The 72,089-nt window shown below is 37.1% G+C and overlaps 1 protein-coding gene across 4 annotated transcripts; it reads left to right on the top strand.

Moving 5' to 3' along the window:
• Window positions 1-38,204: 38,204 nt before the first annotated feature.
• Window positions 38,205-56,615, top strand: LOC120074029 (tRNA uridine 5-carboxymethylaminomethyl modification enzyme MnmG). Of its 4 annotated transcripts, none has more exons than XM_039027002.1 (14): window positions 38,205-38,570; window positions 38,769-38,920; window positions 39,381-39,472; window positions 40,157-40,270; window positions 40,627-40,780; window positions 40,887-40,979; window positions 41,280-41,459; window positions 52,839-52,919; window positions 53,407-53,625; window positions 53,830-53,972; window positions 54,769-54,935; window positions 55,102-55,319; window positions 55,429-55,521; window positions 55,958-56,615. In XM_039027002.1, the coding sequence occupies exons 1-14, from the start codon at window positions 38,375-38,377 to the stop codon at window positions 56,162-56,164; spliced, it is 2,109 nt and encodes a 702-aa protein (XP_038882930.1). In that variant the 5' UTR covers window positions 38,205-38,374; the 3' UTR covers window positions 56,165-56,615. The 4 variants fall into 4 exon arrangements, with proteins under 4 accessions (XP_038882930.1, XP_038882931.1, XP_038882932.1 ...); XM_039027003.1 differs by having other exon boundaries at window positions 40,887-40,946; XM_039027004.1 differs by having other exon boundaries at window positions 40,627-40,957; window positions 55,942-56,129.
• Window positions 56,616-72,089: the final 15,474 nt, after the last annotated feature.

The raw sequence follows: 72,089 nt of genomic DNA on the forward strand, positions 1-72,089 counted from the left end.
TCTATCAACATTGAAATACCTACTTCACCTCTGACGAACAAGGTTTTGCACTTTCTTTTTGCCTTTTAAATTGAAAACTGTTGTAATTAACTTTACTTGAGGCAACTTGAGGATGAGGAATGAACATTGGTCACAATGGATGGTTTGAGTTCACAATCCACACAATAAAAAAAGAAATGGGGTGCTGAAATGGGGTTTTAATGGAATAGTTAACAGAGGGACTAAATTGTAACCATTTTTATAGTATAGGGAACAAATCATTACTTTGATGGCTTAGTTAACAAAGGGACTAAATGTACAAAATAATCTAGAACATGCACGTTAAAGAGCAAAAAGAAACCTTTGAAAAAAACTATGGGGCCATTTAGTCAAGTGGGACGTTTATGTGTCAGATTTTGATTGCTTATGTAAATATTGGATTGTATAGTGCCTAGTGTCTAAAAGGCTTCCTACTGTTCTAATTTTCACAGGTGAAATTTTTGAAGAGTGGTTCTACTATAATCCGATTTGTGACATTCATTCATCGGGCCACGATAAAAAAAGTAATATATTCTCTTTTATATACTAAGGTCTCGTTTGCAAATGTATTTATTTTTTATTTTGTTTTTTGGTTTTTTTCATTCTTACCCAAAGGCCTCCATTCGTGGTTAATGTTTGAATTACTCTCAATCTCACATGATCCTAAGTTCCTGTAACTAACTATTTTTCACCATGTTTTATGTAACCAAGTTTGTTTAGAGGCTAATTACAAATAATCAAGTTTTCTAATATTATATAATGGACAAATCATGGATGATAGAAAACAAGATATCTACAGAATACGAGTTAGGAGCTGAAACATTTATTGAATTTGGTTTACGTCATGACAATGGTTCCAATTCAATTAGATGTCCATGTTTGAAATGCGGGAATCGGTAATTAGGTTCATTTGTATGCCAATGGAATTGATCAAAGCTATAAAGTATGGTTTCGACATGGCGATATCTGACCACAGAGAATGTTATCAATAAGATTGAGAATGCAATGGACGAAAACTACGAAGATGACGATTTATTTAACGTAGTGAACATGGTTCAATCGGCTTATGATCGATTTTCTGATGTACTCAATATGTTTGTCACTATGTTTGATGATGCTAAGAAGCCTCTATACCCTAGATATAAAAAATTCATGAAGTTGTCAGCTCTCTTGAGATTGTACAACTTAAAGATTAGGTTCATATGGAGTAAATTTAGCTTTTCTGAATTATTGTGCATAATAAGTGATCTCCTACTTGAAAATAATGAAATACAAAAGTCCATGTACGAAGCGGAAAAACACTAGGTGCCTTAGGATTGAGTTACCAAAAAATAGATATGTCCAAATGATTATTGTTTGTATAGATAAGAGTATGCAAATATCACTGGGTGTCCTAAATGTAATTTATCAAGATGAAATATACTTAATAACTCAACTGAAGAGAAAAAATGAGTGGTTGCTAAGTAGTTGTGGTACATTTCAATAGTTCCAAGGTTCATAAGGATGTCCAATAACTTTAAACATGCAAAGAATTTGTGTTGGCATGCAATAGATAGGAAAGTAGGCGGTATTATGAGGCATCTAGCTGATTCTCCATCTTGGAGGTTGATTGATCACTTATGGCCAACTTTTGGTTCATAATCAAGAAATCTCTGTTTAAGTTTGTCCACTGATGGAATGAACTTGGTGAGAGGGTGAGGCCTTGATGTTCAAGACTCGATACCAACCCTTAAGGGAGCAACATCTACTTACCTTAAAGACGTGAATGAGTGAATTCCATCTCGCGTAGCTATATTCCCAGCTCCCTACTCAGACAAATCTAAAAAATGTTAGGCTTGTTAAGTCGGCAAACTTGGTCACTCTCACCCATATAGATTAAATGGTTGCCTTCATAGTTCATAACTGACTCAGAATTAAGGTCGAGTCACCTATGGTTATCCTATTGAAATGTTAATCTCTTTAATTAACGACGTTATAAAGAGATTAGTCATTTCTTGGTTCGGTCTTATTCAAACTGTTTGTATAAGATACCCCCACTCAGAAAAGCAAGGCGTCCATTTGCCAATTATCATAGTCATAATACGAGGCAATTGACAAGAGGATCCGAATAGACTTGATCATGACAACAGGTGAGAAAGTCTCCTCATAATCGACTTCCTCAACTTGGATATAACCCTTTGCCACTAGTCTAGCCTTAAAGGTTTGCACCTTCCTATCAGCACCCCGTTTTCTTTTGTAGATCCATTTGCAACCTATAGGTTTAACCCCATCAGGTAGATAAAAAAGATCTCAAACTGAATGAAGCACATCTACTCCATTTCGAGATCCGTAGCTTTGATCCATTCATCTTTGTCAACATCCTCCATTGCCTTCTTGTAAGATAATGGATCATCGACATCTTTGTCAGTTACCATAGCTAGGTTTTCTGTTAAACCCATGTAACGAATAAGTGGGTTCGCAACCCTCCCACTGCATTGAGGTTCCCTCAATACTTGAGGTGGATTTGACCTACTAGATGATCGTGTTGAGAATGGTTTCCTAAATCCTCTTGTAATCTCGTAGTTTGTAAACTCTGTATAAACATATTGTTGTTAATAAAATAAGTGTTATTTTATAATCATATACTCAATCTAATAAATTAAAATCTGAAGTTATTTAATGTAATTTAAACAATTATGTAAAGACATACAAGTGAGTCTTGTTTAAATAATAACCTAAATGATCTGTAGTAGATGGATAAGGTTGGGTACCTTATCCTGGTGACACTACGGATACGATCCGTTTTGTAGGTGTTACAAGTGTTGTAAAGTGCTACAAATGATTTGATCCTGATCATTCATGTGGAGACATGCGAGCGAGGTATCCTTTACAAAGAGTTTGTGTAAGACTAGACCATGAAATGATTAGTCTCTTTATATAACACCATTAATAATAGATACTTATATTTCACTAGGATGATCATAGGTGACATGACTTGAGTTGTGAACTTCTACTCATGAAGGCGGTACTTTGATTTGTATGGGGGAGAGTGGCTAGTTTGCCAACTCAACAAGCCTACCATTTTGGAAATTCGTCTGACTGGGGAGTTGGGAACTCAACTACACAAACAAAATTCACTTATTCCCCGATGCAGAGGCAAGTAGATAAATTGCTCCTTTAAGGGTTGATTCCGGGTCTTGAACATAGTGGTCACACCCTCTCTTGGTCCGAGAGGACTTGGTCATAGTAGGACTATGACTTAGTGTTCATTAGAGGAATCAGTAGTACTTAAGGAGTTAGATGTAACTATAAAGGCAAAACAGTATTTTGGCCCAACTGTACTTACGAGCAATTTGTGAAGGGTCATTGCGCTATTGATTGGTTATATCCAATGGACACAGAAATATATCTGTAGTGCGGAGAGTGCATCTGTCGGTCTTTAGTGGAGTGACCGACAGTTAACGGATATTAGATAATTTAATTAAAAAGTTTAATTATTTATCTGAGTATCATTGGAGCTTCAATCTACAGGTTCATAAGGTCCACACTGTAGCTCAACATGGATTTAATTTTTGGATTAATTTTAAGTGTTCAAATTATTTGAGGGAATTAGTTATATATGATATAATTACCTATAAAGTATTCGATATATTATGAGAGGAATTTGAATATGATTCAAATACCAAGTATATGAATGAGATTCGTATAATTAGATATAAATATGATTTACATGGAGAGGAACAAAATATTTGGATATGATCCAAATATCATTTATATGGATGAGATTCATATAAATGAATTTAATATAAATGTGATTTATATTAAATGTCATGTATAGTTTGTAGGATTGTATTAGCAACAGTGGAAGTTACAAGGATCATTAAGCAATCTAATTCATTAATTTTGGCAAAATATAAAACATGCTTTTGCACAAACAAGTGAGTTTCATGACATACCTTTGTAGAACTTCATCAATGCTCGATCTCCAGCTGCAATCTTTTCTGAATCTCGTTATAGACCACCTTAAGATCTTCCCCACTATTCTCTTAGTGCTCTAGATTGAGTTGTGGGACTCAAAACAAGCTTGAATCAAGGGATTATGAAGAATTGCTCACAGTAAATTGCAGATCATGCTTGGAGTAATTAAAGGCAATGGTGATGGATCTTGTGTGTGCAAGTAGAAGATGGATAATGGGATAACTTGTTTTTCTATTTGTGCATTATACCAATTTTTCAATTTCCATCAAAATCAATTTTGATTTTAAAACTGAAAATTTTATTTATTTTATAAAATTAATTTCATAAATTAATTTTTTACACACATTCATCTTTATATATTTAAATCATATTTAAATATAAATTATCCTATTCCATTTAATTATAAAATTAAACACGTAATTATATCTCATATAATTACTAATTCTCTTAATTCTAATTTGAACGTTTCAAATTAACTTATCACGCTACTCTAGAGCTAATCCAATTATGAGCTAGTAGGGAGACCTCGCGGACCTATCGATCATGGGTTCCAACGATCCGTGATTAATTGGCTAAACTCATTAGCCCAAATTAACCCCCATTCGTTAACTAATAGGTCACTCCACTAAAGCCCATAGTTACACTCCCCTCATTGTAGATATATTATGTCCACATAATTTAACCATAATCAACAAGTTGACCCTTCATAGGTTGTTTGTAATAATGGTTGGGTCAAATATCTGTTTTACCCCCGAGATTACGTCTTATACCTCATGTTTCTACTGATCCTCTAATGAACAACTGGTTTGTGATCCAATCACTAAACCAAACTCTCACAGCCCAGTGAGAGGGTGAGACCTCTTGTTCAAGACCTAGATTTAGTACTTAAGAGAAAAACCTTTATCCTATCCCTAAATTGGGTAGGCGTGAACTCCGTCTTGCACCCTATATCCTCAGCTATCTATTAGGTCTTACCCTTGAAATGGGAGGCTTATTGAGTTGGCGTTGTTGAGTCAACCTTCACCTATGCAAATTCAAGAATAATCCCGAATAAACAGGAGTTCATAGTTAGCTCGAGATTAAGATCAAGTTACCTAGGTTATCTAATTGAAATAGTCAGTCTTATACAGTAAACAACGTTATAAAGTAAGAGTGAATTATTTCTTTATCCGATCTTATGCAAACTCATTGCATAGGACACCCTCACTCCTCATGTTATAACATGTACGAATTAGGATCACATCGTATGTAGCACTTTACAACTGTTTGTAACAACTACAAAGTAGGCCGCATCCAATAGTGTTACTAGAATAAGATACCCAACCTTATTCATGTACTATAGATCATTTTGACTATTCACTCGAACCCGATCCACTCTTATGTCTCCACGTAAAGTTCAAGTGCTTATGTAATAGTCATGGGTCTTAGTTTATTGGATTTAGACTTTCAATATCTACAATTTATAAAAATCAATAGTTTATTGATTATAGAAAATTGTTTATCATTTTACAAACTACGAGTTTTTAGGACATAAAACCCAACATAGATAAAAGAGAATATAATTCTATAGTTTATGTTGTATTTGATGCAATATAAAACTATGGGTTATATGTTATATTTGATATAACATATAGTGTATATATAATAAAGTAGTTATTATATATTCTATTTTTTATTAATTTATTTGAAATTAATAAAAGGGAAGGAGTTATAATTCTCTCACCACATTCTCTAAAAGAAAACTAACAAGTGATTGAAGAAGTTGAGTGAATCATCTTTTTTATTGATTCACAATCTGAAAGAGAAAGGTTCTCTAAAGAAAACTTCCCTTTCATTCTCTTCATTTCCTTCCCTCTTCCTAGGACTCAAGCAAAGCCCACAACTTCTGCTTGAGTCTTTGAATCTCAAAAGAAAATACATAGGGTTCTCGCTTGGTAGTGTCCGTGCGTGAAGAATGAGATCCACGAAGAAGGAGTTATGTTCGTGGTTAGTACGAGGGATTACTCGAAGAAAGTTTCTTCAAAGGTGAGGTTTCTTGAAACCTATTTTTTGTAAAAACATGTTGTAATTTAACCTTGAATGCATATCTATTTGTATGTTTATTGTAAACTTTGTATTCAATAATTAATGGAATTTGGACAATCCGCTTCCGCTCAAGAATCTTCTCATGTCGAGATTTCTTCAGTTGGTATCAGAGCCAGGTTGTTGGTTTCTTATTCCAAATTCCATTTTTGTATTGAATTCATTTACAGTACTGGTGAGTTTTATGATGTGCATTGTGTTTATGTGATAAATGTTTGTGGATGAATTGTTGATGGATGTTTCAAGATAGAATTGGAAGTCAGTCTCTTTGATTTATATAGTGGGAGGATTTGCAACCCTCAATTGCTTTCTTGTAAGACTTACATTCCATTTTGACTTGTTGAGTGTTTTTCATGAGATACATGAAAATGGTGCAGTAATATGGTTTTATGAGTTTTGACATTTATTTTCTCTTTGATTTCTTGCTTAAATTTGTGATTGGCTCTTGTTTGATGAACTTATATGTGTGCTTAAGAGTCTGTAATTTATATGGAGTCATTAGAGTTGAAATTAAGTTGTAATTGAAGAAACAAGTGAAGAAGGCCGAGCTGCAGATTCCAATTCTTCAGCATCGGCTTAAGATTGGAGAATCAATTAATATTTAAATTATGATTTAAATATTGATTTTGAATCAAATTGGTGAAATTGATGTTTTATTATTTTAATATTAAGATATTAAATTAATTAAATTAGTTTTATTTAAATTAACTAATTATATAAAACTAAATTTAAAATAAAATAGCTTGATTTAAATAATAATCCAATTTTTTTAAATTGATTTTGAGTTGGTGGGTTTTTCCCAAAAATTGGAAAAATCCACTAACTTCACAATGTATTATCACCAATTTCCACCATGAACTCTTCAATCAATACCAAGTAAGAGTTGTCCTACATGCAGTCATCTTCTATTGCATGATTTAAAGCTATATAATGAAGCTTCATGCATGGAAATTGGAAGAAGATTGAGTTCTTTATCCTTACTGCTGTAAAACTAAAACCCTACTCCACCCTCACTAGTTCATCTTCAATTCAGCTTGATTAGAGTGTTTCCACCACACATTTCTTGTTAAGCATAGTTGAGAAGATCTTTTTGGTGGTCTATCTGAAGAATCCAGCTCAAACTTGTGAAGATTCTGTTGAAAACGTGAAGAGAACTACAAAGGTATTATCATGTTCAAACCTTATTTTGAAAACTTCATAAGTAGTATGTTTAAAACTCAAATTAAATGTAGTTTAAGTGTTTATTGATTCTGAATTCTTCCGTTGCATGTTATATTACTCCTTCAATCTACTCTCGACCTTAAAGCACCATGGGTGTCCCCCTACGGGTGGCATTTGGATAGGTCAATACCAAGGTGAATAGAGAGAGTTTTTATAGTAAGTGGGAGCAGGACATGTGACAACACATCCCTCAGTCTCTCTCATTAGTTGGATAAAGTTTCGTGCATCGCCTCGAGGCATCTTGGGTGTCCCTCTAAAGAATGACAGTTTTGCATGACGCTTTATTTGATCTCTAGAAATGGATAGGGTTGCTTTAGTCTCTTTTCTAATCGACTTTTCCCTAAGGTTGACTCATTAGGACATGATTCTATAACCTAAAATGAGGGGTTACATTTACACAGAATTGTTAAGGAGGTTAACAAATCTAGACCGAATAATGGTGACTATTAATTACAGTTACAAAGAGTTGGTCCTGTCTAATGGTTGAGAATGTCTCATTTCAATGAATGGGCACTTGATCACCCTACGGTGACTTTTGTCCTGCCTCACTGAAGTATTATTGCAAAAGATATGTCTCTTAAGGTACAATAAACTATTTTACTAAAACTTGATTGGTTTTCTAAAAGTAGTTCAATGCAAGTAGACTTAATTAAGTTTGTTATGTTTCAACAATTTAATATGGCTACCGCTACATTAAGTTTACTTTCCATCAACAAATTAATTGGCGAAAATTACACTAGTTGGAAAAACACCATAAACACGATTTTAATCATCAATGATTATATTTCATCTTAATGGAGGAGTGTCCTCCCATTCCACCTCCTACCACTCCTCGAAATATATGGGAAGCATATGAGTGATGGACAAGGGCAAATGAGAAGGTCCGAGTGTATATCTTAGCAAGTCTTAACGAAGTCTTGGCCAAGAAGCATGAGCTCATGGTCACTGCACGTGAGATCATGGAGTCCCTGATGGGAATGTTCAGATAACCGTCATTCTGGAATCTTTAGCAGAAAGCTTCCTTCACTTCCGTAGCAATGTTGTTCTGAACAGGATTGACTACAATCTAACTACTTTGCTCAATGAGCTACAGACTTTCCAATCCTTGTTGAAAATCAAGGAGAAGAAAGGTGAAGCAAATATTGTTTCATCATCCAAAAAGTTCCATAAAGGTTCGACCTCCGAAACTAAGTTTGCACCTTTTTCCTTCCGCACCAAAAAATGGAAGAAGAAAAAGGGTGGAAAAGGGGAGACTGCTGCTAACCCAGGAGTTGCTGCTCTAAGGGCTAGATAACCAATGAAAGTTAAGAAGGGAAAATATTTCCATTGCAACCAGGATGGACACTGGTAGAGAAACTGCCCTAGATATTTGGCAGAAAATAAAGTCAAACAAGGTAAATGTGATTTGCTTGTTTTAGAAACTTGTTTAGTGAAAAATGGTGATTCTGCCTGGATTATTGACTCTGGGTCACTAACCATGTTTGTTACTCATATAAGGGAATTAGTTCATGGCATCAACTTGATGCTGGTGAGATGACGATGCGAGTTGGAATCGAGCACGTCGTCTCAATTGTGGCAGTGGGAGATCTCCGGTTAACTTTACAGAACAAATTTTTCATTCTGAATGATGTATATATTGTTCCTGATTTAAAAAGGAACTTAGTTTCTGTAAAGTGTCTTTTAGAATATTCTTATCAATTGAACTTTTCTTATAATAAAGTGCTTATTACCAAGAATGGTGTTGATATATGTTCTACTAAACTGGAAAATAATTTGTATGTGTTAAGGCCGTTATCAACAAATGCCCTCCATAACATAGAGATGTTTAAAACTATTGTAACTCAACATAAAAGACCTAGAATTTCTCCTAAGGAAAATGCCCAACTTTGACACCTAAGACTAGGACATATTAGTCTCAATAGGATTGAAAGGTTGGTGAAGAATGGACTTCTAAGTGAGTTAGAAGAAAGTTCTTTACCTATGTGTGAGTTATGCCTTGAAGGCAAGATGAGTAAAAGGCTTTATACTGGAATAGGTCATAGGGCCAAAGAACCTCTAAAGCTATTTCATTCAGACCTTTATGGTCCGATGAATGTAAGAGCTAGGGGAGCTTATGAATATTTCGTCACTTTTACTAATAAGTATTATAGATATGGGTAAGTTTATTTGATGCAACATAAGTCTGAATCTTTTGAAATGTTCAAATAAGTCAAGGCGCATTAAATAGAACGATTAAAACATTTCGATCTGATTAAGGTGAAGAGTTTCTGGATTTGACTTTCTAGAACTATTTGATAGAACATGGAATAGTATTCCAACTTTCAGCACCTGATATACCTTAGCAGAATGGTGTATCAGAAATGAGAAATTGAACCTTATTGGACATGGTTCGGTCTATGATGAGTTACGCTTCCTTACCTAACTTGTTTTGGGGTCATGCAGTGGAGGCTGCAACTTATATCCTGAACTATGTTCCCTCCAAGAGTGTTGCCAAAGCACCAATGGAGTTATGGAATGATCATAAAGCTAGTTTATGTCATTTCAGAATCTGGGGTTGCCCAACACCATGTGCTTGAGGCCAATCGTAAGAAATTGGAACTACGTTCGAGGTTATGCCTATTTGTAGGCTACCCCAAGGGAACGAGAGGTGGTTATTTCTTTGATCCTAAAGAAAATAAAGTATTTGTATTGACAAATGCTAATTTTCTTGAGGAATACCACATAAGGGAGCACAGACCCATAAGTAAAATCTTGTTGAATGAGACTTCCAAAGAAACTACTGAATCTTCAACAAGAGTTGTTAAATAGTCTAGTATCTCAACAAGAGTTGTTGTATTAGGTTCATCTAGTAGGTCAAATCCACCTCAAGTGTTAAGGGAACCTCGACATGGTGGGAGGGTTTCGAACCCACCTATTCGCTATATGGGTTTAATTGAAATCCTAGCTACGGTAGCCGATAGCGAGGTTGAGGATCCATTGTCTTACAAGAAGGCAATGGAGGATGTTGACAGAGATGAATGGATCAAAGCCATGGATCTCAAAATGGAGTCTATATACTTCAATTTAATATGAGATCTTGTAGATCAGGGTTAAACCTATAGGTTGTAAATGGATCTACAAGAGAAAATGAGGTGTTGATGGGAAGGTGCAAACCTTCAAGGCTATACTGGTGGAAAAGGGTTATACCAAGATAGAGGAAGTCGACTATGAGATGATTTCTCGCCTGTTGTCATGCTGAATTCTATTTGGATCCTTCTATCCATTGCCTCATATTATAACTATGAGATATGGCAAATGGATGTCAATACTATTTTTCTGAATGGCAATCATGAGGAGACCATTTATATGGTGTATCTTAAGGGATTCATAATCCAAGGTCAAGAGCAAAATGTTTGCAAACTTAATCGGTCCATTTATGGACTGAAACAGACATCTCAATCTTGAAACATAACGTTTGATACTGCAATCAAATCTTATGACTTTGATTAAAACGATGATGAGCCTTGTGTCTACAAGAAGATCATCAAAAGTTTAGTAGTTTTTCTAGTGTTGTATGTAGATGATATCCTACTCATTGGGAATGAAGTAGATTTACTAACTACAATTAAGAACTGACTAGCGACCCAATTCCAAATGAAAGATTTGGGAGAGGCTCAGTTTGTTCTGGGTATTCAGACCTTTCGAGATCGAAAGAACAAAATGCTAGCACTATCTTGAACATCATATATTAACAATAAGCTTAACAAGTAGTCGATGCAGAACTCCAAGAGGGGCTTATTGTCTTTCAGTCACGAAGTTACTTTGTCTAATGAACAGTGTCCTAAGACACCTCAAGAGATTGAGGATATGAGACAGATCCCCTATGCATCTGTCGTGGGGCAGTTTAATGTATTTGATGTTATGTACTAGACCTGACATCTGCTATGCAGTGGGGATAGTCAGTAGATATCAGTCCAATCCAGGATTAGATCATTGGACAGCTGTTAAGAACATCCTCAAGTATCTACGGAGAAGGAGGAACTACATGCCTGTGTATGGTACTAAGGATTTGATCCTTACAAGATACACAAACTTTGATTTTCTAACTGATAGAGATTCTAAGAAATCCACATCAGGATCAATGTCCACTCTTAACGGAGGGGTAGTAGTGTGGCGTAGCACCAAGCAAGGGTGCATCGCGGATTCCACCATAGAGGCGGAGTATGTAGTGGCTTGTGAAGCTGCTAAAGAGGCCGCTTGACTCAGGAAATTTATGACTGATTTGGAAGTTGTTCCAGACATGTCAAAGCCCATTACACTTTATTGTGATAATAGTGGTGTTGTGGCTAATTCCTGGGAGCTTAGGAGTCATAAGCGTGGCAAGCACATAGAGCGGAAGTATCATCTCATTTGAGAGATTGTGCATCAAGGAGACGTGATTATCACGAAGATAGCTTCGAAGCACAACGTTGCTGATCCGCTTATGAAGGTCCTCATGGCTATAGTGTTTGAGGGTCACCTGCAGAGTACGAGTCTATGAGACAGATCATGGTTGGACTAGGGCAAGTGAGAGATCTTGTATTGGGCGTTTCTGCCCTAGTTTATTGTTTTGTGTACTTGTAATTTGATTATCTTGTACACCCCAGTAGCTTTAGGATAAGTGGAAGATTGTTGGGGTTGATTTCCTAAATCTCACAGGGTCCTATAGTTTATAAATATTGTATGAACAAACTCTTATGTGATTAATAATATATGATATTTTATTCACTTTGTCTATAAACTATGTGATATTTTAGTTGCATTAACTACAAACCAATAAATTAACATCCAAGGTTATCATTGTAACTTAAACATGTATGTGGAGACATACATGTGGATCATGTTTAAGTGATAACCTAAATGGTCTGTAGTATATGTGGTCCTGAATGTAAGAGCACGAGGTGGGTATGAATATTTCATCTCTTTCATAGATGATTATTCTAGATTTGGGTATCTACACCTAATGCAATATAAGTCTGTAGCTCTTGAAAAGCTCAAGGAGTATAAAACTAAAGTTGAAAATTTGTTAAGTAATAAAATAAAAAACACTACGATCTAATCGTAGTGGAGAGTTATGGACTTAAGATTCCATAACTATATGATAGAACATGGAATCACGTCCCAACTCTTAGCCCCAGGTACACTTCAGCAGAATGGTGTATCAGGATGGAGAAATAGAACCCTGTTGGACATGGTCCGGTCTATGATGAGTTATACTCATCTTTCAGCCTCGTTTTGGGGATATGTTGTAGAGACCGCAATTTATATTTTGAAAAACATTCCCTCAAAGAGTGTTTCTGAAACACCTTTTGAGTTATAGAGAGGTCGTAAAGGTAGTTTATGCCACTTCAAGATTTGGGGATGTCAATCCCATGTGCTTATGGCAAACCCCAAAAAGTTGGAACCTCGTTCAAAAGTGTGCTTATTTGTAGATTATTCCAAGGAAACAAGAGGTGGATACTTATATGATCCAAGTGAGAATAAAATGTTTGTATTGACAAATGCTACCTTCTTGGAAGAAGACCACATGAGGGATCATAGTCCACGAAGTAAACTTGTTTTAAATGAGATTTCTAATGAGACTGTTGAGACTTCGACAAGAGTTGTTGAACAGACTGATAGATCAACAAAGGTTGTTGATGTCAGTTCATCTAGTCATCCATCTCAAGTGTTGAGATTACCTCGACGTAGTGGGAGGGTTATGAACCCACCTGTACACTACATGGGTTTAATAGAAGCGCAAAACATCATATCTGATGATGGAGTTGAGGATCCATTGTCTTATAAGTAAATAATGGAAGATGTTGACAAAGATGAATGGACTAAAACCACGAATCAAGAAATAGAATCCATGTACTTTAATTTTATATGGAAACTTGTAGATCAACCTGATGGGGTAAAACCTATAGGTTGTAAATGGATCTACAAGAGGAAAAGATGTGTAGATGGAAAGGTATAGACCTTCAAAGCTAGACTTTGTGGCAAATGGTTGTACCTAGGTTGAGGGAGTGGACTACGAAGAAACTTTCTCACCTGTTGTCATGTTAAAGTCTATCAGGACTCTCTTGTCCATAGCCACATATTATGACTATGAGATATGGAAAATGGACATGAAAACTGCCTTTTTGAATGATAATCATGAAAAGACTATCTACATGATTCAACCAGAAGGATTCATTGAATAAGATCAAGAGAAAAATGTTTGCAAGCTTAATCGGTCCATTTATGAACTGAAACAAATATCTCGATCTTGGAATATAAGATTTGATACTGCGATCAAATCTTATGGCTTTAATCAGAATGTTGATGAGTCTTGTATTTACAAGAAAATCATCAATAGCTCAGTAGCTTTCCTCGTGCTGAATGTAGATGATATCTTACTAATTGAGAATAATGTAGGTTTTCTGATTGATGTTAAGAAATGGCTGGCCGCCCAATTCCAAATGAAAAATTTGGGAGAGGCGTAGTTTGTTCTATGGATCCAAATTATAAGGGATCGTAAGAACAAAAGGTTGGTCTTGTCTCAGGCATTGTATATTGACAATATGCTTGTCAGATATTCGATGCACAATTCCAATAAGGGTTTACTACCTTTCAGGCATAGAGTTGTATTGTCTAAGGAACAGTGTCCTAAGACTCCTCAAGAGGTTGAGGAAATGAGACAGATTTCCTATGCATCGGCTATTAGTAGCCTTATATATGCAATGTTATGTACTAGACCTGACATTTGCTATGTAGTAAGGATTGTCAATTGATATCCATCCAATCTAGGATTAGATCACTAGACGGCGGTCTAAACGATCCTCAAGTATCTTCGAAGAACGAGGGATTATATGCTCGTGTATGGAGATAAGGATTTGATCCTTATAGGATACATAGACCCTGACTATCAGACTGATCGGGATTCTTGGAAATCCACATCAGAGTCAGTGTTCACTCTGAATGGAGGAGCTAGTATGGCGAAGCATCAAGCATGGATGCATCACAGACTCCACTATGGAAGCCGAATACGTAGCTGTGTTGTGAAGTTGCTAAAAAGGTTGTTTGACTTAAGAAGTTCCTTACTGATTTGGAAGTTGTTCCAAATATGTTGCCCATCACACTTTATTGTGATAATAGTGGTGTTGTGGCAAATTCTAAGGAACCTAAGAGTCACTGAAAAGGCAAACACATAGAACGAAAATATCATTTGGTCTGGGAGATTGTGCATCGAGGTGATGTGATTTTCATGAAGATCACGTCAGAGCATAACATTGTTGATCCGTTTACAAAAGCTCTCACGGCTAAAGTGTTCGAGGGTCATCTAGGAAGTCTGGGTCTATGGGATATGTGACACATTGTCTAGGGCAAGTGAGAGATGTTACTGGGATATAGTATATGTCTTAGTTTTATTGTATTTTGTACTTTATTTGTATTGTACATTAGTCTTTCTAAGCTTTAGGACATGTGAGAAATTGTTGGAATGATGTCCTAAATCTCCTTTTAATCTCGTAGTTTGTAAACTCTGTAAAATTATATTTTTGTTAATAAAATAAGTGTTATTTTATAAGCATATACTCAATCCAATAAACTAAGATCCGAGATTATTTCATGTAATTTAAACAAGTATGTAGAGACATGCAAGTGGATCTTGTTTAAATAATAACCTAAATGATCTGTAGTAGATGGATAAGTTTGGGTACCTTATCCTCGTAACACTACGGATACGACCCACTTTATAGAAGTTACAAGTGTTGTAAAGTGCTTCAAATGATGTTGATCCTGATTATTCATGTAGAGATATGCGAGCGGGGGTATCTTATACAAAGAGTTTGTATAAGACCAGACCACGAAATGATTAGTCTATTTATATAACACCGTTAATAATAGAGACTTACATTTCACTAGGATGATCATAGGTGACATGACCTAAATCCTCACTGAGTTGTGAACTTCTACTCATGAAGGCAGTTATTTGATTTTGTATGGAGGAAAGTGGTCAAATTGCCAATTCAACAAGCCTACCATTTTTGGGGATTCTTCTGACTGGGGAGTTGGGAACTCAGCTACACAAGACGGAATTCACTCATTCCCCGTACAGGGGAAAGTAGATAAATTGCTCCCTTAAGGGCCGATTTCGGGTCTTGAACATAGTGGTCACACCCTTTCTTGGCCCGAGAAGATTGGTCATAGTGAGAATATGACTTATTGTTCATTAGAGGAATCAATTGTACTTAAGGAGTTAGATGTAACTATAAGGGCAAAACAATATCTAGGCCCAACTGTACTCATGAGCAATTTGTGAAGGGTCATCGTGTTGTTGATTGGTTATATCCAATAGACACAGAAATATATCTGTAGTGCGAAAAGTGCAGTTGTCGATCTTTAGTAGAGTGACCAGCAGTTAACGATGTTAGGTAATTTAATTAAAAAGTTTTAATTATTTATCCGAGCATCGTTGGAGCTTCAATCTACAGGTACAAGGATTTTAATTTTTGGATTAATTTTAAGTGTTTCAAATTATTTGAGGGATTAGTTATATATGATATAATTACCTATAAAGTAATTCGATATATTTGAGAGGAATTTGAATATGATTCAAATACCAAGTATATGAATGAGATTCATGTAATTAAATATAAATATGATTTACATTGAGAGGAACAAAAATATTTGGATATAATCAAAATACCATTTATATGGATGAGATTCATATAAATGGATTTAATATAAATGTGATTTATATTAAATGTCATGTATAGTTAAGAGAGAATAAAATCTATAGTTTATGTTGTATTTGATGCAATATAAAACTATAGGTTATATATTATATTTGATATAAAATATAGTGTATATATAATAAATTTTAGGGTGTTATTATATATTTCTTATTTTATTATTTTATTTGAAATTAATAAAAGGGAAGGAGTTATAATTCTCTCCCCACATTCTCTAAAAGAAAACTGACAAGTGATCAAAGAAGTTGAGGGAATCATCTTTTTTATCGATTCACAATCTGAAGAGAAAGGTTATCTAAAGAAAACTTCCCTCTCATTCTCTCCATCTCCTTCCCTCTTCCTGGATCCCAAAAGAGAATACATAGGGTTCTCGCTTAGTAGTGTCCGTGCATGAAGAATGAGATCCATGAAAAAGGAGTTCTGTTCGTGGTTAGTACGAGGGATAAAGGTGAATATTCTTGAAACTTATTCTTTTGTAAAAGCATGATGTAATTTAACCTTGAATGCATATCTATTTGTATATTTACTGTAAACTTTATATTCAATAATTAATGGAATTTGGACAATCCGCTTCCGCTCAAGGTTCTCCTCATGTTGAGATTCCTTCAGATCAAACTTCAACAACTCTTGTTGAGGTGTTGGGTTCTTCAACAACACTTGTTGAAGGTTCAATAAATTCATTGGAAAGTTTATTCAATACAACCTTTCTGCGGGGTTTGTGCTTCCTTATGTAGTCTTCTTCCAGAAAAGTAGTGTTTGTTAATACAAACACTTTATTTTCTTAATGGTCGAAGAAGTAACTACCTCTTTTTCTTTTGGGGCAACTTACTGATAACTTGTAAAAATACATGTTACTATATCACTTTCATTTAAAATAATAAGGCAGATACTAATAAATTTATACAAAAAGCAAAACATGCAATCACTTACTTCTAACACATAACATACTTAAATTTCAGACTAATTTCACTACTTATGTGCAGTATACCCTTCTGAAGTCTGATGATCGCGTGATCACATGCCCATAAATGCATTCAAAGTAAAAAGTGGCCTGAGAAGAAAATGAAGACAATCGCATAAGCTGTAAGCAATGAGGCATGACATGACATGGGCGGTGAGTGTCACATCATAAGTTGTGTTGGTGGTCGACAAGAAAGTTGTGTTGAAGATTCAATGAACCACTAACACGTTGCAATCGGCGCAACATGATATAGAATTTAATGCGCCCCATCAACGCAATTATGAGCTTAAGAAAAATAGCGATCGTAAACACCTATAAATACCCATGCAAATGCCATGCAAATGGAGTCAATAGTTAGTAGTTAGTTGGGAGTTTGAAGTTCTTAGTGCTTTAGTTCTAAGTCTTTGGAGTTAAATTTACATCGTGCCATATATCAGGGATACATTGAAACAAGAAGAACACCCTGATAAGGGATTCCGCTTGAAACCCCTATCATTCTTCCATAGAAACTCCTTGGTGAGAGCTTAGGATTATAGGAAAAGAATAAGATAATTCTATTCGATTATTTAAGGAAGCAGCTGTAAACAAGCCGGAGGGAGCAAGACATTGTGAACTACCGCTTGACTCTTTGACCCTTTCTCTTTTTGTGTATTTGTATTATATTTCTTGTATTAACAAATTCAGAATTGCAGTATGAATACATATTTATTATACATCTTGTCTATCATTTTCACCAATATCATGCATAGCTAAATCGCTTCATGGGTTTGGAAGATTGTAGCTAACTCGACTAAATAACTGGAGGAATCATGCGATCAACTTGTTTTATGCATGCTTATATTTGTTGATTAAATCAATTGAGAAATTGTTTTAAGTAAAGCTAATCTATGTTTGAGAGAATTTAGATTAAGATCTCATAAAACAATACCGAGAAATAAGTACATTCTCTGCATATTACACCTATCGCATGCATCTTAGAGATAAGATAATGTGGCAAAAGACACTGAGAAGTGTTGGTCGTAACATTGAGTAGCTTAATCGCATATTTCATTTAGTTGTTTAGAAAATGTCAGTGAAAGTTCTTTTCAATCCTCCTATCGCATAATTGTTATCCAACTCACACTGCTTCACTTTAGATATAATCTCCATCGCATATTTAGGTTTAAGTTTACTTATTCAATCACTCCTTTGAACATTGTTAACTCACGCCAAGATCATATTTTTAGTTTCATCGCATACTTACGAACAATCCCTGCGTTCGACCTTGGACTCACCAGGAACTTTGGTCAGATTTGCACTTGAATTTGACTAAAGAAAACTAAGCATTAAATCTCATAAGCATTATTATTTCATCGCATGAACAGAACGTATCACCAACAAAAAGACACAGTCTTGAAGAGGTTTCAGTTTCTTAGGATTTGCTTTAAGCACATGCGTTGCGCAACCCCAAATTTTGAAATGACGTAAACTAGCTTTACGACCATTCCATAATTCTAAAGGTGTTATGGTAACATTTTTGGATGGAACGCAGTTCAAAATGTATGTTGCAGTTTATACTACAAAACCTCAAAACGAATCAGGTAAGGAAGCATAACTCATCATATACCGAACCATGTCCAACAAGGTTCAATTTCTCCTTTTTGATACACAATTCTATTGAGGTGTACCGGGTACTGGGAATTGGGATACAATTCCATGATTTATCAAATAGTTCTGGAATGTTAGATCCAAAAACTCTCCACCTTGATCAGATCGAAATGTCTTAATTGTTCTATTTAATGCATTTTCAACTTCAACATTTAATTCTTTGAACTTTTTAAAAGATTCATATATTTTGTAAATATTTTGGTTCATTTTTCTCTATTTGAAAACAATCGTTGAATCTTGAATTACAACTTTTATATATATATATATAAAGAAAATACCACAAACTTTCTATGTTTTGTGGACTTAAAAAGTAATCTCCCCACTTTTCATTTTATCTAATAAATTGCAATGTATATCGACAAAAACAAAAGTTCTACTAAATATAAATTCAATCTTATGTGAGCTCGTTTTTATTTTGTATCTAGTAGGTACAATAATTTTTTTAAAATTAATCATGATAAAATATACTTTTGGCCGCTGAGATTTAAATTTAAGTGCATTTGTCTATTTAAATTTTCAAATTTGATATTACATATGCAAAAATGTGTCATTTTTCACTATCATTAGTTTTTTAATATTTAATGCAACTTTTCGATACCTATACGCTAAAAGGCACCTTGTCTTACATTTCCAACAAAAATTATCATAATTGATGGTAGATGAATGACTACAAGGATGTTTATGTAAGTCATTATGGGATGAAAGAAAAGACGGTGGTATTCCACTCATAGGAAAGAGAACAAAGTATAATTTACTTTTTCATTTTATTTATTTCTTTAATGTTTTGGTTCATCCGGTAGTTAATTGAAGGGGATAAAAATGTTGTGAATCAAAGGCAAAAAAAGGATGTGGAATGAGAAAGATAGAGAATAATACGAAGAATGAAAAAGTAATAAGATAACATAACAAATTTATCGGTATACTATGCTTTGTGTGCAACCCGATGTTTTTCAGAAGGTATTTTCACTTTTTTTTATATATAGGAACAAGAGATTTGAATAAGATTTCGTTAAGGCGATATATGTCTTGAGCTCCCATTGTTAGATAATTTTGCAATTATGCATATAATACTATAACTTAAAAAAAAAAAAAAAAAAAACTATTTATGAAGTTTTTTTAATTTGCAAGTTAAGCAGTAAAAAAATAAGGTCATATTATGAACTAGGTTAAATCTCATCAAATTTATAGCTCACTTGGTCATATATGTCTATGACTATATGTAACGAAAATAAGATGGCAAATTTCATGTGTAGGGTTGGTAATGGGGCGGGACAGGACTAGGGATGCACTCCTTATCCCCATCCTTGCCTCGTTCCCCATTTCGAGGAGTCGGGAATCCAATGGGAAATAATTCCCCATCTATTATTTTTTATTTAAAATTAATAATTTTTTGTATTTATATCAAAATGATATACTTTTTAGGTAGCAAGTTGATATTATTATTGTTTTATTTATTTAAACTAATAATAAAAAAAAATTAATATTACTTTATTTTAAAATTTAATAAAAAAAAGTTAAAATTAGTTATATTATGAAATGAAGTTTTAAAAAAACAATAGTTTTAAAGCAACTGTTATATATATATATATATAAAGTAAGTAGATATGTACACGTATAAATAAATATATGTGTTAAAAAATTTAAAAATATATTCAACGGGGTTGGGGATGGAGATGGGGCGAGATACCCTCTCCATCCCTGTCATGTCCTCGAGGAGTTCGCAGTTTGATCTCATCCGATCAAATTGGGGATTCCTCGCCACAATCGGGACGGGTAGCCATAGGGAAAATTTCACAAAATGACCCAAAAACAAAAAACTTTTCTACCAATGACCTCTTCCTAAAAAAACTTTTCTACCACTGACCTTTTGTCCATACAAAATTCTAAAAATACCCCAATTTTAAAAATCTTTCAGACCGTTTGGTATCTGCGGCTCTACGAATACTTTACAACGATAAATCCCTTTATTTTATTCTCGAAGCATCTCTTCAAAGAATTTTCTTTCAAATTTGCTCTCGTTTTCTCTCGAACTTCAACGAAGCACTCCTTGCAGGTTTCTTGCTAGTCGTCTCTACACACTTGCCATTATCGTCATGATCTAAAAAGTATGAGACTCTTCTCCTTGAAGAATGCATGTTGATATTCGATGTTTGATTATCTTTCAGGTTTAATATGTATTTGTTCGTAATCGATCGTTGAGAGAATACTAAGCGAGCGTTTAGATATTACTAAGCGATCGGATAAAGATTACTAAGTGGTCGAATAAAGAATATTAAGTGATCCTTTAGTTATTTATTATGTGATCGTTTAGGTTTATATCGTTCTATCGTTCAACTAACTGTTACGTGGTCGTTGAGATATCTGTTATGCGATCAGTTAGTTTGTGTTATGCGATCGTTTAAATTTTGTTATGCGATTGCTTACTAATTGTTGTAATGTACATGCTTGTCAAATTGATAAGACGGTCGTCCCTACTGACAAATATTTCTCTGCTACAGTCTCTTGCCAAGTCCACAAAACTGCCTCTATGGTGAAGAATAAGTTGACAGAAGAACAGATGAGACTATATAGGAAAACGATCTTTGGTCCACTGTTGGGTATAGATATTGTTTTTAATGGACAACTTTTGCACCACTATTCGTTAAGGGAGGTAGCAAATGCGAACCCAAACGTTATGTCATTTAACATTTTAGGGAAGAAGGTAACATTCTCCTAGGACGATTTTAACTCGATAACTGGGTTGTGGTCGACCGGAGAAACAATAGAAAGAGAAATAAGCGGTGAAAGGCTGCAATAACTCATTCTTGGACCAAATGACCCAAACGAAAAGAATAATTGTTGAAGGATGTGGAGACCGTATTCAAGAAGTTTAGTTTTATTAACGACGAAGATGTTGCAAGGTTGCATTGGTACTATTCATTGAAACGACGATGATTGGAAAATATAAGAAAACCCAATTCGATGTGAATATATTTGGGATTATTGATGACAATGAAGTCATTGTACATTACGACTCGTCTTCTCTCTTTTATGAACATATATTGAATAGCATGAAGACTATCATGTGTGGGAAAAAGGAGGCATGTGATTCAAAGAAAGCAGAAAATGATCTTCATGCCTCATATTACTATATAAAAGAATTCACACTTGCATTTCAGGTATGTACTTTTGTTTCTGATTCACTTTAATATACATCGAATCGGTGTGTTATGTACGTGTGACAAAGTTCCCATATTGTAGGTTTAGGCTTATGAAATTTTATCCACATTAAGTAGGTCCATAGCCCCCCAAGTCAACAATGTTGCAATTCCCATAATTCTTAGATGGACTTGTTTCTCATGCTCCATCTTATAAATTGTTGAGCAATAAAGTTTTCCAACAAAAAAGAGTAAGTAACCAATCACTTCTGACTTGCTCGTTTGTTTATAGTTTCATGCATTATGACTTGCTCATTTGTTTGTGTACAAACTATTATTATGTTGAAACTTGTACCTAGTGCAGGGGAGATAAGGTACAAGGAGAATCGACTGGAAGGACTTAATGTGGTTCATGTTTTTGGAGAAAAAATGATTGAAGGGGCTGAATACTCCATCGATACTCACGAGTACTTTGGAGGGCACGAAAAGCATGAACCCCATGTAGATCAACTTATAAATGTGCAACATATAGAGTCGGAACCGCATATCCAGTTCAAAATAACCCCATAAAGCTGGAACCACGTGTGCCAGTTCAGACTAACCCCCTGAAGGGTAAGAGGGCACGTGACGAAACATCAAATTGGCAGCGAAAGTCCTCAAGACATCGTCATTCCAAATCCTACAAGGTTCTTAGGGAGGAAATTAAAGAAGTTCGCAAAGATTTAGCGAACTTGATTACCATGGTCCGTCAGATGAGAGATAAATTTATTGTCCAACCTCATCTGATGAGCCAACAACTGAATGAAATAAAGATGATAGTCCATCGTCTGAATGAGGTATGTATTTATGTACAGTTGTTTAGATATTCTCAAATGGACGATCATTTACATAGTCTTATAAAATTGTTTAGATAATCTAAACAATCGCTTATATTTTCTAAACGATCATTTAAATATTCTCTGACGATCGTTTAGATTTTCTAAATGATCGTTTACATATTCTTAAATGATCGTTTAGAAAATATAGACAATCGTTTAAAATTATTAAAAGATCATTTAGATACTCTTAATTTATTACCTTACTTAACATAATATTTCGTTTGATTTGTTCGGGATGGTAATAATATAAGGACTCGTCACGATAAAAGGGACAATAATGAGGGGATTTTTTATGATGATAATAATGATGATGGTAATGATACAGAAGTTCATCAGACTAGTGCAGAAGATTTCCCTCATACCCACAAAGAAACCCACCATGGAGAAGATCCCCCTCAAACCAGTGCAGAAGAACATGTCAATAAATGTGTTAATACACAAGTTCATTAGACCAGTGCAGAAGAACATGTCAATAAATGTGTTAATACACAAGTTCATCAGACCAATGCAGAAGATCCCCCCATACCCACAAAGAAACCCACCATGGAGAAGATCCCCTTCAGACCAGTGTAGAAGAACATGTCAATGAACAACAAATTGGGATGATTAGTGAGTAGTCCAAAACTCAAGAGCCGACTCCAATATCTGAATTGATGGACATTGTCGTCAATGATCCAACTGTCAATGAAAAGCTAGTTCATCAGACCGCTGATGAAATACATAAACTTCTCATTCAAGCGTTTAATCTTAGAGGCCATTTCAATTTAGATTCAGCCAAGGTTGCAGGGACTTCAACTCAGAAGGATGTCACCGAAGTCAAGGTAAGACTATTGCATGAATTAGTTATTTTAACATTATACTGTCACTGGTTTATAATTTAAATGTAGGATAAAAATGACCGCGAGTATCGAAAAAGAAAAAAACCAACCAAGTTCACACCTGAGGATGTGAAAGGAGGAAAATTGGAGATTCTTTTATCGAATGTTATTAATGTTTGTATACACGTTTTCTTATTATGTTCTCTCTGACCACATCATGTACACCTATGTATTTGATGTGACCTCTCTGTAGTATAAGGTATCCTGACAGTTTGACATTGACCGACACTTGCTATCATTCGTGGTGGTAGAATAGTCTTCAAAATCTGGTCTTCAACTCCATTATTGTTTATGTCTAACTAGGAAGATTGGTTCGATGTAAACAGCAAGCACACACTCAACTGTAAACCATTTTGCACACAATGTTTGAACATTAATGTTTCTAAGGGTTGCTGCATATATTGCATGAGAGCATGAGATCTCGATGCAATTAAACTCCATACAAGTATATATCAATGAACGAAGATCAACCAACCCCCTCAAATATCCACCGTTCATGTCAATTACATGCATGTCCATAGGAGAAACACAATATGTTATAGACATCACTTTCAACTCCTTAAGAATATTCATCGCGTGCTTGATTACAATGTTTGTGCATGTCATTGCATGTGTACGTCAGATATAGAACCAACTCTGTAGCCACTCGCAGATATGCTTTAATAGTTTCGTGATTGGTAGTTTTTGTGCATCTTTCAACACTCCATTGAGGCATTCTACTATATTTGTCATCATCTTGTCATACCTATGATGGACTTGGTAAACCATTGCCTACCATTGTAATCCAGCATCCTCAAGATAGGCTGTCACACTATGATATTAATGGAGCTTTGCCCAAGACATCTGAAACACATGCATTCTATATGTTTTAGCCGCTAGGTAAAAGTGTGGAATTATGTCCTTATTCTTGAATTTGTCGATCAAATTGTTCCGAATATGGTATATACATAAGACATGAAATGCATCAGGGAATATACTCGAGACAACCTTTGCAATCGAGATGCGACGATCTGATATAATCACTAAATTCGGAATGTCTCATATTGAAGCCTTCAAATGAGTCATGAACCAAGTCCATGATGCATTGTTCTCACCATCTACAATACTGAAGGCGATAGGATATATGTTATTATTGCCATCAATACCACGTTGATATTAACAATACACCTTTGTATTTCTCGTGCAAATGGGTCTCATCAACAATGATTACTGGGAAGATGTAGTTCAAAACCCCTCTGATACACGGACTAAGTGCCATGAAGACGTACTTAAATTATTGCCCGTCCTCTACTTTAACCTCAAAGATCGTACTTGGATTTGCAAGCTTAAATTCCTTGCCATGTGCCCTAACAATAGCATATAATCCTCACGGTGACCCTCGTGCGAACACCGATCCATATTCTCTAGCGCGATAAGCCCACCCGTAGCTTATGTTCACTCCATGATCTTGTCAGACGTCTTCAATTATATCCCTCAGGTGGTATGTTCGACCAACTTGTTCGTATTCAGACTCGATTAAGTGTCCAATGATCCAATTTTTTGCTTTTCAACGATTATCCATTCTCATTTCAAGAGAACATGTATATTCGCTTGGATATTTCGTCGTTTTGAACGAATCACTTTCTTTCATTTTTTTTGCACGGAACCTCCATTTGCATTCCTCCAGCAAACACCAGATAGTTAGCAAGTTATTTGTTGACTTTTGTACACGAGCCATACTGGGCATTAAAGTATTCACTAAAATACCCCTAGAGGGGGATAGGGCTAAGCGGAGCGAAAAGGGTTTTCCATGAGATGGGAAATGAAAACTATTAGCCCCACACGAGGTTTGTGAATAAGTGATTGTCTGATAATGAGCAAGGAATGTCCGTCTTTCTGCTAAACAGGATGTATTGAACTCATGATTCATTAAATATTTTTTATGAATGTCAACTAAGTATCGTAAGTAAATTACTCCCGGTTGTTCAAACATTTGATAACCAGAGTCATTCTTTGATAAATGATCACTATGAGTCAACTCAATAGAATTTGATCAATCTTTTTTTCTGTCGTTAAGGTGGAGAACTGAACCAAGAATTCTCTTTCTTTATCATCAATCGAATCACTGTTCGAGACCCAGGATTCTATTTTATCATCAATCCAATCCCAATCCTAATCACCATTCACTTTTTTTCTTTTTCTTATCAATGAATATACCTCTTTACTTGTATGACTTAGATGTCTCAAATTTCTCGAAAAAGCGATTCGATTGATGGGTCAGAGTTATTTCTTATTGGAAGCATCGATAATTTAACTGAAAAATCATATTTCAAAAAGAAAATTTGATCGATATTTATATCCTCGTCATTCAGGTAGTTATGAGGTATTGTGATGAGGTCGTCATACGATGGACCCTCTGACGGTCGTGATATATTTACAAATGGTTGGGTTTGAATGGTAGAATGCATTTGAATCGAAGGCATCATAACTTGTGGGACGGGAGCAAGTGGGGTTGGAACATGGATGTAAGGTGTTGGAGAAGTTTGTGGTCCTGAAGATTGTTCATATCCATGCTCAGTATCGAACTATGAAGTACATCTAGGTTCACTGTTGTGACCAAACCAAGCTTCACTTCGGTCATCCCCAATTTACATGGCTCGATATAATATTCAAGTGAATACATGGTGTGAATATTACGTGTTGGAATGGTTGCATACCCAAAGTTTTGACTGGTTAAAATGGGTCGATTGGTTGGATTGCATTGTTAGTACATATTGTTTGTGCGTACTTCATGACTTTCATAAGGTGTAACTGATACAAATAACGACATTTGGGATGCATCATTACCTTATAAAAAAAAACTATGGTCTCCATCATCGATTATGTCAATCGGGAAAGTTGGAACTAATAAAATGTAACAACATTTGATGTGTATATCAAATATATCCGGATCGATATTCAGTCGTTGGTGCATAATACTCACCAAGTCACTGAATGTTATATCATTTATGACTTTCAGACCTTTCATATGACTTCCAACATATTTTCTTTCAGACTCATCCAATCCCCACCAAATTATACAAAGATGCGAAATAGCGTCAATGATCTGTAATGGGATAAACAAATCTTAGGCAATGTCTTGCAAAAGTTTAAGTATTTATAAGTGTTCGTTTAGAATTGTATATGCGATCATATATAAATTTCTGAACGATCGTTTATACAGTACTGCACGATCATTTATAAATTACTACACGATCATTTATAACTTACTACACGATCATCTAGTGGTTTATGAAAGATCGTTTATATTGTAATGAACGATTGTGTATATATTACTATATGATCGCTCATTTAGTGCTAAAAAACACTTATTATGAAAGCGATCTAGGACAAGAAATATTGTAAAATATCACTTACATTATCTCTGTTTATGAATCTGACGATGAAATCGATCTACGAGGATGTTGGATTGAAACTTTGAGAGAACACTTCAAAAGAACAATGGGAGAATTTCGTGGGGAGTTCGACAGAAGGTGAATACAATAGAGTCTTAGTTATATATTTACTGTTTTGGCTCAAGTAGCCTAGGATGGTCAAGACCCCCATCTTGATTACGAGCTCAACAAGCTCAATTTCTAAAAAGAAAATATACATACCTCCTGTGCTTCTACCCTGTGAAACCCGAATTTCCATTTTCCCTACCTAGGCAGGTGATTAAGGGATTAACTAGGTGAAAGTTAAATCCTATGTTGAAGGGAAAGAAATTTCTAAGTGTTGAATAGATTTTCCTTGAGTAGCTCGGAGTTAAGCTTTAATTGATGAAAAATTGGCTAAGTATTGGACTAGGCATTGCTATATGTTGGCCATAAGATCTTGGAGAGATTACTTGGGCAAAGGGAGAAGAAAAAAGTGTGAATTTGAAAGCTTGACTTTTGGGGAAAAACTTGGAAAATTGGCTAAGTATAAACCTATATGTTGGATGCATTGGATGCGTTGGATGATGGATGCAATGGATGCGTTGGAAGGGTGGTATGCGTCCATACGGCTGCAGGAAGAAAGTTGAAAGTGATGCGTTGGAAGATTGGGAGGGCACGAGGGTCAACTATGCAGAAGGCATACAGACGCAAGGGTAGGCGAGGACACGGGCAAGGTATGCGCTAGAGGGTGGCATGCGTCGAGCAGGCACGGCCAAATGCCCAATCATGCATCGAGCAACCTCAGCAAAATGCCCAGCCATGCGTCGAAGCACCTCGGCCAAACGCCCAGCCATGCGTCAAAGCGAGCCCTGCTGAACGGTCATGCATCGAGCACCCCAGCCTATGCGTCAATTACACTACCAAGCACCCATGCGATCGAGCGACCTATGTGTTGATGCGGTCGAACATCCCATGCGTCGATTCCTTGCGGCCGAGCGACCCATGCATCGATGCAGTCGAGCATCCCATGTGTCGATGCCTTACGGTTGAGCGAGCCCATGCATCGAGTGGACGAGCAAGCCTTGTCGAGCGATGCGGCTAAGCGCCCATGCCATGCAACCCATGTGAGCCATGCGTTGATGCTAAGCCATGCGTTGGAGGTTGGTGATGGCTTGCATGAGGGATGCATTGAACATAGGCCCTGCGATGGGCTAGGTTGGACGCATGGTGTTGGCTCTTGCGATGGTTAAGGGTTGCGATGATGCTATGTTGGAAATTAAGGGAATCCAAGGGTTGCTATGCATTGGAGTCATACTATATGTTGAAGACCTACTATGCGTTCTTGAGTACACTATGCGTTAACATCTGAGGCTAGTTGTATGCATTAAGAATCACCCTGATGAACGCATATTGAAGAGAATGAACGCATAAGAAGGTTGAGCTCATATGGAAGACGTCATCCTAACATGTGGTTTGTTGAGAAGAATTCTTCAACCTTAAGGATTTAAGGTGGAGGCATGAGAAGACATGCAAAAATTGGTCTCATGCGTTGGCAATGTAAAACAATGACACTTAACATTGCATTGATCAAACCTTGTGTTGGTAGACACCTCAAGCAAGAGGTGGAATGGGCTAAAGGTTGGCAATCTTTAAGAGTAACACTTGGAGGAGGAGGTGTCGACCTTGGAGAGCCTTTGGACGCCTATAAATAGGGCTAAAGACTTCAGATGAGGACTCAATTCTCTTAAGAATAGTGTATTTGTCACACCCCGCCCCAGACCACCCTCTGAGCCTAGGAAAGGGCATGACTTCAGCAGTTATCAACCTTTTGGTTGACACTTACTGCCTAATAACTCTTGTGGAATAACTCTGATACAAATATATAACTCATATACAGTGGAATGTCTTTAGGCCAAAAATTTATTAATTCATAAACAAAACATGTTTAGAGTCATTACAACACTAGATTCATACGTCCCAAAGCCCAAAAACCCTAGTCCCTATATGAACAACGGAAACATGTGTACAATATTTACAATAACCATCTAAATAGACGGGTTACAATATCTTTATCCTTTAGTGGAAGAGTAGATGCAGAGCTATCTTCTGAGATTGACCGCTACTTGGGGGAAAGGAAAACATTTGAAAATGGGGTGAGTTTGCTAGCCCAATGAGTGACTTAAGAAAGATAACTGATACTCATGCAAAAATTTCAATAAAGAGTTTAAACTGAAATATAAGCTTCTACAGTACCTTGTACTGCAGTATAAATATTTTCCAAGCATAAAGCATATAAAGTTGTTTTAATCATAAAACATTAAAACTGTTTTTCAGTTGAGCATAACCCTGCTGTGGTTAAAAATAATCCCAACACCAACTGCTAGTCAAGAGAGAACCCTTTTGCTCAATCTCTGACTCTAACTACCTACGTACACGTGGCCATACTAAGTACCGTCATACCTTAGGTACTTCTGCTCAGATACCTTCTCAAATTTCCTTCAATATCGAGCTGCTAGGATACCTTCTCAAATATGCTTCGGTATCAAGTTGGTTTGGTACTTTCTTAAACGTCCTTCGGTACCAAGTTGGTTAGATACCTTCTCAAATGTCCTTCGGTATCTAGTTGGGCGGATACCTTCTCAAATGTCCTTTATGAATCGCGTTTTAAGTAAAACTAGTCATAAATGACTTTTTCTTTAACGTATGTAAAGTATAACACATATAAAAAAAACATGGCTTTAAAGATACTAATGCATGCTGGGTATATTTAACACATATAAATAGCTTTTCAACTAACTTCCCACACATGCATGCGTTTAAAACATAACTCATGGTTTGCTTGGAAATCACTTTGTAAAACTAGCTGGCATGAGAATAATCTTCTTTAAAACATGCTTTCTTTAAAACATTGTAAATATTTATTCAAATATTTTAGTCACTCGCCTCGATCGCTTAGGAACTTTTCCCTTTAGAAGTTTCTTGTTTACCTCGGGCTCCCTTTTTCATCCCTAGAATCTATATTCATTTTACAACTTAGATTACTCATAGTTCTAATTTCGAGATACATCCTTCTATAAACATATTCTAAAATGTCTCAGGAAGCTTATCCTAAAATATGAGCTCATAACTCCTCGTGGTTTGACCGGAATGATGAAATCTTCAAGACTGGCCCAAGCTTATTCGACAGCCTGACCCTTCTATCTTCTTCTCAGTTTCTAGCCCAATCCTTTAGAGCTTTTTCTCTTGCAGCCCTACCCTAAAAACTAGACTTTCAGAGCTTTCAGGTGGCTTTGAAATCACAACAAACGCACGAGTATTTTGGGAGAACTTCTCGTCCCAAGTTGCTGCTGTTTTCCAGACTTCATTGTCCACTGCGTCCTCTTTGAAGCTCTATGATCAACGCATGAATTTTGCTCTCAACGCAATGTTTACTCAGCTTTCCCACTCTTTTTAGTGTTTTTTTGAATTGCGATCTGAAAAAGAAGTCTTTGGCCCTATTTATAGGCGTCCAAACACTTTCCAAGGTCGACACCTCCCACTTGGTTGCATGTCCAAGTGTTTCTTCCTCACACTACCAACACAACTTTTGGTCAACGAAATCTAAGTGTCCTTCTCCTACATAGCCAATGCAAGGGGGCTCAATTTGCATGTCCTCTTATGCAACCACCTCAAATGCTTAAGGCTTAGTTTCCTCCCAAGAAGACACATGTTTGATGATGTCCTCTAGGTGAGCTCATCTTTCATATGCGTCCACAACCCTTGGATGTTCAACGCATAGCAAGCCAACTCACTTAGTCACCGCAAGTCCCATCCATCGAAAGAGCCAGCCACCACTAACGCATAGGATGGCCACTTGTCCTCGACGCATTGCTCACTCAACATCACCGCAAGGCTCGTTTGGCATCGACGCATGGCGCTTGGCATAGGCGCTGGTCACCGATGCATGGGCGTGTGGCATAGGTACTGGGCATCACTCGCGGGGATTGCATGGCTGCATGGGTGCTTAATAGGGTGCTCGACGTATGGCCGCTCGACAGGGTGCTCGACGCATAGGCTGGGCGCTTGGCAGAGGCGTTTGGCATGGGCGCTCGACGCATGGGCTGGGCGCTTAGCAGAGGCGCTCGATGCATGGGTGCTTGGTTGGGCGCTGTGCATCGACGCATGCCATCTTTCCAATGCATGCCTTGCCCGCATCCTCACCTACCCTTATGCCATCCAACCTTCTAACCCATCACTTCAATTTTCCTTCCTTCAGCCACATTGACGCATACCATCCTTCCAACGCATCCATCGCATCCAACGCATCTATCATCCAATGCATCCAATGCATACAATGCATCCAATGCATCCATCATATAGGTTTATACTTCACCAATTTTCCAAGTTTTTTCCCAAAAGTCAAGCTTCCAAATACACACTTTTCTTCTAATTTTCCACCCTTTTCTCTACCATCACACACTAGTTTCCACATCAACCTACTCACCACACTAGTTTCAGTAGAGAACATACTCAAGTAGAAAAATTAGGATTCAGGGTTCACAGTATTGGGAGGAGGCTATGCGTTGATGGTAAGACCATGTGTTGGTCAAGAGATTCCAAGAGGGGAGATGTTGTCGGACAGAAAGGTCAGAAAGTAGTATCCACTTGGGAAGAGAAGTTCTCCCAAAATACTTGTGCGTTTGATGTGATTCCAAAGCCATCTGAAATCTAAAAGAGTCTAGTTTTCATAGTGGGGCTTCCGAAGAAGAAGCTCCAAGGAATGAGGCTGGAGAATGAGGAAAAGATAGAAGGGTCGAGCTGTCGGGTAAGCTACGCCAGTCTTGATTTTTTAATATTTACGGCCAAACCACGAGGATTTAGGAGCTAATATTTTTAGGTAAGCTTCCTGATACATTTTAGAGAATATTTGTAGAAGGAAGAAACTCGAGATAAGGCCTAGAACTATGAGTAGTTTGAGCTTTAATTTGAATTTGAAATTTAGGGTTCAAAAGAGGAGCCCGAGAATACCAAGGAACTTCTAGAGAAAAAAGTTCCTAAACGACCAAGGTGAGTGGTAATTTCCTTTAAGTCTTAAAGCATATCTTTTAGAGTAAATTGCATATGCTTAGGTTATGAATGATTATCTAGCATGAGAATGAGATTACGTGATCGGGATGATCAGGGGGTCAATAGACCTAGTGCCTGAGCTTGTAAGCAAAATCTTACGGGATGGTCAGGGGACACGAGAAGTCTAGTTCCTGAGCTTGTGGGAGGATCCTCGTATGGGATGGTCAAATGGCCAACGGGCCTAACTTCTGAGCCCATGAGCGGGGAGCTATGTGTACATAGGAGACCGAGGAAACATGCAGAGTAAGCGTTGTAGCTAGTAACAGTTATCTATCTACCGTGTGTGTAGATAGACAGTAAGCTCATTCTAGTTAGTTATTAGTTTAGCTATCTACCGTGCGCGTAGATAAAAGTTGAGGTTTGAATGTACCCTCGTATTCGTGATATGCTTGTTATTTATGAGTTGAAATAAACTCTAGAAGTTGCCTACCACTCACTGAGCTTTGTAAAAGCTCACTCTGTTATTTCATGTTTTTCTTCCCAGGTAGCGAAAGGTGCGAAGTTCCAAGGTGCTACTAAGGTCAAGGTCTGCCATAAGCCACAGTTACATTCCGGAGGGTTTTACAGTTGTTGTTGTAACTTTGTTGATAAGTCTTGGAGTTGTATAAACATTATATTGTTGTAATAGAATGGACCTACTTAATCTGTTGTTGTTTTCCTCCTTGAATTAATCAGTTGGTTGTTGAATTTGTTCATTGGTATCAGAGTTATTTCCGCAAGAGTTATTAGGCAGTAAGTGTCAACCAAAGGGTTGATAACTGCTACAGTCACGCCTTTTCCTAGGCTAAGAGGATGGTCTGGGGCGGGGTGTGACATACCCTCCTATGTTTATAACAAATATTCATCTCTCTCTACTAATAACATTCCCCCTCTACTAACTGAATTTGTTATAGATTTGGTGGTCCCCACTCTAACTAATTTAATTCTCTCCCTCATATACATTTGTGCCCTTCTCCCCACTCTTCTTATTAGCCCTTCTTTCATACCTTCTAAATATGGGAGGTCTATCATTACCCTCCCCTCAAAGCACCACCTTGTCCTCAAGGTGAAAGTCAGGGAATTGTTCAGCTATTTGTGCTCCTCCTTCCCATGTTACATCTTCCACTGGCAAATCTTCCCACTGTATGAGTACTTCAAAATCATTAGGTGATGATATCGTTGAACCAATCTTCCTAACTCCCAAGACGAACAATGGTTTTAGTTGTTTTCCAAATGGTCCCAGCTTTGGTGAAGAGAATCGTGGTAGTATGGTCCCCTCGGCCTTCTTTAATTGTGAAATGTGTATTACTGGATGTATGGTGACATTTTGAGGTAGATCAAGCTTGTATGCCACTGGTCCGACCTTTTGGGTTATCTGAAAAGGTCCAATGTAGCGTGGTGCTAGTTTTGGGTGCTTGTGCACCAATAGTGATCCTCGGCGGTATGGTTTGAGCTTGATGTATACCCAATCCGAGACTTCAAAGTTCACTTCTCTTCATTTTGAATCTGTTAGGGCCTTCATTCTCTGTTGTGTTGCTTCCAATGTTTTTTTCAACTGTTTGAGCATTTCATCTATGTTTTTAAGTAGGACGTCGACTTCTCCTACTGTGGCATTCCCCTGTGTGTAATGGATGAGTGTAGGTACTGGTCTGCCATACAATACCTTGTAAGGTGTACACTTGATGGCTATGTGATAAGATGTGTTGTAATTATATTCAGCCCATGCTAGCCACTTGTGCCATTGCGAAGGAGTTTCCATGGTAAAGCAGCGGAGATATGACTCTAAGCCTCGGTTGGCCACTTCGGTTTATCCATCCGTTTGTGGATGATAGGATGAGCTCCTCTTGAGTTGTGTTCCCATCAGTTTAAACAATTCTTCCTAAAATAGGCTAGTAAACACTTTATCTCTGTTAGATATGATGCTTTTTGGTACTCTACGTAGTCGTACAACTTCCTTCGTCAAAATGACCACGGTTTCTGCGGTGTAGGGGTGGTAAAGAGCGATGAAGTGTGCATATTTGGATAGCAACCACCACCAAGATTGAGTTGTATCCCTCGGATTTCGTCAGTCCCTCTACAAATTCCATTCTGATATCTTGCCAAGTGAGCTCGGGTATTGGCAGAGGCTGTCTCTTATACACATCTAGATGTGTATAAGAGACAGAGGCCAAGTACTTGGCTTGTTGGCAGATAGAGCAATCCCCTACAAACGCCTTTACCCTTACCTTCATCCTTGTCCAGAAGAACTCCTTCTTTAACTGTCGGTACATTTTCACTACCCCATTGTGCCCCCCAATTGGATTGTTGTGGAATTCTTGTAGGAGTAATGAGATGGTAGGTGACTGAGATGGAAGTACAATACGCTGCTTATATAATAGGAGCTTTCCCTGAAGTGTATATCCTTGGGGGTGTGGTTGTCCCCCTCGGATGTTATCCCTAATTGCTCTTAGTTCCGGATCTTGCTCAATTTCACTCGTGAACACTTCCTGATTAAGGGTGTGCAGTACACTGATCATGGTCATTTCCATCGTGGTAGGCAGTCTAGACAATGCATTTGTGGCCGAATTTTCCATCCCTTTCTCATACTTTATCTCGAACTCATATCCTATTAATTTAGCCACCCATTTTTGGTATTCCCCTGCTATAATATGTTGTTCTAATAAGAATTTGAGACTTTTCTGATCTGTTTGCACAATGAACCTTCTTCCTAATAGATAGAGGTGCCATTTCTGTATAGCCATAACTATAGCAATCAATTTTCGTTCGTAAGCAGCCTTGAGTCGATGCGTGGGCGGGAGGGCCTTACTGAAGTATGCCACTGTTCTTCTTTCTTGCATTAGTACTGCTCCAACTCCTACCCCGGAGGCATCTATTTCGATTATGAATGTTTGATTGAAATCAGGGAGCTTGAGGGTAGGTAGTTGGGCCATCCGTTGCTTCAAGATCTCGAAGGCCTCATGAGTATCCTTGTTCCACTGTAGTTTATCCTTCTTTAGTTGCTGTGTTTGAGGGAAAGCCAGCGAACCATAATGAGATACAAACTTGCGGTAGTAACTCGTTAACCCAAGGAATCCCCTGAGTTACTTGACTGTTGTTGGTGTCGGCCATTGGAGTATAGCTTCCACTTTTGAAGGGTCTGCCGCCACTCCTTGCTCTGATATGATATGCCCCAAATAATCTATTTGCTTTTTCCCAAATGTACACTTTTTAAGATTGGCCATAAATTGGTTATCCTTCAATGCTTGCAACACCACAGATAGATGATGCACATGATCACATAAAGAAGAGCTGTAGATTAAGATATCATTGAAAAACACTAACATAAATTTTCTTAAGTATGGGTGCAAGAGATCATTCATTACCGATTGGAATGTAGATGGGGCATTTCTCAATCCGAATGGCACGACTAAAAACTCATAATGGCCTTCATGAGTGCGAAATGCAGTCTTGTGTATGTCTGAGGGGGCCACTTGGATTTGATGGTATCCTGACTTTAAGTCAATCTTTGAGAATACTCGTGCATCGGCCAATTCATCAAGGAGTTCTTTAACCATCGAAATGGGGAAGTTGTCTGGCACAATGACTTGATTTAACGCCCTATAGTCGACACAAAACCGCCAGCTACCGTCCTTTTTCTTTACTAATAACACCGGGCTTGAGAAAGGGTTTACACTGGGTTGAATGATCCCGGCAGTGAGCATCTTTTCAACCAGCTTCTCAATCTCGTCCTTCTAGAATTGTGGGTATCTATATGGCCTAACACTCACTGGTCCTGCCCCTGGCTTGAGTTCAATGTGATGTTCATGATGTCGTATTGGAGGTAACCCCTCCATTGATCTGAAAACGGCTTGGTATTTCTCTAGAATCTCTTGTATTTTTGGTTGTAACTCTACTGTTGATCGTGCCTCTCCATCTTTCTCAGAGGTTATGAGCAAATTTAGCTCGAGAAGGATGCCCTGGCCCCCCCTTTTACCAATTTCATCATCGACTTTAATGAGATTTGAGCTTTCATCAGACTGCGGTCTCCTTACAAGTGTATTCACCAGTCACCTACCTGAAATTCCATCTCTGATGTTCCCCAATCGCATTCGGCTCGTCCCAAAGTCATCAGCCATTGCACTCCAAAGACCACATCAACACTGCCCAGGGGTAAGGGAAAGAAGTCATTGATAATAGTTAAGTTAGGGAGATTAAGAATTACCCTTTTGCAAATACCCGTCGTCCTCACTGATGTCCCCGTTCCCAGCATTATCCCATAACTTGTCATTGGCGTCTATGGCAGTTTTAGGGTCGATACTAGTTCGTTGTCGATGAAGTTGTGTGAGGCACCACTGTCAATGAGAACAATCACGCCCCTATCCCCTATAGCTCCCCTGACTTTAATCGTTCGGGGCAAATCGATCCCTGCCAGAGAATTTAGGGACAGCTCTGCTGCCTCTTGCTTGCTAGCCTCCACTACCATGGATTCTAATGTAGTTGTCATGGGCATCTCGGCCTCCCCTGGTTCGTCCTCTGTTTCCTTAGTCTCAGCTTCTTTCTCCTCATCGTGGTATAGCAGAATACTCAGCTCCTTCTTTTTACATCGGTGCCTTGGTGTATACTTCTCCTCACAACAATAGCAGAGTCCTTTATCCCTCCGGTTTTACATCTCACTGTCGGACAGCCGCTTGAAAGCTCCGGCAGTGAATGGTTTTTCGTTGATGTTTTTTAAAGTAACAAAGTTTGAAGATGTACCTGATGTGCGGGTCGGGTTGAGAGAGATTGTTCGGGCAGTCGATTGCATGTTCTGACTTGAATTGGAGCTGGGTTGACCCGTGGCCAAGTTGGGCCCCGAGTTTGAAGACGCGCCTGTTGATTTTGCTAGATTCGGGTTGCCCCTTTTTTTTCTTCGAGCCTCCTCCGTATCTTCTATTATTTGGGCCATCCTCATTTTCTCCTTCAGCCCACTTACTTTGAACATTCTCATTTCGATTTGAATATCTTCTTTCAGCCCACTAACGAATTTGCTTTCTAACGTTTCATCTGATAGGTCTTTCAACGGCCCTGAAAGTTGCTCGAATCGCCACCAGTATGCTCGCACACTGCCGTCCTGCTTCAAGGTAAGAAACTGTGCTCTCCGATCTTCCTCTTTGACTGGTAGGAATCACAATAGGAGTTGTTCTTTAAATTTGGCCCAGGTGTCCATCGGCGTCCTCTCTTCCTCCCATTGATGCCATTCTAAAGCCTCCCCTTCCAAACACAAGATCGCAACCTCGATTTTGTCCTTCTCTGATAACCTGTTCACAACAAAATACCTTTCAACTCTGTGAAACCATCCCATCGGATCCTCACCTGGTTCTCCTTTGAATATTGGTATTTCCAGCTTTCTCAGTCGCATATCGAACAACGACACTTCCCTTCTTTTGCCGCTTTCCTCTCTCGTTGGTTGCTTTCCCCTGTTAGTCACTGTCCTTTCTGATGACCCCGATTCCCTCTCCTTGGCTATTTCTGATTTTTTCGACCATACCTCCAGTGCTTGGATCATCTCCTGCTCCATCGACTCTCCCAATGCTTCGATTTTTGCAGTCATCATGCTCTCAGTGATCTGCTGCATCTCTCCAAACCTTTGATCCATTTTGTTTTCCATTCTAACTTGAAGTAAGGTGAGTTGTTCCTCCACAACTGATAGTCTTACCTCCATCTTCTTCACCATACCCTTTCCCCACAAATCGGACTGCTCTGATACTAGATTGATAGAGTCTCAGTTATACCTCCTATGTTTATAGCAAATATTCATCTCTCTCTACTAACAGAATTCCTTTTCTACTAATCGAATTTGTTATAGATTTGGTGGTCCTCACTCTAACTAATTTTATTCTCTCCCCCATCTACATTTGTGCCCTTCTCCCCACTCTTCTTACTGGCCCTTCTTTCATACCTCCTAAATATGGGAGGTCTATCAGAATACTAAGAGTGACCTTCCATTATGTTATTCAATGATATTGATAGAATATTAGTTAGGAACAAATACATTGGTGGAATGTTGGTATTGTATGGAATACATATTGAATAAATGCTTGATAAATGGTTGAAGGAAGAGATGGAAGACTTTGGTACGAAGGTTTTTTAAAATTGAGAGTGAATTTGTAATTTTGCACGAGCAAAAAGACAGCGTTAGAAAGGTTTTTATGAAAATATCATTGGTGGAAAAGTTTTTGATTTTTGGATATTTTGTGAAATTATCCTAAGAGTGGGATTTGCTGCAACTCTATTCATGAGAGGGGAGGGCGTCGATGAACCACAAAGTCATCATCTTCCTACCCCCAGTTGTTTTTCCTTAGAACCCGACCCACTCTGCTCATATCCACGTACTGCTAACCATTGACATTTGCAATTAACTTATGGCAGCTTCAGGGTTGCTTACGTTTCATCTCCCTCGCCTCGCCCGTCATTTTCCATTCCCTCATTCATTTAATCCTTCCGTTTCTTTTCATAACCTTGTATTTCGCCGAAAACTGCCACCTCGCCGCTCACTCATACTCGGCCGCGATTGCATACTTAGGAGGTCGTTCGTTGCTGCCAGTTCAAGTTCTCAAGGTTTGGTGCATTCTATCCATTCGTTTTTGCCCTTGTCTGGCGGAATTGGGATGAGGGTCATTGTTAATTCTTTAAACAAACGGAAAATGGGATACTTTCTGTTGTATTGTCGAATAATTGAGTGGGGATTGTCAATCTGTTGGTAATTTGAACAAACATTTTTGCCGATACTGAACTTTGCCATTTGATGTTACGCAGATTGGAGAAATAGTGTTGGGGCCGTCGACGAAAGATATGATGTTATAGTTATAGGAGGAGGACATGCGGGTTGTGAAGCTGCACTTGCATCTGCTCGTTTAGGGGCTAAAACTCTTCTTCTGACACTCAATATCGATCGAATTGCTTGGCAGGTTGGGATTCAAGCTTTTATATTGACATTTTCAGTGTTAATGCGATGTCAATTGTGTTGATTTGACACCCTCACTTCTATGTGCACCAACATTGAGCTAATTGGTGATATATATATATAGGGAGCAACCAAAAAATTTGGGGACTTTAGCTAGTGGGTGCCGACTCGATAAAATTGCTTTTACTCAAACTTAAGGAGTAAATACGTTGTGGTTTGAAATTGTTTAATTAAATAAATGTCTAATACATCTCATGGCTAGGTTAAGGTCACAAGAAAGTTATTGATCTTTTCCTGGTTTCATAAGAAACAAGATTACATTACAAGAGAGAATGTGGAGGTACAGAAAAAAGATCTCCAACTGGTTAACAAAATTGTAACGAGTACAATTACCAAAATATTTAGATTTTAAGGACCAAAAGAGATGGCACGAAAACTTTTTTAATCTTAAAGTTTGATTTCAGCCTTGCAATCCAGCAGTAGGTGGGCCTGCAAAATCTCAACTCGTGCACGAAGTAGATGCACTCGGTGGTGAAATTGGCAAGGTCGCCGACAGGTAATGCTATTGTAACCTCCCATATTTCCTTGCATGCTATTTTCACATATTCTCAGGGAGTGCGGCATCGTTCATTGTCACGATGTTTGGAATGATTACTAATATGATGAGTTGGTTCTGATATCATCCATATTTATCGATAGTTTGAAACAGTTCTTTGCTTGGTTAAATCAATTGTTGATAGAACTTGGACAGAATCATTAAAGGAAATCTTTCTTTTGAAAGAAGATAAATACTTGCGAGTTGCACGGATAGGAGGACCACCGTCCTTCCCAAAGCATGGGCTCACTTCACCTAAAATAGTAAATTTATGGTTTTTGACTGGCCCTTCTGTATGAGCTTCTACTGAAAATCTCTATGGGAGTAATTGAAATGTTATCTCATAAATGGTGTTGGAAAATTCCCTGCTCAGTGGTTGTATTAAATTATATTTTATAGTTCGATTTCATTCCCACCCTTGACACTCATACATTCTTAGTTTTGTGAAATCTCTCATCCCTTTCTTTATAGTCTCTTGCATACTTACCAAGACACACTACTCACTAGAGTCATGCCTCATAGCTTATGTCTCATGTGTCATTGTATTTCTCGTTTTTTTATTCCTTTTTTGTTTCGTTTTGTGTTGATTTTGATCTTATTCAAATGTTATCAGAATTGTACTCATGTCAATCTTCATCTTCTCAGATGTTATCTACAGAAGCGTGTACTCAACGTCTCTAGAGGCCCTGCAGTACGGGCATTGCGTGCTCAAACTGATAAAAGGGAGTATGCACTTCAAATGAAAAGTATTGTGGAAAGGCAAGTATCTTGAGTTTTCCTCCCTTAATATATTCTTCTCTCTTGCAACTTTCTTATCTTTTAAGTGACTATCGTAAATTTTGGAGGGAAAAAAAATGAAAAAGTAGAGAACAAATCAACATTGTTTATTGAACATGACCATTTTTCAATAGTGTAGGATGGTTGTAGTGTTGGGAGGATCACATGTATCTGAGTATAGCTTTATTCGTTTGTTTTTTGTTTTTTGTTCTTCCTTTTTCTTATTTCCGATATGACCTGGACACAGACAAAAATTTTAATATAAAATATAGGGGGAGAAGTAGAGATTCTCTCGTAGTCTCTAATTCTTACTAACTAGTGTAATAATTTCCTTTCAGCACTCCGAATCTTTCTATTAGAGAGGCAATGGTGACAGATATTTTAGTAGGAAAGAATGACAACGTGGAAGGTGTTTGCACCTTCTTTGGAATGAATTTCTATGCATCCGCTGTTATTCTCACTACAGGAACATTCATGAGTGGCAAAATATGGGTGGGTAGAACTTCCATGCCTGCAGGAAGAGCTGGTGAATCAGCTTCACATGGACTCACTGAAAACTTACAACGTCTTGGATTTGAAATTGATCGGTTGAAAACAGGAACCCCGGCCCGAGTGGACTGTCGAACTGTTGACTTTTCTGCACTGGAACCTCAACATGGTGATGACGAGGTCCTTGCATTTGATCTCATACGTATGTTCAATATATTTGAAGTATCACCTGCATCCTCATAACATGATTCCCATTGTTCTCATTACGGATCAAGTTGTCAACCTGTTTTACTGCATTGTGTATCAGATCATCATCATCCCAACATTTTTTTTTGGCCTGGGTGTGTACCCTGTTGTTTGAATCTGTTGCCATTTTCCATTTAATATAGAACTAGCTCCTATCAAATTCAGGGCTGTTAAAATGAGTCAATATCTGCATTTCTTTTGCTATGATTTTGCAATCTAAATGGTTGTCTCCTAAGCTTGAGGTGGTTATAAACAGGTCAATTGGTTTAGTTTTGATCCTGATTTTCACATAGAGAGAGAGCAAATGTGCTGTTATCTGACTCGCACTACGAAAAGTACACACGAACTTATCAAGGAGAACCTGCATGAAACTCCCACTTACGGAGGCTGGGTGGAAGCGAAAGGGCCTAGATATTGCCCATCCATTGAAGATAAGGTACAGATTCAACCCTTTTAACATCTAAAATTTGTGGTTAAAGCCTAGTCTTCAGTTAAGTGTAATTAGAATAATTTTGATGTACACCTAGTTTTATAAAGCTGATAATTGTTAGTTGTTTACAATTTCTGTTTTAAAGTTTAGTTAGACAGCTTGTTAATAATTAGTTGGGCAGATTGTTAGTCGTTTTGATAACTGCTTGTAATAAACTTTTCCTATAAATAGATATCACCTCCCCCCTTGGAGGGAGAGTTTTCATTTCCAATAAAAATCAGTCTTTGGTTTACACCAAATTGGCATCAGAGCGGCTCCAAGATTCCGGGGAAATGGTGGGAAGAAGAGTCCTCCACCCAAGAGAAGGAGACAACCTGCAGCCAGAACAAGAGGCGGAGGATACAGCCGTCCTCTCTCCAAGAACCACGACGTCATGCTTGCTGTCCGTCGAAGATTTATTGGAGGGAATTCAAGAAACATTGACTGCTATTCAAGAATCGATAGTGGCACTTTCAAGGAGGGTAGATTTTGTCGAAGCACCACCTTGAGATGATGAAGAAGGTCTAGCCTTCAACCGGCATGGTGCAAGAAGGGGAAGGCATGGCACGAGAGACCAAGATTCATGGAAAATCTTCAAGAAAGACCTCCTAGAGTCCAAAAACAGCAGCTAGAAAATCCAAGAAGGCAATATTTTGTTCAAGAAAGATACCAAGAATATTAAGATTCAGGCTTGTCAAGTGAAGATGATCAAGAAGATGAGTTTCTTCTTCCAAGAAGGGGAAGAGGAGTTAGATATGATGTTAGAGGAGACCCTCACAATTATAAGATGAAAATTGATTTACCAACTTATAATGGAAGGCGAGACATAGAGACTTTCTTGGATTGGTTGAAGAACACGGAACACTTCTTTGCATACATGAATACACCCAAAAATAAGGAGGTCCAACTTGTGGCATTGAAATTGAAGGCTGGCACATCAGCATGGTGGGATCAATTGGAGGTTAATCGGCAAAAATTGGGCAAGAGACCCATTCGATCGTGGGAAAAGATGAAGCGGTTGATGAAAGAACACTTTCTCCCTCATGACTATGAACAAGCTCTTTACAACCAATACCAAAATTGCAGACAAGGCCCTCGGTCAGTCGCTGAATACATTGAGGAATTCCATCGGTTGGGAGCTAGGACTACTTTGATGGAGAACGAGTAACATCTCATTGCAAGGTTTGTTGGTGGCCTTCGCATAGACATCAAAGAAAAGGTAAAATTACAACCTTTTCATCTTTTATCCAAAGCCATTTCTTTTGCTGAAACTGTGAAGGAAATGAATGAAATTCGGTCCAAGAACTTATCAAGAAAGACACCTTGGGAAGCATCCATGAGTAAGAAGCCCACTGCTGTGAATAAGGCAGTAAACCAGTCAAACCCACCTTCCTTAGCTAAAGGGAAGGATAAAGAGGCCCAAGAAGGGGTCGAGGAACAAAACATAGAAGCTGTAAATAGGGGGAAGAAGCAGAATCCTTATAACCGGCCTTCCTTGGGCAAGTGCTTTCGTTGTGGCCAAGTTGGCCACCTTTCCAATTCATGTCCCCAGTGCAAGACTGTTGCCTACTTAGAAGATGAAAAACAAAATGTGTTCGAGGGTAGTGAAAACAGTGAAGAAGCAGAATTCATTGAACTGGACGAAGGAGATAGGATTTCTTGTGTTCTACAAAGGGTCTTAATCACCCCAAAAGGAGACACCAATCAACAAAGACATTGTCTTTTCAAAACTAGATGCACTATCAATGGGAAGGTGTGCAACATGATTATTGATAGTGGGAGTACCAAAAATTTTGTTTCGAAAAAGCTAGTGGCTGCTATAAACCTCAAGGTGGAGGCTCATCCTAGTCCTTACAAGATTGGGTGGGTAAAGAAAGGAGGTGAAACCCAAGTAGCTGAAATTTGCACTATTCTACTTTCAATTGAGAGTGGATATAAAGATCAAATAGGTTGCGCTGTAATGGAGATGGATGTTTGTCATATGCTCCTAGGGAGGCCGTGGCAATATGACACCCGAGCCTTGTACAAGGGGAGAGAAAACACATACGAATTCCAGTGGATGGATAAAAAGGTGGTATTACTCCCTTTGAACAAGAAACTTGAAGATGGAGTGAAAGAAAAGAAAGGGGGCAGCAAGCATTTATTTACCACTATAAGTGGCAAAACATTCTTGAAAGAAAGGGAGATTGATATCCTAGGACTTGTTGTTGTTGAAAAGTCCATAAATGCACAAACTGAAGAAGTTCCAAGAGAAGTGCAAGAACTATTTGCTGAATTCCCTCAGCTAATGAACGAACCCAAGGGACTGCCTCCCATGCGAAACATTCAGCACCAAATTGATCCGGGAGCTACTCTTCAACATTTACCTCATTACTAAATGAGCCCTAAAGAATATGATATATTGCCAACAAATAGAAGAATTACTCAAAAAGGGTCACATCCGGCCGAGCTTAAGCCCATGTGCAGTACCAGCCCTTTTAACTCCTAAGAAGGATGGTAGTTGGAGGATGTGTGTTGATAGTAGAGCCATCAGTCGGATCACTGCGAAATATCGCTTTCCCATATCGCGAATTAGTGATTTGCTCGATCAATTTGGAGGAGCATTGATCTTTTCCAAGGTAGACTTGAGGAGTGGTTACCATCAGAATTCGAATTAGGTCGGGAGATGAGTGGAAAACTGCCTTCAAGACCAAGGAAGGGTTGTTTGAATGGCTTCTCATGCCGTTCGGACTATCAAATATGCCGAGTATGTTTATGAGACTCATGAACCAAGTATTACAACCCCTGTTAAACAAATTTATTGTGGTCTATTTTGATGACATTTTAGTGTACAACAAAAGTTTAGAGGACCACTTACAACACCTTCGAAGCTTGTTCCAAGCTTTATTAGAAGGGGAATTATTCATCAATCATAAAAAGTGCCTTTTCCTTGTAAAAGAAATCTCTTTCCTTGGTTTTCTAATTGGCCAAAGCCAAAAATATGAATCCAGGGAACGTTGAAGCTATTGTTCAGTGGCCCATCCCCTCCTATGTCAGAGAAGTACAAGCTTTCCTCGGCTTGGCATCCTTTTATAGGAAATTCATCCAGAATTTTAGCTCTCACGCAGCCCCTATAACTGATTGAAAAAAGACAGCTTTGTTTGGGGAGAAAAACAGCAAACCAGCTTTGAAAATATTAAACAGAAACTGAGTTCCAGCCCTGTTCTTAAACTTCCAGACTTCTAAATTCCTTTCGAAGTGGCTGTTGACATGTGCATTGGGAATTGGAGGAGTTCTATCACAACGAGAACATCCTATTGAGTATTTTAGTGAGAAACTCAGTCAATCAAGGCAGAATTGGAGCACATATGAGCAGGAATTATATGCTCTTGTTAGAGCACTTAACAGTGGGAGCATTATTTACTCTCCAAAGAATTTCTTCTTTTAACCGATCATTTCTCACTTAAATACTTGCAAACTCAAAAGAACATAAGTAGAATGCATGTACGATGGATATCATTCATACAAAGGTTTGACTTCGTGATCAAACATCAAGTGGGCAAAGATAACAAAGTTGCTGATGCCCTAAGTCGAAGAGGCCAATTACTCACCATTTTTTCCACAAAAGTGACTGCCTTTTTCCACACGGAATTATATGAAGAAGATGAAGATTTTTCAGAAATTTGGTACAAATGTACTAACTTTTTACACACTGAAGACTTTCACATTATGGATGAATTCCTATTTAAAGGAGAGTAACTATGTATCCCTCATACTTCTTTCGAGAAGGCCTTCTAAAGGAAGCTCATGCTGGAGGCTTGCCTGGACACTTCGACCAAGATAAAACATTTGAAACAGTATCAACTTGATACTATTGGCCACAAATGCAAAAGGATACAAATAATTTTGTGAGAAGATGTCCTATTTGCCAAAGAGCTAAAGGAACTAGCTCAAACGCTGGCCTATATACTCCACTGCCTATACCTACAACTATTTGGGAAGACTTATCCATTGACTTTGTGCTCGGGTTACCCAAAACACAAAGAGGATTTGGTGTCGTTATGGTCATAGGAGACCGTTTTGGTAAAATGGCCTACTTCCTTGCTTGTAAGAAGACGAATGATGCAGTATATATAGCCAACATCTTCTTCCGAGAGGTAGTCCGACTTCATGGAGTTTCCAAATCAATTGTTTCTGACAGAGATGTGAAATTCCTTAGCCATTTTTGGTATACCTTATGGAAGAAGTTCGACACTACTATAAAATTTAGTACCACGTCTCATCCTCAAACCGACGGCCAAACAGAGGTCACTAATAGAACTTTGGGAAATTTAATCTGATGCTTGAGTGGTTTAAGACCAAAACAGTGGGATATGGCCCTTGCACAAGCTGAATTCGCTTTCAACAATATGAAGAATAGATCAACGGGAAAATGTCCATTCGAGATAGTATATACTTCAACCCCTTGATTAACATTTGATCTTGCAAATCTACCTACTGTGTGAATGTCAGCATTGAAGCTGAAAATATGCCGAAAGAATAGAGAAATTACATAAAGAAGTACATGATCACTTACAAAAAAAGTACTTCATCATATAAACAAGCAAGAGACAAGTCACGAAGAGAAGTTGAATTCCAAATAGGAGATCTAGTAATGATTCATCTTCGAAAGACAAGGTTTCCTACGGGAACCTACAACAAGTTGAAAGACAGACAATTGGGACCATTCAAAGTACTAGAGAAATATGGGTCAAATGCTTATAGAATAGAACTACCAAATGACTTACACATAAACCCAGTCTTCAACATCGTAGACCTGAAGCCATACTTCACTCCGGATGACTTCCGCTTGGCAGATTAGAAGTCCTCGAGGACGAGTCCAGTCCTAGGGGGTGGAATATGATGTACAACTAGTTTTATAAAGCTGATAATTGTTAGTTGTTTACAATTTGTGTTTTAAAGTTTAGTTAGACAGCTTGTTAATAATTAGTTGGACAGATTGTTAGTGGTTTTGATAACTGCTTGTAATAAAATTTTCCTATAAATAGATATCACCTCCCCTCTTGGAGGGAGTCTTTTCATTTCCAATAAAAATCAGTCTTTGGTTTACACCAAATTTGAAGGAAATGATTTTTAGAAGAATGTGGAATGTGGCTGGTACTTTTCACTCCTTTCAACTATCTGTAAATAAGCATATCGCTTGTAGCAAATCTATCTTGACTAAGTGAAAAACTTGATCCCTTTTAATGTTTTCCCTTTTGTTTGTTTAGTTTTTCTAAATGTTTTTCCATTTTCTTGTAAATATCCACTTCCTATTTTAGTTTGTGGGTTTAACGCCTTTAGTCACCAAATAGCTCCATAGGGCAACCCTATCATTAGTACCCATAAGCTTTCAGAACGAATAAAGATTAGTTATAATTTTTCTTGATTTTATGGCATCTGGAAGTATCACTATGTTAAACCCCCGGTATTCCCTGCTCTTCTACAACTTACTTTCGATTAACAAGAAGATTAAGAGAACAAGAATAAGGGAGATTGAACAATTTACTCCAGCCTTTTATTTATAAATCTTGACAGTAGTCAAATTCCAGCAGTGGAATACAGAGGAAGAAGAAAATACCGGACAGAAAAATGAATAGCAAACTCAGGAAAAATTAGAAAGAAAAATAAACCATCCCAGCCTGGATTTCGAGAGATGTTGGTCTCCTCTCCTCAAGGTCGAATCCCCTTTCAGCCAAAATCTTCTCTGCCTCTTTTTCCCTCTTCTCTTCCTATTTGTTTACCTCTTTGTGGTCCCCACCTCCTGTCTCTTATACACATCTAGATGTGTATAAGAGACAGACATTACCGCTCCTCTCAAAATGCACCTTGTCCTCAAGGTGGAAGGAGGGAAATTATTGCCTGATGTTCACTACCGACTCCCACGTGGTCTCACTATCCGGAAGGCCCTTCCATTTAATAAGCCATTCTTGTGTGTTCAACTTTCCATTCCACCTTACTTCCCAACACCATTTCAGGGGCAACTTGTAACTCAAAATCTTCAGTTAACATAGGGGGTAATGGCTGTATATACTGCGACTTATCTAGTTTCTTCTTAAGTTGTGATACATGAAATACATCGTGTATAGCCGCTTTCGGTGGTAGATTCAATCGATATGCCACTTCTATCTTTTCAGTAACTTGATATGGACCATAGTATCTTGGGGATAATTTCTCACTTTTTCTTTTTGCTAGTGATCGCTGTCTATAGGGTCTTAATTTGAGGAAAACTTCGTCCTCTACCTCAAATGTCAACTCTCTTCTCTGCTGGCCGGCTTGCTTCTTCATTCTATTTTGTGCAATTTCCAAGTTTTCTTTGAGTGCATTCAATGGCAAATCCCTCTCCTTTAATAGGTTGTCAACACTATCATTGCTCGACTTTGTTTCTCCATAATGGATTAACGGTGGGGGGTCCTTCCATAGATGGCTTGGAACGGTGTGGTCCTTATTGAAGCAAGGAATGTGGTGTTATACCAATATTCTGCCCACGCCAGCCATTTATTCCATCTATTCGGTTCATTGCAAAAACACCTGAGGTAGGTCTCAAGACACCTATTTACTCGCTCGGTTTGTCCATCGGTTTGAGGATGGAAAGTCATACTTCTCCTTAATTTGGTTCTCAAGGCTGCAAAGACCTCTCTCCAGAAATTACTCAAAAAGATCTTTTCCCTATCCGTAGTAATCGTCTTGGGAATGCCGTGGAGCTTGATAATCTCTTGTATAAAGATTTCTGCCACTTGCTTTGCTGAAAATGGATGTTTTAGAGGAATAAAGTGCCCATATTTGCTCAGTCTATCAACCACTACTAAGATGGAGTCAAAACCCCTTGCCTTCGGAAGCCCTTCAACAAAATCCATGGTCCATTCTTCTAAGGTTAACTCGGGAATAGGTAAAAGGTTGTAGCAACCCTGCAGGGGTTAAAGATTCAAATTTATTCCTTTGACAAATATCACAACCAGCCACATATCTTTTGATATCACTCTTCATTCCCGGCCAATAGAGCTCCCCACTCATGCGTTTGTAGGTCCTTAAGAACCCGAATGCCCTCCAAGTATGGAGTCATGATAAGTATGCAGTAAGGAGAGGGTATTAAGGTCGATTGTTTAGGAATTACTAACCTCCCCTTATACAGTAGCCTGCCATTTGCCCATTTGTAGTTAGGTTTGCCCTCCGGATTGTCTTTCAACAAGGATATGATCTGTTGTAGCTCCTCATCTTCCCCCACCTCTTTTAGTATGAGATCCACATCCACCACGGCCGATGAATACAAGCTAATGAGTTCAGAAGGTAGTTGTACTCTAGATAGGGCATCTGCTGCTTTGTTCATCAATCCGGGCTGATAAAGTATTTCGAAATCATATCCAAGAAGCTTGGTTAACCAACGCTGAAATTGTGGCTGCACCTCTCGCTGTTCCACCAGAAACTTTAAGGCTTTCTGGTCTGAAATCACAGTGAATCTCCCTCCCAACAAGTAGTGTCGCCACCTCTGGACAACCAACACGACTGCCATTAACTTTCTTTCATATATAGACTTGTTTTGTGCACGTTGAGAGAGCTTTTGGCTAAAGAAAGCTATTGGTTTGTCTCCTTGTGTCAACACAGCCCCCACCCCTGTTCCTGATGCGTCGGTTTCTATGATGAAGGGTTGGTTGAAGTCGGGCAATGCTAAAACAAGGCATGCCACCATCTGTTGCTTCAGGTCCTCAAACGCTCGAGTGGTAGCCTCATTCCATTTGAAGCTATTTTTCTTGAGTAATCGTGTTAATGGGGCTGCCCTGCTGCATCCTTTGACAAAACGACGGTAGTACCTGGTTAAACCCAAAAAACCCCTCAATTCAGTCACATTTGTGGGACATGGCCAGTTCACCATAACTTGGATCTTTTCCCCATTAGCTTCAACCCCTTGATGTGAAATCCAGTGCCCCAAATATTGGATCCTCTCCCGGCAAAATACGCACTTCTTTTGGTTAGCAAAAAGTTGGTTCTCTCTTAATATGTTGAACACCACCCCTAAGTGAGTTTCATGAGTAGAAATATCTGGACTATAAACCAAAATATCATAAAAAAACACAAGAATAAATCGACGCAGAAAAGGTTTAAAAACCTGGTTCACGAGGGATTGGAAAGTGGCAAGCGCATTCGTGAGCCCAAAAGACATAACTAAGAATTCATAGTGCCCTTCGTGGGTTCTAAATGTTGTCTTCTCGATGTCTTCCTCCCTCATCGTATTTGGTGATAACCTGACTTTAAATCAAGCTTGGAGAATACAATAGCCCCGTGCAACTCATCAAGTAACTCCTCAATCACCGGAATAGGGAATTTTTCAGCTATTGTAGCTTGGTTCAGCCTCCTATAGTCTACACAAAAACGCCATCCACCATCCTTCTTCTTCACTAGCAGCACCGGACTTGAGTAAGGGCTCCTACTAGGTCGAATGAATCCAGCTTGCATCATTTCATGAACCAATTTTTCTATCTCTTCCTTCTGCGCATGTCCATACTTATAGGGTTGCACATTGATTGGGTTGGTACCTTCCTTGATGGTTATTCGGTGATCAACTGTCCTTTTAGGGGGGAGGGCAGTAGGTAAGCTGAAAATATCTTGATTTTGATCTAGTAGTTCCTGAATCATGACAGGTAATGTCGGTTGGACTTCTTCTTTCCTTCCTTCCTCGGTTCCTTCAAGATCTTCAATCTCAAGGTGCTGGAAATCCACTAAGAAACCCATATCTTCTTCGTTCCATTGCTTACTCAACATTTTAAAAGAAACTTCGGCTTTAGTGAGGGAGGGGTCCCTCTTTAACATGACAGGCGCTCCATTTGACCAAAAGGCCATTGTCAATGAGGGCCAGTGAATTCCCATGAACTCGGTAGTACATAACCATGGCATTCCAAGTATCACATTCATCCTCCCTAACTCCATAGCTAAGAAATCTGCCTTTACTGTCAAATTTGGAAGTATGAGCTCAACCCCCTTACAAATTCCCTTCCCTTCAATTTCACTTCCATTTCCTATCACCACCCCAAACTTTTTCTGCTGTTCCAAGGGTATCTCAAGCTCCCTTACTGTTTCATGATGGATAAAATTGTGAGTAGCTCCCAAATCAGTGAGTATTACTACTTCCTTGCCCTTGATCTTGCCTTTGAGTTTCATTGTTCCCTTTGTTGAGAAACCGAGTAAGGAGTTCAATGACAGTTCCACCTTTTCTTGCGCTTCACCTTCTTCATTTCAACTGGTTCTTCTCCTTCAGCCCACTCTTTTTCCTCCATTTCCTCTTCTTCATTAGCTATAAGCAACATTAGTTGCCTATTTTCCCTATATTTGCAGCGATGTCCAGAGCATATTTTTCATTACAACAGAAACAAAGTCCTTTGTCTAGACGTTCTCTGAATTCAATGTCACTAAGTCTCTTCATTGGGGCCTCCTTCTTGTTGGTAGGATTTTGTTTTGCAGAATGGAGAATAACGGTTTCACGGGCGGGTTATCCACAATTTTCCCTGGACTTTTATCACTTATTTCCTTTTTTTCACACAAGCCCAACTTCTAGTTCAACCCATTTTGGCCCAATTCTTTCAAAGCTAACCTGAGCGCAATGTTCCGATCGTTTACTAACAGGGCTTCCTTCATACATTCGTCCAACGTTTTAGGATTCCGGCTGACGACTTCGGCTTGCAGCTCCGGTTCCAACCCATTCAGAAACGCATCCCTCAATACTTCCTCCGATAAGTCCGACAGTGGCGCTGAGTAGTTGACGAACTTCTTCACATACTCTTGGTAGGATCCTTCTTGACGAATTTTAAGTAATCTTGCGCATAAACTTCCTTCTCCGACCCTCCGATAGTGCTCAAACAATCTTCGTTTTAGCTTATCCCAGGTGGTAATGGCTCTCCGGTTGTTGCTCCGCCGAAACCAATCGACTTCATCAGGGGCGAAACTAATCATGGCGACCTTCACCTTCTTGGCATCAGAGAGCTCATATATTTCAAAAAAATGCTCCGCTCGATAAACCCATGATTCCGGGTTGTCACCTGTAAACAAAGGCATTTCCAATCATTTATACTTACCTCTGTCCAAGCTGCCTCCTCCTGACGTATGCGATGATTTCGATTCGTTGGCCATTTGAGGTTGCTTCCCTCGGTGAGTATCGATTCTTCTTTCTTTCGAACCGTGTTATTTTCTCGCACCTCCTCAGTAAGTTTCTCTAAATTCTTGCACAGGCCCAACAACAGATCTTTAAGCCCGGCCATCTCCTTCTCCGTAGTCTCGATCCTCTCTTCCAATTGTTTTTGTGCCATGGCGCACGTTGTCCCTAGGGTTGCGGCTCTGATACCAAATTTTAAACCCCCGGTCTTCCCTGCTCTTCTACAACTTACTTTCGATTAACAAGAAGATTAAGAGAACAAGAATAAGGGAGATTTAACAATTCACTCCAGTCTTTTATTTATAAACCTTGACAATAGTCAAATTCCAGTAGTGGAATACAGAGGAAGAAGAAAATACCGAACAGAAAAATGAACAGAAAACTCAGGAAAAATTAGAAAGAAAAATAAACCATCCCAGCCTGGATTTCGAGAGATGCTGGTCTCCTCTCCTCAAGGTCGAATCCCCTTTCAGCCAAAATCTTCTCTGCCTCTTTTTCCCTCTTCTCTTCCTATTTGTTTACCTCTTTGTGGTCCCCACCTCCAACGGCTTCCTCAACAAATTTGCCCTTTGCCAGCCTATCTTCATCTTCCACTATCTCTCTAACTAACTCTTGATGTAATTTTCCCTTTTTGTCCCTCCTTTTATAAGTGAATATAATGGGGGTTTTAACACACTAATCACTCAACCAGTTTCTAGCAATCAGTAACATCCTGAAATTAAGTCAATGTAGACACAACTCTATGTTACGTTCAAGACTGTCACATTTCAGATCCTACTTTTATAAGTTAGTGCCTTAGTAGTATAAGGTAATTGTTGTTTCCTCAGGTAGCTTGGCTAATTGATCTTGCATAGTGATAAACTGTGGCAGTACGCCAAAATTATTGGGTCAATAAGAAATGTTTAGTTAGTTTGCAAACCGATTTACATTAAATGTTTAGTTTGTATGAGACCCCTGTTCTATAGAACCATTCTCCAAGTTGAACTTAAGGTCTGATTCGGAAATAAACTTCACTGTTGGGGTAAAACGTTTTTTTAGACAGTTTCAGTACCTTGCGACTGTAATTTGATATTTCCTTAGCTTTTTTTTTTTTTTTTGTTCACTGCTTAGCCAAAACCTCCTCTAGTAAATTTATTTGTTTCTTATGATCCAAAACATATCTAATTTGTTCATCTTTCCTCTTATAGATTGTGAGGTTTCAAGACAAAGACTCTCATCAGATTTTTCTTGAGCCAGAGGGCCGTAACGTGCCTGAGCTCTATGTGCAGGTGCTCTAAAACATCAACTTGGGTCATTCATCTTTTTCTTTTTTTTTTTTCTTTGTTTCTTCTTTTTTATTTTATTTTATTCTTAATAAATACCTGAATGAAATAAATTTCTTTTCTGGAGGAAGAAATCAACAAAGATACGATGCAAATTTTGAAAAAGAAATTTGTTGTATTAGATGGAAAGTGGAAACCTGTCCAACTGTTATGTTAATACATGTTTCCTGAAGTCGAGCTTTCCAAATAGTGCTATGTCCCGGAAAAAAAATAGTGCCGTGTCGCGCAACCAACAAACTGCATCTTCCTACTTTTGTTAATAAATTTCATGCTTCCAAACTTGACCAGTCTATCTCGTTTTGGGGTTCTTTTAATAAGGCTAAGGGTAGTGGCTTAGAGAGTTTTTCTATTCTTTGGTAGAAGTTGCTTTTCTTCATATATCATCCCATATTGTTTTGTTTTGTTTTGTTCCTTGATCTAGCATTTTGTGCAGGGATTCTCTACTGGTTTGCCAGAACGACTACAGTTGCCACTTTTGAGAACTTTACCAGGCCTTGAGAACTGTTCGATGCTTAGACCTGCATATGCAGTAGAGTATGATTTCTTGCCTGCTCATCAATGTAGCAGATCTCTTATGACCAAAAAAATTGATGGGCTTTTCTTCTCTGGTCAAATAAATGGAACCACAGGCTATGAAGAAGCAGCTGCACAAGTATCCCAATGTCCCTTGTTTGATTTGTTGACCCCCCCCCCCCCCCAAAGAAAGAAAAAATCTCCTGAAGTTATTCAATACCAACTCTGAAAGAATTATATTTTAATTTCTATCGGGTGTAGAATAAATATGTTTTTTGCTCCATTCTGATTGAACGATTTAATCTAATACAATCATTTAACCCTGGTTTATTGAATTATGCAGGGAATTATATCTGGTATCAATGGTGCCAGATTTTCAGATGGCAAGCCCCTCATTGTTCTTGAGAGGGAAAGTAGTTACATTGGGACCTTAATCGATGACCTCGTCACCAAGGACCTTCGTGAGCCTTATCGTATGTTGACAAGGTAAATGCTCAATATATGATTTTGTGGATGTACATTTCTTTATTTTCCTTATCCTCGTCACTTTTTTGGTGGTAGACTAGAGAAACAACTAATACTAATCTTTTTCTTAGTACCAAAAATGAATTAATAAACCAAGTTTTGAATGCTTAATAATATCCTCTAGGCTCTCAGACATCATCTTTCACGATTCATAAGACTGCTGTTTACCAACAAAAAGTACAATCTATTTCCACATCCAGGTTGATTAAAAATAAAAATTATATGGATCTCTTGGGACACATGAAGATTTAGCTTTCATTTGCTATCCAGTGCCTCATTCTTGCAACCAAGTTCTCTTAGACAGGATAAAAAGTGAATTAGTTTGTAATTATATTGATGTCTTTTTTATTGTAACAAAAGATAATTATGTTATTGTGCCTTGTATATATTTATATTTAAATTTAGTGTATCTTATTGCCTTCATTTTAGATATTTACTCCGGAAGTTAATCGTTTTAAGTTGTAATGTTTTCTTGTTCAATCATTCTAATTTCTACGGAACAGGACCCAGAAGCAGGAATATTTTCATATCAGTCAAGAAATAATAGAAGTCCCACATTTTAAAAATCATTATTATGATTTTTTTGCCTTTTGCCTCTCATGCCAAAATTATATGTTCTTGTCTATTCCTCGAAAATCTACAAAGTACAAACAATAAATCAGAATGTTATACTTGCCATATAATCAATTATGTTTCATGCCTTTTAGTAACCATAAAAATAATAATAAATAGATTTAAAATATAAATTACCTTGTAGCCGCTCAGAACATCGACTACTTCTTCGATCTGACAATGCGGATAGCCGTCTCACACCTCTGGGCCGTGAAATTGGGTTAATAGATGATAGGCGCTGGAAACTATACCAAGAGAAGCAGGCTAGAATATCAGATGAGAAGAAGAGATTGAAAACTGTTAGGATATCAGGTTTGTCAATTGTTTCTTTTCCTTTATTACAGCATAAGGCCTCAACAACGTACAACCAAAAATGAAAAAAGGAAGCAAAAACATGTCGGTTACTACTTTCTTTAGTAATTTCATCCCTTCACAATAAAAAGGATCCAAAATGTGATCCGACTTATTTTCATTGTAGGAGGAGAGCTGGCTGCCGATGTTTCTCTCCTGTCTGGTCAGCCTGTGAAGGACTGTTCGACATTGGAGAGTCTTCTTAAGAAACCCCACATAGGATATAACATTTTTGATAAGCATGGTTTTGGGAATACACTCTTAACCAAATCAGAAAAGGATTGTGTAGAGATTGATATCAAATATGAGGGTTTCATTCTACGGCAGCAAACACAACTCCAGCAGGTTCTCTCACATTTTTCTCCGTTCTTTTGTACTGTTGTATGCTCTTCTATTTCAATTAATTCTCTCTTCCGGGTATGAACTTTTTTCCACCTTATTGATATGCTTGTAGATGGTTCATCAACAACACAGAGTACTTCCTGAGGACTTGGATTACTATGCAATGACAACATTGTCTCTTGAAGCCCGCGAAAAATTATCTAAGGTTCGTCTTTAAGCAATTTGCAACTCAATATCCTCGGGGTGGTCATCTTTATTGAATGTTTCTATTTCCAATATTCTCTTCATTGGAATGCTAGTATTAGATGTCTTTATTCCTTAGGTCATGTTTCACTTGATTAGAGCCTTATCTTATAGGTGGAGTTGGATTTTTATATGTCCCTGTGTTCTTTCATTTATTCTCAATGAAACCTCGATTTTTATTTATATATAAATTTATCCCAAAAAAATCTCTTGAGTAGTATACATAAGGCACACAAATTCAAGATAAAATTGCGGTATACTGGTAGTAATTTGTAGAGCAGCCCCTCCTAAGTATATATTTTTGCAACTTTCATTAACCATCCCAGCCCAGCACAATAATTGTTAAGAATTTTGCAAAATTTACCTATTCAAATACAATTAGCTTACTATACTTTCAGGTGAGACCCCAAACTATCGGTCAAGCAAGTAGAGTTGGCGGAGTAAGCCCTGCTGATATCACAGCTCTGCTCATCATCCTTGAATCCAACAGAAGAAAAGCTCAGGAGATGAAGCGGCATAAAATGCTTGGTTCCATCATTAGAGAATCTACTGACACGGAAGAACGCCCTTCAGGAGTTCATTTAACTGAGGCAATCAGTTCTTGACATGTCATTGACGGGTCTATTGCTAGAGAATCTGTTGATTCGGAGTTGAATCGTCGTGCATTCTTTAGTACATGGCTTTCTAATGATGCAATCCTCAATCAGTCAAAGAAGTAAAAGCTATTACTGGAGATTGTGCATCATTCTGGGGTGACAAGCCAAGGGCCAAGGGCCAAGGCATTGCCTTTTGGCAGCTGGGATTTTCAGGGAAACTGATATACACATACTCATAGTTCGGGGGAATTTTGTTGATCCATTGAAGCGTAGTCGGAGCTACTATAAAAGTTATTTCCTTCTTGAACAATCGATTGTACACAATGCATTTTCAATGCTTTTGGTAAATTAATTTTGGTTTGTGTGCCCTACAGTAGAGGTTGTAATGTAGAACTCTTGTAAGGTATTACCATGTGGAATAGAGCGTATTTATAAGTCTAATATTGTGCTTCGAAAAGAACTGGAAAACGTGTTTTATTTGTACATAATTGATTAGGTTCATTGCATTAAATTTATAATTTAGGATTAATAAACGATAGTAGGTGTTTTAACCATTTTAAAGTGATTTCCAAATATGTACCTAGCATTCACATTCAATATAGTTGTTACATTTGCATATACGTCAATTGATGATTCAAGTATATATTCACACAAGACATCCAAATTAGAACAATAAGATTGGATTTATGAGAACATTAGGTAAAATGTGATTTTGCACATTAACGTCTAATAATTCTACCCATTTCAATTTTGCTTACTACTATAAATAAGTAAAATGTTTTATTTATTGCTATGTTGTTTTATGTCATCGCCTTAGCATTCTATATATCACATTTGGTCTAATTCTCAATGTCCAAGAATTAAGGATGCTTGGAAATTATATGTTTGGGAATAAAATTGTTGGGAATCAATAATGACTATATTTGGTTATGTATGGAAATGTTATCAGAATTTTGTGGACAAAAATTGTGTTTGTGTTTAATTTATAAAATTAAGCATGAAAATCTTATTATAATTGTAATAGATTAATAATTTAAAGAATAAATAATATTCAATATATCAATTTAAAAAAATTAATTAATTATGAACTAGTAATAATTTTAATTATAAATATGTGAAGATTAAATTATAACTATAAATATACAATATTTTAATTATAACTATAAATATACAATATTTTAATTATAACTATAAATATACAATATTTTAATTATAACTATAAATATTTTAATGATTTATAATTAAAATTAACCGGTTAATGCATTTAATGAACGTCATACTAATTATAATCTAACACTTAATCATTTTTATTGTTAATTAAGCTCAACATTAGTAATTTTACTTTTAATTAAATAATATAAGAAAATACATTTAAATGGACAATATATTATATAAAAGGTGAAGAAAATGAGATAAAATATGATATATTTATAAAGAATACTAAAAAATATTTTGTAAATATGATAGGTTAATAATGAACGGAGTAATAAAAAATAATCACAATAAATAATTAACTTCTATAAATAACCAGTGATGATTGTATATTCATAATGAATGATCAAATTAAAATTAATCTCCATAAATTACTTGATTATTAAAAATAAATAAAGTAATAAATTACTATTATTGAAAATGAAGTTTAATACTAACTAAATTTAATTAATCCTAGTTTATTAATTAAATATATTCAAGATATTATTCGTTAATAAATTAATAATTTATGTAAAAAATAATTTCATTCATTTAATAAATTTTTATTATAAAAATAAGTCAAGTAAATATTTTAATATAACATTATTGATTTATTAAAATAAATATTTATACATATATTTTAAATTAATATTCATTAATTAATTAGTTAACTATATTCAAAGTGAAATTTTATGTAAAATGAAAAATAGATAGAGAGGGGAAAAGAGAAATCTCATAGTTTTGGAAGGAAATAGAAAACCTTTATATGTGAAAAAACGGATGGAAATTGTGAAACAAATATGAGAATTGGATACTTATGTCAATTCCCATGTAAAAAGCCTGCCAACCAGACAATCTGAAAGATTTTTACTTCAAGAGTAATTTTAACGTTTATAAAATGTTAAGGTAATATTATAACCTTGAAGAATAAAATTAAATTTTTGAAACAAATGCTAATAGGTATAAAATGATTTTTATTTTATTATTTATTATTATTTTTTTTATAGGTAGCCTAATTTGTTAGCACAATGACTCAAATTAACAAAAAGCGTACGTTGTTTTAAGAAAACTGAATGTTTAATTTCACTACTTTTTGTAAAAACCTAATTTCATGAAAAGAAAAGTGAAGGAATACCAATATAAATTTAGGTCAAACGCTTCACAATCTTCCTTTTTGACGATGAAGCACATGAAGGGCGGTTTGGGCCACTAAGTAAAGTTATTAAGTCTGAAGTTACTATGTTGTAGTAAATTTGTGTTTGAAGTGTAAAGTTGTAAGATGAAGTTCTTCAATAATTGTAGAATGTAGATTAAGAGAGGAAGATAAAGTTACTTAATAAATGTGAAAGTAGAGATAGAGGGAAAAGATAAAGTTTCTTGATAAATGTAAAGAGTAGAAAAATATGGAAAGTTGGAGTTACTTGATGAATGCAAACTTCAATAATGTTTACTATTGAAGTTGAGTTAACACCAATTTAAGTTGGTGGGCTATATGCCCCATAAATTAAATAAGTGAGAAAATTTTCGTGTGTGTAAAAACGTATTTTTTTTTTTAATTTAAAAAAAAAAAGGAAGACAAAAAAGTTTCATTCGTTTGGTTCAAATTCATTGATGACAAAGGAAAAACTTAAAATCAAAGTTTTATTGTCTGGTTAATAAGCGCTTTATTTTTGTTTTTGAAATCATACTTATTTTCTCTTTTTTTTTTCTGATAAATAATTCACATTCATTAAACAGAATGAAGTTTCAAAAATTACTTTTTCTTTTATTGTTTTTAAATTTTTTAAAAATATTTTGAAAAAGTAAGTATTCAAACAATAAAATTATAGATGAAAGTAGCATGATGGTTATTTAAAAAATAAAAATTAAACATTAAAGAAAATATAATGATTATCAAACCAACCCAACCTTATTAACATACAAATATAAGATACAATAAGGTAAATAATAAATAAAATTTATGTTTCTAAAAAAAAAATGTTGAATTTGAACCAAGCTGAAGTTGATGTATATAAATAATTTTAAATTTTTGAAAATTGTAAAATGCAAGATGAAAAATGTGCTATTAGTTACTATTTATGTAATGTGAATAAGTCTTAAATCAAATAGGATTATGTTTTTATGTTCTTACATTTATCTCAAAAACAAGCTTATACATAAATAGGGATAAAAGATAATACTATATTTGTTTTGTTTTTGTCGAAGTGAGTTTTATTCAATAGTAATTGTGCCCAACCTTCTTTTCTAGAAATAGAGGTTCAATCTCCCATCTTTGCAGTTATTATACTAAAAAGCATTTGTTTTATTTCCACTTTAAACTTTTAATAGAGTTTAATATACGTGAGGTACAAGATTTTAATTCTTTGATCTATTGGTTGATTATTCATATTTTATACTAGTTGAACTATATCTCGTTAATAAACTTTTTATAGAGTCGAATAATATTTGCCAACCCGAACATACTTTTAAAGGACATGCGCTAATTTTCTAATAGAATATTCAAGGTACTATATACATACACAAACACACACACACATATATATACATACACAAAACACTTTCACTTTCCAAAACCATTTCCATCCAAATGTTCCTCTTCTTCTTCAATCTCCAATTTATATTCCTTCGTGAACTTTCTTCAAGCATCCATCTCCGTTCGCCATCTTCGTATGAAGGGTTGACCGTCGAGCGTTCGTTCAACCACCCATCTCCATTCGCCACCGTCGTGTGAAGTGTTGGCAGTCGAGCATTCATTCAACCATCCATCTTCGTCAATCGTTTGTTCACTTGTTTGTTGTGGTTCTTCGTTCATGTGTTCGTTCTAGCTCCGTCGACCGTCAAGCTCCGCCAGCCTTCATCAATAGCCCCACCAATTGTGTCTCTGGTTCCAAATATGAGCTCCATCAAGCGCTCGTTAATCATTCCAGCTTCATTCCAGTTCTATCAGCCTGTGTTCATGTTGTTCGAGCAAGCTCCAATGCCATCTATGAGCACCGTCAAAGCGCATCTTAGTTCTTGTTTGCGTTTTTCATTTCTTTATAGATATATTCACATATCTATTCACGAACTACGTTCTATGCTGTTAAAACAGATCTAAGAGCTCCATTCCAGTAGCATGTGCACGAGGTTCGATCTAGTCAACGAATTTGATGATCCAAATGGATGGATGAAAGATCTAGGTGTATTTGTACATTTTGATTTTAATTTTAAATATATATGAGTTTGTTGCATATATAGTATTTGTTGGGGATTGTGCCCCAAATATCGTGGTTTGTAATGCATAAATGTAATTCATTTATTTAATAAATTCCAGCAGGTTCTCTCACATTTTTTTTCCTTTCTTTTGAACTTTTGTAGGCTCTTTTATTTCAATTAATTATCCCTTCCGGGCATGAAATTTATTCCACCTCGTGGATATGCTTGTAAATGATATGCAATGACAACATTATCTCTTGAAGCCCGTGAAAACTTATCCAAGGTTTATCTTTTATCAATTTTAACTCAATATCCTCGGGGTGGACGTCTTTATTGGATGTTTTTATTTCCAATAATCTCTTATATTGGAATACTAGTATTAGATGTCTTTCTTCCTTATGTGAACGTATATTGTGTAAATTAGGTTGTTAGATAGAGATTTTATGAGATATTTAAGGTCTATATTTAGTATGTATTCTGTGTATTTAAACCTCATACTCTACTGTTCAATACATATTGCTGATTATTAACTATTCAACTTTTATTATGGTGTCAAAGTAGGGTTTTTGACTTGGCCTAATCAGCTTAGTCACTGCCTTCTGCTGCCACCGTTGGCGACCGCCGATTAGGCAACACCTTCTTGCCCTTCTTGATCTGTGGGTAGATCTAACATGTAGTGCACTATCTTACCCATCTCATCTTGCATCCTTGCTCCATCATGGAGATCTAACCCGGTCCATCCAGATTCATCCAGATCCGAATGCCAACCTACTCCCGTCCACTGAGTTGGTTTTTCAGAGTTGCCGACGGACGTGGATCCATCTAGTTCTGCCCACTCGTTGACCTGCCATACCGCATCCACCAACCACACTGCATCAACTGAGTTGCATCAATTGTCCCAGCCAATCCAAGCTAGTCGTGATCTTTTTCTCAATCGAGACATCAAGCTAATCTGTCTTTTCTCCTAGCCAACCAAGCGAGCCACCAAGTTGAACTGTTCTATCCCAGTCGAGCCGAGCCGCTAAGCTGATTTGTTATCTCCCAGTCGAGCTGAGCCATTGTTTTGGTTTGTTCTTCTCAGTCGAGTCGAGCTGCCCAATGGAGAAAGATCATGCATTTCATCATATTCACACTATTCTTAATGGAGTCATTTATCTTACTTGGACCCATCAAATGAAAAGTTTTCTAATTGGGCGTAAGTTATGGTGCATTGTCACTAGTGATATCTCTAAGCCAGTCAAGATAGCCACTGAGGACAACAATAAGTTTATTGAACGGTTAGAAGATTGGGACAATAAAAATCACCAGATTGTCATTTGGCTAGGTAATACATCTATTCCTGCTATTCATGTTCAATTTGATGCTAAAAGTCTGTGGGATTTCCTTTCTACGTGCTTCCAGTCTGTTGGGTTAGCTCATTATTATCAATTGCACAGTACTCTTGTTAATCTCAATCAGGATATTGGTCAATCAGTTAATGAATATTTAGAAACTCTTCAACCAATTTGGACGAAATTGGAACAAGCTAAAATTAGTGCAGGTCATCTTCGTCTAATTAAGGTTCTTTTGGGGCCTCGTCTAGAATATGAATCTATATGTGTTGCTTTGCTATATCGCGCAGTCCTCTACCTTCACTAGATACAGTGATTCAGGAAATTTTGTTTGAGGAAAAATGAATCTGGATCGTTCCTTCAAAGCAATTTGATGTTGTTCTTGCAAGACTCATATGCACAGTGTGCTTGGAGCTCTCTTTTGTAAGAATTGTAAGCTCTCTAGGCACAAGTTTACTGATTGCCCTAAAATCGAGTGCATGTATTGTCACAAATGTGACCATATTCTAGACAATTATCCCACTTGACCACCTCGACCTCCAGGTCATCTTTTGAAGCCTAAAAATCTTACTAAAACCGGTTATTCTTTTGTTGATGTTCCTCCTTTGTTGATCTCGACCCTTCACCTCCTAGTTTTCATATGTGTGATTTAAAGGATTTACTAAAATAGGTGATTTTTTCAATTTCAAATTCCTCTACTCTTGTGGTTTCCCCAAATAATCAGTGACTTCTTGATTCCACTTATTACAATCATACGACATCTGACATTTCTCTTATGACTGCACCTACTCTTGCAAAATCACTTCCTTCTATTTATGTTGCTAACCACAATTGTATGGTCATATCTCATGTTAGCTCTATTGACACTCCCACATTGAAACTTTCAATACTTATTGTGTTCCAAATCTGACCTTTACATTGAAACTTTCAATACTTATTGTGTTCCAAATTTGACTTTTAACCTTGCATCGATTGGACAAGTGTGTAACCTTGGCTTAACTGTTTCTTTTTCTTCTACTGGGTGTCAGGTTCAGGATCCACAGATGGGACAGATGATTGGTATGGGTCGCAAATTGGGAATATTGTTTGAGCTTATGTCACTCCAGCTCCCTACTCTTTCCATTTCTGCCCCTATCACTGACTCACTATGCCCATCTTTATCTTGTTTGGCCTTCTTCTTTTCTGTCAAGTATTTGGGGCAGTTCCTCTTCCAATCCCCATCTTGGTTGCAATGGAAACAAATTCCCTTTGCAGCCTTGATCGATCTTCTGCCCCTTTGAGCAACAACTACAGGGTTAGCTTTTCCCTTTCCATCCTTTTTTTTCATCCACTTTTTGGTGCCGGAGGAAAAAGGTACAGATTTAGTCCCAGAGGTCAAAATTTTGTAGAACTTCTTAGAAGATGAATTTGCTTCATCCTTCTGTTCCTTACTTTTCATCAAGAACTGGAAGGTTTGTAGCTCATTGAGCAGAGTGATCAGGTTGTAGTCAATCCTGTTCTAAACAACATTGTTGCAAAAGTGAAGAAAACTTTCAAGTAAAGATTCCATGATAAAGCTAACCTGATTGTCTTCATCGACGCTTGACCCATTCATCTCCGCCACGTTGAAATAGACCATCATGTTGAGAACATGTTTTCGAACAAATGCCTCTTCTTGCATACGGGCATTGAAAATGTGTTTTAGAGCGTCATGCCTGAGCTATGCGGACGGTTGTCCGAACATTCCCCTCTGGGACTCCATGATCTCACGAGCTGTGAGCATGGGCTCATGCTTCTTGGTCAAGACTTCGTTAAAACTTGTCAAGATATACACTCGGGCCTTATTGTTTGCTTGTGTCCAATGCTCGTAAGCTTCATGAACGTTTCGAGGAGCATTGAGTTGGAATAGGAGGACAGTCCTTCATGAGGACAAAACGAAGATCATCGATGATCAGTATTGTGTTGATTGTGTTTTTTCAACTAGTGTAATTTTCTCCCGTTAATTTATCCGCGGCGAGCAAGTTTAATGTAGCAGTAGCCATAATAAAACAATTGTTGAAAAAGAATAAACTATTTACAATTAATTTACTTTGCATTAAACCACTCAAACAACCAATCAATTTTAGCAAAAATTTAATGTACCCTAAGTAACATCTATTTTGCAATTATGTTTCAGGGAGGCATGACAAAAGTCATCGTAGGGTGATCAAGTGTCCCTTCACTAAAATGAGACATTCTCAACTATTAGGCAGAAACAACACCTTGTTACTGAGACTAACAGTCACCATTGTTCGATCTAGAATCTGTTAACTTGTTTAACAATTCTTGTAAGTGTAACCCTTCATTTTAGGTTATAGAGTTCCGCCCCAATGAGCAAACCATAGGAAAAAAACCGATTAGGACATGAAGCTAAAGTAACTCGTAGGGAGACACCCATGGTGCCTCGAGGTCGGGTGTAGATCGCACCGTATGAATTTATAGGGAGAAACGTGTAGAGGATAAATTAAGTATCGTATATCCTATTTTCCTTCCACTAAGTGTTTTACCTATGGTCAATTTACTTAGAAAAAACCTAGCTACTGATTTTAACTAAGTGAATGTTTAATTTGCTCAAAAACAACATCTGTCTTTGATGATTAAACAATTTTGATGGAAGTCTCATTAAAATCTTTAATAGACTTTGAAGAAACTTGCATGCATGTAACAAATCTATCTAATTCACCTTTCCAGGTAGATTCCCAGGTAAGGGTCCGATGTTTTCATCATCTTAAGTACCCCAACCTAGATAGAACATGCCTTAGATAAAAGGTCCCTTATAGATAGATTTGTTACATATTTAATCTTTTATTAAGAATCAATTTAATCCTATTAAACCGATTAAAAGATTAAACTAAGATTTCTAATCTTATTAGAAATATGTTCTTGGGTCTATCTCAATCAATTTTTAAAACACTTTTAAAAAATGATTATAACCTAAGGTTTGCATGCAACTTTTAATTATTGATTCTTAATTTCAATTTCATTTAATTATAACGATTATAAATAAATAAAACAATTAAAACATTCATTGCATGCTTGACATACTTCAGTTAATCATAACATTTATAAATTAACCTAAATAGTGTCATGCTTCATGCAATCTAAATTCATTATTTACATATATAACAATTATATAATAAGGTAGTGAATCATACTATAGCATCCTTCCATACACTCATTCAACCATATATTATAACAATTATAATATAAATGATGCATGGATATGCTATAAATGTACGTATACATATACTATAATATTTATATTATATGATGCATGCGCATGCTATATAATTTAAATCATGTATATACATATATTATAACACTTATAATATAAAATGATGCATGAATGTAAATGCATAACCTACGATGGGTTTTACATCTATATGACATACAATATGACATATAAAAAGAAGCATACATCATATATATATTTAAAATTAACAGTTAATGAACTGAGATAGGACACCTAAAAGAAATTTAAAAACTAATTATTACATGAAAAAGAGCCATCTGGTTCGATACAAGTGAACCCGGCCTTGAACCGCTCGAATCGAATTGCCCACCAAAGAACTCTCTACAGTGATCGTATAGCAAACATTGTTGTAAAGACTGCACTAACTTGCTGCATGATCTTGCTACACGATCGTTTAGCAAAGACTACACGATCATTTAGCAAAAGCTACACAATCGTGTAGCAAAAAACTACACGATCTTGTTGAACTGCTCTCTTCCTCATCAAAGCATTGCTTTGAACTTCCTCTTTGAAGCTCACTAGGAACAACACGAGCGACTCAAAATATTGAATACAGACTCTATTGCATAACTATGCCTAAAACATGGGCCTTTACAAATAAAATTTGTAAAAAAATAAAGCTTTAAAACTAAGTATCCTATCTCAAAACATCCATCAACAAAACCACATTTATCACAAAATTATCCATCGCATGAATCATGAACAGAATGCAGAAAAGACAAACCCACCAGCACTGTAAAAATGAATTCAATAAAAAAAAAATGGAATTTGGGATCAACAAGCCAACAACCTGGCTCTGATACCAATTGAAGGAACCCATATTGAAGGTAACCTTGAGCAAAAGCGAGATCATCTCAAATACCATTCGTTTAAAGAAAGTAATTTTTACAGAAAAGACAAGTATATTATGCAATTATAAAAGTTAACTACAACATGCTTAAATAAACAAAAATAGAGTTTCAGAAACCCTTACCTTTAAAGATATTCTTCAAGAATCCCTCGAACAAGAAATGAGCACTACCACGATGGCTACCTTGGTATTCTCAGGTAGAGAACCCATAAGTGGTGGGCTCTAACAATTTTGGAATGGGGGAATAAATCGAGAGTGGAGAGAAGGATGAGGAATTGTGATTGTTCTCTAAGAAAAACAACGCTCACGTAGCGTTTCTGTCTTACTAAAGAAGAAAGAGACCCTCTCCTATCAAAAGCCAAATAACAACATCCACCCACTTACATGAGTGAAGAGAAAAGAAGGAAGGGAGTTGTAACTCCCTCCCCTATTTAATTTTTAAAAAATGTTTAAATATATATGTATAAATATGATAACTAACTTATCATATAATATATACATACATATATATATATATATATTAAATTATATACTATATCAAATATAACATATAATCTATAGTTTTAATATTGTATCACATACAATATAACCTATAGTTTCTTTTCTCTCACATATGACATTTAATATAAATCACAATTATATTAAATTTAACAATTATGAATCCAATTCATATATTTAATATTTGAATCATATTCAAATATTTATTTCCTCTCACAAAATCTATACTGTAAAGCGACCCTATCCATTTATGGAGTTCACCTTGATCTTGACCATCTGCATAAAACCCATCCGAAAGGGGACGGTCCCAGGGCGCTACGAGGGAGTACAGAATGATCTCATGGTGTGAACCAATAACAGAGACCATAGGACGTGTTGACATACACCTTTCACCCACTTACTATAAACACTTTCTCCGTCCACCTTGATATTGACTCATGCAAACACCATCCGAAGGGAGATGCTCCCAGGGCATCACGAGGCCAAACATGACTCTCACAGTGTGAACATACAGGGAGAAATGTAATGGAATCATAGACATATCAAATACATCTTTTCCTCCCACTAAGTATTTTATAACCTAGGGTTTAGTTTACTTAGAAAAAACACGGCTAAGGATTTTAATTAAGTGACTTTTAGGTTTGTCCGAGAGTAACTTTTACCTTGGATAGTTAAACAACTTTTGATCATCATCCACTAAACTCTTTAACGGAGTCTTTGATAAATTGTCGCATGCTTGTAGAAAATCTATCTAATTCATCTTTCCAGGTAGGTTCCCAGGTAGGGGTGTTCCGTTTTCGTCAGCTTAAGAACCTCAGCCTAGACAGAACCCGCCTTAGACAAAGGGTCCCTTATAGATAGATTTAAAGCAAATTTAATCTTTTATGCCAATCAATTTAATCCTATTAAACTGATTTTAAAAGATTAATCTAGGTTACTAATCTCATTAGAACCAATTTGAACTTAGGTCTATTTCAATCCAATTTTAAAATCCTTTTAAAAAACATGAGTTCACCCTAAGTCCGCATGCAACTCTTTCTTATCGGTTTTAGTTCTAATTTCCTTTATAACATTTATAGCGAAAAGAACCAAAACCCCAATGCAAAGCTGACACATACAAGATATTCATAACTTTTATAAACTGCCTAAGTGTCATGCTCAATGCATTATTCTTTTATATAGCACTTATACAAAACAACAATGAAACAAGCACAAGCATGCTTCCATTTACCCTTAAACTATAACACTTATAATAAAAGGATGATGCATGATAATGCTTACAGCATGCAAAATATAACTGTTATATTTCATGATGCATGTGCATGCTTTCACATAATTTCTGCATGCAAGATTATAATATGTATAATACATTACGCATGAATGATTGCACAACCCAAGGTGGGTTTCAAACTATATGTCAAAACACTTTGCCACACAAACACCATACATCACATGCATAATAGACAAATGGTGATGAACTAGGTAAAATTGCCTCAAATTCACAAAACTAAAGCTAACTACTACAAAACAAAGAGTATATGGTTCAAAAAGGGCGAATCGGGTCTTAAACCGTCCGGGCGAAGCAATGCGTCTCCAACCATCGTGCACCAAACACTTCGCGATCGTCTACACGAAAAAAAAAATGCTTTACTCTATCGTTTACCAACGCTCCCAAAGCTAAACGATTGTTTAGTAACGATCATGTACCTTTTAATAAGTGATGAAGCACGAGGTACGTGATTGCCTAATGCGCTCCGCACAATGCAAGCCTTACACGATCGTCTAAACGACTACGATGTGGCAAAGCTCCATTACCTAAATGATCGCTTAGCGAGAGCCTTTTTATTGTATACTGCGTGATTGTGTAGGTAGTAACTATGCGATGAGGCATGCTAACTACACGATCGTTTAGCGCACGCCTTTTACTAAACGATGAGCATCAAATGCTCCTACTATGATTGTCTACCTCCAACGTTTACGCGATCGGGCAACCAACGCTACGCGATAGAGTAAACGATTTACCTCATCATTTAGCATTAGCTAAACGATTATTTAGTAAATACTACACGATCGTATAGAAAAATTTACACGATCGCTTAAATAAATCCCAACGATCGTTTACCTGAGGCTACACGACACGATCAACTCTTGTTCTTCTTCCTCACTAAGAACCACATCTCCATGCTTCGAAACTTCATCACGAACGACTCGACTAACTCAAACTCTTTGAACTACAGACTCGATTGCATGTTAATTACGCCCAAAAAAACACAGGGGCCCTTACAAATTAACACTTTATAGTTGAAGAAAGCTTTAAACAAAGGCAATTAAACCTGTAAATATTCATCAACGCCATCCATAAAAGTATCGATATGGGAATAACTGACTAAACTCCTTAGTCACGGGATCCACCATCTGTTAACTGCTAGGCACTCCACTAAAGACCAACAGTTGAACTCTCCGGAGCAACTCTTAAAGAAGAGCATCCATGAGCATGTTTGGATATTTCCTATTTCATTGTGACCAAATTACCACACACACATTTTAACAAACAGGTATGCAATTGAACACTAATTAACGGCATGCTTTAACACACAAAAAAAAAAACAATTGATTAAGTTAACGTACCAGTTGAAGACTGTCTTCACTCCGAACTCAACCTAGCGGATGCAACCCTCTATAGTCTTTATTGCCCAGCAAACAGTCGGCTACCAACAATACGATTTTCTACACGAACGGCAGCGCACGAACAAGCAAAAGCGAAGATGACACCACAACTTAGAGCCCTTGGTATTCTCAGAGTGAGAATCCAAAGAGTGGTCTCAGCCAAGTGATCGTTACGTTTTCACATCTTGATCGATTTTTTCGAACTCCTTGCAAAATGAAATCAATTTTCATTTTATTCTTCAGTTACAATAACTGAGTTTGTTTTTCCCACTTACGCACGATCGAGGAAAAGTTTTCAGCCAATTATCACATAATTAACAAATTAATTAATAAATGAATATAATCATATTATATTTTTAACCTATAGTTGATATCATATATCTACTATAGTAATTTCTCCTCCACTTGATATAAATCATATTTATATCTAATTTCCTTCAAAATAATGTATCTCATACATTTAGTCAGTTATATCTTATATAATTGAACTCCTTCTTGTCAATTTAAAGATTTCAAACTGATCCAAAAACTGATTCTCTACTTTATCCAAGCTACCTAGGGGACCTTATAGACCCATGCCTCGAAGCTCCAACGGTATGTGAATAGCAGACTAAACTCTTTAGCCACGAGATCCACCATCCGTTAACTATTAGGCATTCCACTAAAGACCAACAACTAAACTCTTTTTACCACATATATATTTCTGTTTCCATCAGATATAACCAATCATGAATACGATGACCCTTCACAGATGCTCATAAGTACAGTTGGGCCAATTTACCGTTTTGCCCCTATAGTGACATTTCACTTCTTAAGTACTACTGATTCCTCTAATGAACAATATAACATAGTCCAACTATGTGTGGATACCTCTCAGGCTAAGAGAAGGTGTGTGGCGCCACATCATTCGAGCCCTGGAATCAGCCCTTAAGGGAGCTATCTATCTACTTGCCTCTACTTCGGGGAAGGGGTGAATTCCATATTGTGTAGCTAAGTTCCCAGCTCCCAAATCAGACAAATCCCAAAATGGTAGGTTTGAATTGGCAACCTGACTGTTCGCACCCATACAAATCAAAGGACCACCCTCAATGGTAGGAGTTCTCAACTCACTCAGGATTGAGGTCATATTACGTATGGTCATCCTAGTAAAGTGAAGTCTCTGTCATGAACGGTATTATATAACGAGACATTAACACTTCATGGTAAGGTCTTATACAAACTCTTTGTAATAGGACGCCCTCGCTCACATGTCCCCTATACGAATGATCAGGATCAAACCATTGTGACCATTCCACAAAGCGGGCCGCATTCGTAGCGTTACCAAGATAAGGTTTCCTTCCTATATCCTTATACTACAAACCATTTTGGTTATAACTCAAGACATGATCCACATTATGTCACCACATACATGCTTAAGTTACATACAGATAACCAGGGATTTTATGTTTATTGGTTTGTGGTAAAGCAAATAAAACAAACAACTGAGCAAAATCAAGATCTGAAGTAAAATATCATATATTATACATCACAAGCGTTTGTACAAACTGTTTACAAACTACAGGACACGAGACTTTAGGGCATCAACCCCACCACTCTCTTTACTATAGATATATTATGTGTCCATCTTAACTAATCAATAGTGCGACAACCCTTCACAGAACGCTCGTAAGTACCGTTCGGCCAATAACCATTATGGCCCTGTAGTTACATTTAACTCCTTAAGTACCACCGATCCCTTTAATGAACATAAGTCATAGTCCTACTATGACTGAGTTCTCTCTTCCAAAGAGAAGTTGTGGCTACTATATTCAAGCCCCAAGAATCATCCGTTAAGTGAGCAATCTATCTACTTACCCCTCTTTCGGGAAATGAGTGAATTCCATCTTGTGTATTGAGTTCCCAGCTCCCAAATTACATAAGTCCTCAAAAAGGCATGTTGAGTTGGCAATCTGGCCACTCTCACTCATACTAATCAAAGGACCACCCTCAAAGGCACGAGTTCCCAAAACACTCAGGATTGAGGTCGTATCACCTATGGTCGTTTAGGTGAGATGTAAGTCTCCAATATCAACGGCGTTACATACAGAGTCTAGTCATCTCGTGGTCCAGTCTTATACAAATTTTTTGTATAGGACACCCCCGCTTGCATGTTTTCAGATGAATGATCAGGATCTACCATCTGTAGTAGTTTACAACACTTGCAAACCTCTACAAAGCGGGTTGTAGTCGTTGTGTCACCAGGATCAGGTATCCCACTTTAATCCTTATACTACAGACCTATTTAGGTTATTACTTAAGGCATGATCCACTTGTATATCATATATACACGCTTAAGTTTATATAAGATAACCGGATATGAGTAAATGCCATAATGAAATAACACTTATTTTATTCATAAATAATGTATATAATTACAAACAACAAGACTTTGGGAGAATTAGGACACCAATCCCAACAGACCCTTCCCCTTAGTTTTCAGATGAGCGATTTACAGGATTTACTAAAACAGGTGATTTCGTCCAATTCTGTTGTTCTTGCGGTTTCTCCAGGTAATCAGTAACTTCTTGATTCCGCTTGTTGTAATCATATGACATATGACATTTCTCTTGTGACTGCACCTACTCCTGCAGAATTGCTCCCCATATTTATGTTGCTGACAACAATTGTATAATCATATCTCATGTTGGCTCCATTGGCACTCCCACATTGAAAGTTTTCAATACCCATTGTGTTCCAAACCTGACCTTTAAACTTGCATCGGTCAGAAAATTGTGTGACTTTGGCTTAGCTGTTTCTTTTTCATCTACTGGGTGTCAGGTTCACGATTTATAGATAAGACAGACAATCAGTGTAGGTCGCAAAGTGGGAATATTGTTTGAGCCATGTCACTACAGCTCCCTGCTTTTTCCATTTCTACCCTCATTACTGACT

Source organism: Benincasa hispida, chromosome 3, assembly GCF_009727055.1.
Source record: "Benincasa hispida cultivar B227 chromosome 3, ASM972705v1, whole genome shotgun sequence".
Classification (NCBI taxonomy): Eukaryota; Viridiplantae; Streptophyta; class Magnoliopsida; order Cucurbitales; family Cucurbitaceae; genus Benincasa; species Benincasa hispida.

Coding starts and splice junctions, on each gene's coding strand:
- LOC120074029 (XM_039027001.1), top strand. CDS start 38,375: ATGGCAGCTTCAGGGTTGCTTACGTTTCATCTCCCTCGCCTCGCCCGT. Junction 54,936..55,101: donor GAAAACTGTTAGGATATCAG/GTTTGTCAATTG, acceptor TTTTCATTGTAG/GAGGAGAGCTGGCTGCCGAT. Junction 55,522..55,957: donor CCCGCGAAAAATTATCTAAG/GTTCGTCTTTAA, acceptor CTATACTTTCAG/GTGAGACCCCAAACTATCGG.